The sequence below is a fragment of the Neophocaena asiaeorientalis genome, unplaced genomic scaffold (genome assembly GCF_003031525.2).
Source record: "Neophocaena asiaeorientalis asiaeorientalis breed wild unplaced genomic scaffold, Neophocaena_asiaeorientalis_V1.1 scaffold594, whole genome shotgun sequence".
Classification (NCBI taxonomy): domain Eukaryota; kingdom Metazoa; phylum Chordata; class Mammalia; order Artiodactyla; family Phocoenidae; genus Neophocaena; species Neophocaena asiaeorientalis.
Window position 1 is genome coordinate 14,769 of NW_020175066.1, and position 72,089 is coordinate 86,857.

The 72,089-nt window shown below is 40.1% G+C and overlaps 1 protein-coding gene across 1 annotated transcript; it reads left to right on the forward strand.

Annotated features, from left to right (window-relative positions):
• Window positions 1-1,649: 1,649 nt before the first annotated feature.
• On the forward strand, window positions 1,650-31,029 carry LOC112412378 (F-box/WD repeat-containing protein 7). Its single transcript, XM_024764058.1, has 10 exons — window positions 1,650-1,732; window positions 4,716-4,857; window positions 14,171-14,305; window positions 19,473-19,596; window positions 21,575-21,711; window positions 22,664-22,777; window positions 24,028-24,209; window positions 26,450-26,675; window positions 28,844-29,054; window positions 29,835-31,029. Exons 1-10 carry the CDS (start codon window positions 1,650-1,652, stop codon window positions 30,101-30,103), a joined length of 1,623 nt encoding a protein of 540 aa, XP_024619826.1. The 3' UTR covers window positions 30,104-31,029.
• Window positions 31,030-72,089: the final 41,060 nt, after the last annotated feature.

The following is a 72,089-nucleotide window of genomic DNA, read 5'->3' on the forward strand; positions in this document are numbered from 1 at the left end:
AACTTTGAAAATGAGGGTTTGTGGAAGTTATAAAAAAATAGATTTTTAAGGTAATCTGTACTGACTGACCTTCCTGATGGATACATTTGTGTGTATGTGTACATGTGTGTCTATAATGTATATATATGCAAGCATGTGGCTACCTATGTATTAAAGTATTTATTTTTGCCTTTTATTAAAATTATTTGGAGAAAGAAAATAATGGGTTTTGAGAGGAATCACCTTAAAAGAATGTTATGAGCACAGAAACTTCTGAAGGGTTGAAATAAGACCAATTCCGTTTCTGTCGGTATTTCATGAACTAAGGTATAAATTGTGGATGAGCTTGTCATATGCTCACCTCTCGCCTCTAACGTTGTAAGATTATCCCTGTGTTTTAGAATACTTTCTTCATGATGATAAAAACAGTCTTTATTACCCAGAGTGTGGTTCAAAAAGCTTTTAGAGTCTTGTTGCTTCTCTCTGGTATTTACAGTGTGGCATGCTGTGTTATGACGTTCCCATGTGAGGACTAGGTAAGAAAATAAGGCTGCTGCAAAGCAAGGGTTTTCACCTTTTTACAAAAATGAGGGTAACTTTCTATCACTCTGGGATTCCCCCGCTCCCATCATTTTCAATGGTACAGTAATAAATTAGCAGACACAAATCTTAGAGGGGTTGCTGAAATAGAGAAAGTTGAATCTTCTCAGATCTTATTTTATAGTTTTATAACATATCTATAGTAAGATGACCTCAGTTAACCAATAGTAAAATATAAAAATATATATTTCAGTATTAATGACAACAAAATATAATTCTGAATATATTTACAATATTACATACCTGTATAGCATAATAAAATACTTTAAAACTACAGATGTCGGGTATACCTTACAAAGATGCATAACTCATTCTTTTTAAATCTTTCTGTCTTTCTTGTTGGTTTTCAAGTTAGAATATTTTGTCCTGAGTGAGTATCTGTCAGTAGAGCTATGTATTCTGTGTAAAATATCAATTGATGGCTTTTTTCTTACCGTTATTATACCATCTCCAGATTTCCCTCTTATTATGGACTTACTTTTTTGTACTGTCTTCATTGCCCATATTCATTGCTTTATGCCTTATCATAATTACTTTTCAAGAGTATTTTATTTACATTATTCTCCTTACCCTTTTATAATAATGTGTTTTAAATTCAGTGACTATTACTTCCATTCTGATTTTGAATTTGTTGTTTATCTTTCTTAAAATATGTTTTTAAAGGAAAATGTAAATCACTAAGAACAGTATATTAAATATGGTTCTTTTCTGTGTGGGTTAACATGACATGTTCCTCTGTGTTGGTTCTTAAACTAGAAAATGTGAAAGGTATAGTACTCTCAAGGAATATATACGATGGATATCAATTTTTAAATCACCACACACTGTTCTTCTGGACAAATATTAGGGGGGAAAATTCACCTTTCCAGTCTTGTAAAGAGTAAAACAAAATAGAACTAATAGAAGAAAGTATGAAACATTTATTTTCTATATGGATTAACTATGCCTAATTAACATTGCGGGCATATGAAAACTTAAGAATTTTTTCAGTATTACTGATGCTAACATTAAGATTTGATAGTTGGACAGGTGATTTTTTTTAAACATATCTCATTTGTTTTACCTTATAGATGAAAAGAAAGTTGGACCATGGTTCTGAGGTCCGCTCTTTTTCTTTGGGAAAGAAACCATGCAAAGTCTCAGAATATACAAGGTAATATTAAGTATAATAATTCATTCTCTCATGATTCTCATGTTTCGTTAAAGAGTTGATGATTCTGTCACTAATACTGTTGACTGTTTTAACACATTTTGAGATCACTGAAAGTTGAGAAACATACATTTTAAATAAGGAGAAGAATGACTACCACTGTGGCTTTATATTACTAATACATTGAAGTAAGTAAGACACAGCAGAAGTTCTCTTATCTACAAAACTTTTAAATCATAATTTTTAAGGAATTCTAAAAAGTAAATCCTAAAATATGGATATGAGCAAATGTATCTTGTTACTATAGCAACAGCTGTTCTAGGGTGGATAGTTATATATGCATAACTGAAGATACATTTGTTAGCAGTGAAATAGACCGCACAATTACTAACTGAATCTTATTTCATGAGATTACTATGTTAGAAACCCCCTTTATTTGCTTCGTAAGTCTTATGTTTTTAACACATACATTTCTACACCAGTAGAATAGTTTCCATAACAACTAAATACAACTGTACTTTTGTTTCCTGCACCATTCCATCATTTTTGGATTTTGCATCAGTATAAAACTTTTCCCACTCTCACGCTAATTAGGCTAACTTAAGCACAATATCTATTACCAAGCTAATTAAAAATGGCTTTGGATGTCATTTGGAATGTGGTATTTTAAAATTTAAATGACAAAAGCATCTTAAGGCTTTTATGGGGGGTCTTTTTTGCATAACTGTCACTTCTTCAAATAACTGATTGAAAGTTACAGAAACCATAAGAACTTCATTATGGTGACATTTCTTTTTTTTCCCCCTCAATATTTTGATTTAGATTTATTTTTACTCTTCAAGATACAATAAAATTAACATTGCTCAGACATAAGTTTATGTGATTGAACATTGTTACAGATTGCATCTCTTTTTTCCAGGGAACCAGTTTATACTTTTACTTCATTCAGTTGTGGAAAATATTTCTTTCAGATGCTCTTTGGTGAAACTTAGAAATCATAATAATTAGAGTAGTTTTATATACAAAAATGATACAAAAGAGAAAAATAAAGCTATTTCTTGGTTACTCAGGAAATGCTTTTTGTGTGATTTTCCCATGTTAACTGTTCCCTTCCTCCCTCTTATGTAGGCTTTGCCTTTTGACAATTTCACTGTGTTTTGGCACTTCCGCCAGAGGGTGTGGAGTGATAGACAAGTGAAACTATTCACTTCATTTTTGTTTTTTTTCTTCTAATCTTGATAAACTGTTTCTTGGATGAGAAAGTTGAGTTTAATGTTTAAAATGTGCTGTTTTTTTTAATGTATAGATTTCAGTTAACCATATAATTTTGGTCTTCAATTAATATGGCTAATGCCAGGGCAAAAGTATTAAATGGTTCAGTTGTTTTTAAGACAGTTTATAAATGACTGCTGAATTTTTACCACAGAACACATTTTAGTAAAATTTTTCTTTAGTTGCCGACTTTTTTATTGAGAAAGTACCTGCACAGGTGAAAGTTTTATTTTTAGCCTTTTAACACACAGTCTTACTAAAGCAAACTAGACAGCGTATTGATTGCCGTGTCTTTTTGGAGACTTGATCAGTGTATTTTTGATGTTCTTTAATTTTGTTGAAAGATTTTCTAATAATAAGATGAAACTATGATTTTTCATCATTTTTGTTAGAAAATTTAAGTTATAATCACATCCTATTTCATTTCAGAGAAGAAAATAGAGCTTACCTTTGAAATTTGATAAAAGAAAAATAGATTTAGTTGTTGAATGTTAGAGACCATCTTAGATGTATAATGCTAAAAGATTTAAAGGTGGTAGATATGAAGATTTTTCTGTATTATCTGGTGACTGAGATGCATTTTTAAGCAACATAATGAGATATGCTGGATAGAAAAGAATTGGAGTTGTTTCATTAGTAATTTTTCAGAGCTTGATAGTTAACTGTTAGGATATAATTTATATGTTCTTTGGATTTAAAACACTTTACTGTCATAGCTCAATAAAATGAAGATTATTTTACAAACACGGTTTGTTACCTGAATCTTTCTGCTCCTTTTTTTCCACGTGTCTCTAAGATAGAGATGTTCAGTACTTACCTCGAGCTTAACTAATTTAATTAGGCATTGAAATTAGAAAGCAAAGTTTAATATACTAATAACATAGCTCTAACTACTTTTTCTGCTATTAGGCATTTTTAGGAGAGTTGAACAATTTTAGAGATAGATCATCTCTTATTTTACTAGTGGCAGAATTAATTGAATTTCAGGTTTGTGGTGTTTTGTTTTTTTTTAACTGTCTCAAAATTTAAATTACTGACTAAAAGTATTTAGCCAAAATGATCTCATTTTACAGTATTTAATTTTGCATATAATAAGTTCTACCTACCTACCTGTTTGAGTAAACACATTTCTAATCAAGGCTTATTCCTGTTAAATATTATTTAGACTAAGCTTAATCATAGCAATAGAAATTAGAGAGGAATAGACAAATATTATAAACAACTTAAAAGGCATCTGGGGCAAACTTAAGGAATAATGTGACTAGTGAAATGTCTAAAACATTTAACAGACTACTGCTACATATGATTTTTTTTAAAGCATTAATAATCTCACACCCCTTTTTGTGAAAGAAATTTAAACTTTTGTTTAATTATGATGCTGAAGACCAGACATAGGCAAGTGGAACCTGAATCTTCTAAGCAAATATTTTAACATTATTTGTATGTTACCAACAACTTACAGTTTTGCCATAGAGATTCTGTCATTTGGTTGCAATTAGCTGTGCCGGGATAAAAACAGGTGGTTATATAGGAGGGAGGAAACTTACTCTACAATAGCAGAATAGGTTTTGTGCATCCTTGGTCTCTGGGAACAAGCAAATAAATAGTTTGACTGATGTTTGAAATACGCCGTGTCATCCCATTCTTATTAAACTAGAGCCCATTGTTCTTAATAAATATCTGTCTTTGCCTCCACTCTTGTATTTTCTTGTAGTACTGCTGGCCTCGTACCATGTTCAGCAACACCGACAACTTTTGGAGACCTGAGAGCAGCCAATGGCCAAGGGCAACAACGACGCCGAATTACATCTGTCCAACCACCTACAGGCCTCCAGGAGTGGCTGAAAATGTTTCAGGTGACATGTCTAAACACAGTACTTGAAATGCTTCACTTATTTGCTGCAAAAAATAAGGGATTATTCAGCCATGAAAAGGAACATGCTACACCATGGATGAACCTTGAAAACCTTATGCTAAGTAAAAGAAGCCAGACACAAAAGGCCACATAATGTATGATTATATGAAATATCCAGAACAGGAAAATCCATAGAGACAGAAAGGAGATTAGTGATTGAGGTGATGTTAGGAGGGCAGGTTGGGACTAACTGCCGATAGGTATGGGGCTTCTTTTGGGGGTGATGGAAGTTTTCTGGAATTGGATAGTGGTGATGGTTGCACAGCAAGATGGGTGTGCTGGGAACTATTGAAGTGTACACTTAAATGGTGAATTTTATGTTTGTGAAGAATATCTCAATTAAAAATGTTATTAAAAATAAGGGAACTCACTTTAATTTTTAGGTATATTAATCAAGAGGGTCCAGTGCTTGTTTTGTGTAAGTGTGCATTTGCATTGTTTATTGCTTTTTAGATAATAAGACCTTTCTTTTTCTCCTTTATGTTTGGGTTTCTGGTATTACTGAATGTACTTGTTTTCTAAACTGCACTGTTTGGAAGTTAAGCATTGTAAGAACTCTGCCTATTAGTCACTAGTGGTAACTTATCCATCAGTGTTACCCTCGTAGCCTCCAAGAGTTGATGCAGCTTCTTTCCATCAGTGCCATGCTTGTGTGTGGCTTATTGTGCTCAAAATTCTGATTACTATATTTTACTAGCATTTAAAGTTTTGGGAATTTTACCGGGAAGTTTGGCTACAACCGAACCTTGAATCTTATGAATTTTATAACTCATGATAGTGATATTAAATTGATTTATCTCTTCTTCTAGTGAGATAACACATAGAAGTCAAGTATTTAGCAAAGTAGTTGGCATCAATTAAACATTTGGTTAATTATTCCTTGTAAATAGTAAATAATATAAAGTATGTAAAGTGAAGGTATCTCTGATACTAGCCACTGTACTAATGTAAAATGAATATATTTCCTTACCTCTGGCTACTTTATTGATGGTATTTTATGAATGCATAGGGGAATAATGGTTGAAAAAGAAGATATTTCATAGATTTTATATGATATTTCGTATTTTTATGGTGTCCGTTTATATAAATCCCAATATTTTAAATACCTGGGCAATAACTAAGTAAATGTCCCAGTTTTTTTCTTCTGGAGCTGGAAAACTCACTTGAAGCAATGTTTATTTAAAATGGATTTTTAAAATTGTTTTCTACCCTTCAGGTGATTTCAGAGAAATTAGGATAACTTCGTTTTTCGATTGATAACTGAAAGGTTAGAGCAGCACGTCTCGACAGGGGGCAAATTTTCCCTTGGTTGAAACATTTTTAGTTCTTACAACTGCCTGGGTCGGGGGTAGGACACTGCTGGCATCTGATGGGTGGAGCCAGTGTAAGGAACAGCCAGCCTCCCCCAACACAAAGTTATCCAGCCCAAAATATCAATTGCTGAGGTTGAGAATCTATGGCTTCGAGGCATAAAAGTTATACTTCACTGTTACAATAATGTTATGAACCACTACAATTACAAAGATTTTGCGTTTTATTTTCACAGTCATTTGTTAATTAAACTTACCTTTTCTTAAGGATCATTCCCTCCCCTCATCTGAGTTCTTTTATCTTAGGTTCATGATTTTTTAATTTTATTTTAATTTTTTCCTACACATGCCCTCAGAATTCTAAATTATTTGTCACATTCTTTTTTTTTTTTTTTTTTTTTTTTTTAACCACCAGGGAAGCCCCTGTCACATCCTTTTAAAAAGAGATGTATCCCACCAATTAGAGGTGAAAATAGAACTCAGACACTTACAAAGCCTAAAAAAAATGCTTTAAAGCCTTGCATCATCTCTGATCAAGCCAAGGAGGCAGGAATATGGGTGTGGATTGTCATGCTCGCACGCACGTGTAGTGTGAGCAGCACAGCACTTGAGAGTATGCAGAGGCTGATTTCATATCGTTTTTATAGGAAAGTACCAACATGATGGAAAATTACACTATTAGTAATAGTTTTATCATCATTGTAGACAGCCTCCAAAATGTTTACTTTATATGCAAAGCTTTATTTCTTATCAGAAGGTAGTCTAGACTGAGATTTATTTTGTATGTGGTATGGACCTATTTTTTTTCAATGTTTCAGAGGCCCAGAATATTCTTTGCTAGCCATTTAGGGTTTTTTTTTTACCAGTTTTAAGAGAACTATCTCAAATACTGATATATAGTAGGGGGCATTTGTGCTCTATTTTGCAGTGAGGGTGTTTTAGGGAGTCCTTTGTACAATGTTGGTTTGTTTATTAGCTCACTCATGCTTTTCTTAATGAAACGTCTTCGTGTTACCACATACTGTATGTCATCAAATCTGAGATACCATAGATTATTAGATGCCTCCCAAATTTAGAAATGTTAATTGTAATTTTAAAAACTTGTTTTTTTTAGAATTAATGATATTCAGTAAACTATATTAGGCTAGCTTTTGTCCTATAAAAAGGCCCATTTGATCACTTTTCATAGGAGAAGTAGAAAACTTGTTCTCAGTTAATAGGAATAACATAGAATTATCCCTGCAGGTGTAGTACTATATTTTTTTTTTCACATAAGTATTCTGTAGCAAAGAAGTTTACTAGCAACAGAAGGTCAGCTAGAGGGGTAGATCAAGACCTTAATCCTTTGAGTTCCATTTCTGCCTTGACACACCCAAGACCTCATTGTGGTACACTGCCCTTAATTTTTAGGGCTGGTGCCAAACTAACTAGAAATGAATCCTTTGCCTAAAGGCTTACAATGCTTTAATGCTTAACTTGTAGAGAGAGATAATTTCATAGTAAAGTGGGGGAGTCATGAGTTGACCTACGTGGTATACTTGAGGGACAATTAAACTGGCATGATTTCTACAGATGTGCTATGGGGGCATTTAATGATGACTTTTCTGTGGCATAACAAGCAAAATGGGAGAGCTTGTCCCCTTACTGTTCTGCTATTGCTCCTAAGATGGTGATACAGCATTGTTTCGGTCCAGCTCCATCTATTCTGATAAAGTACTCTGTACTCAATTTATAAATTGAATGAGAACAAATGATACACCATTTTAGGAAAAGGGAAGCTGAAACAGAATGCCACTCTAAAATAGAAGTGCCAATTAAAAACAAAACTAAAAAAAAAAAAAAACAAATTTTGTACTGTTTGAATTTTCAGTTGCCCTTGATTCTGCTTTTTTTGGCAGCCCCAGGTTGATGCTTTCAGATTGTTAATTTGGGGGAAGAGGATTGGTCACTTTTTTATTTTGTTTATGTCATTTGAGTGTTAATATATAGTTTTTCACTTGCATATAGTAGACTAGGTAAAGACACCAATAACATTAACATTCTCTGATGTTGAAACTGATATTCAGAGGTATCCTGATACAATGAGAAGCACTTTGACGTAGAAGAAAAAGCTCTTAGTACAAATTCTGGCTTTCCCTCTTAATAACTGGGTAATTTCATTGATATTATGTAACTACTTTTGCCTGTGTTCTTATCCTCTGTAAAATAGATATAACACTAAAAAGTTGTCGAAAGGGAGAAAACATGTAAATGTGCTTAAAGCTGTTCTTGGAAGTACAGTGGAAACTCAATAAATGTTAGTTTCCTCTCTTGGTTAAGAAATAGCCTTTGTGAACCTCAGTTTTCTCAGGTGTTAAAAGAAGCTATTAACACTAGCTTCATGCAGATGTCATCAGATTAACATTATTAGCATTATTTTAATCAAAGCATATTTGTATTGTATTAAAACTATGAATGTACTTTGAAAATGCCTGTTATACTCCATAATATTTTTTGAATGATAAAGTAGAAAATACTTCTGTGTTTTGAAATTAAAAGTGGAGTAAAAACGATTCCTTTGAAGGACTTAATCAAGTTTTATGGTAACACTTAGAAATTGTACATGTTTTCTAACTTATTTGGATCTCTTTTATTTGCTAGCCAACGACATGTTAAAACAGCAAGGTACCAAAAGAAAATGAATTCGGTAATACTTTGCCATTGTATTTGAAACAGTATGATCAAGAAGCCCTGTTGGGTGAGGAAGAGTTAAAGAAAGTCGTGTATTTAGCCAGAGAAGACTAAGGGAAAAATGTTGTTTCTGTCTAACGTTTTAAAGACTTTTGTATAAAAGTAGAATCAGACTGATTCTTGGTTTCTTCAGCAAACAAAACATGGATCATATTCTTTGAGTCAGATTTTGGTGTAAGTTGAACTTAACAATTTGAACTGACCCAGAGTAGAATGGGAGCTAGTAAGTCTCCACTCCTGGAACTGTTCAAACAGACTAAGTAACCATCTTCTGGAGGTACTAGAGAAGTGAGTTCTTTACCACATGAAATGCAGGTGCTAGACTGCCTAAAGTCATAAAATATATATATCTGAATGAGATACCACCAGGGATCATCCAGACTAATAACCACTGCTGGTTTGTGAATCATCCGCATCAATACGGGATGAGTTGGTTATTTAAAGCATAAACTGCCCTCAGCCCCACCATGACCATTGAATCAGACTCTTTGATGGTGGGCTGGAGGACTCCATGATTCTTGCACCACTCAGACAGCACTTGGGAACCCCTGGTCTGGCCAAGCCCCTCATTATACAGGTGGGGTCTCTGAGACGCAGACTAATTAAGGGGCTTCCCTGCAGTTCCACAGTGAGTTTACTGGTGAAACCTTGGCCCCTGATTACGGTTCAGTGCTCCTTCTACTCTTCTCTACTACCTTCAGGTATTCTTTTATTACCTGAAATCAAATACCGCTTCCATGGGGAATTTTCAAGTTTGCATTTGTAATTTTGTCCACAAATTAAATTTTGTTTATCTTGATTCTTTCTGATTTTGGAATGTTTTTCCTATCCCTTTCAATGTGTTCCCAGTAACTTTACCATGAAAGACCAAAGGAAAGTGCTTTTTTCTTTTCCAGAAGAACTACTTTTCAGAGCAGAAATAAAATAATTATCAGAATTTCCAGCACTTTTTCAGATAAAGAAACTAAAGCCTGCAGAGGTAAATTGTAACCTAATTAGTGGCAGTTATCTTCTCCAAAAGTTGTGTTTCCTGATCCCCAATTCGGTATTCTTTCCTCTAGTCCTCATTAAAGATTGGTGTGGGTTCAACAATCCACACCAATAATAATAAAATATTATTTTATTTTAATATAGTCATTAACTGCAAGGTTTTCAAGTTAATACATCCTTCCCTTGCTGTTAAACCATGTATGTATCAAAACTGGGAACCAGTCTTGGAACCAGACTAAGCAAGCAGGTCCCAGTGATACCATCAGGTACATAGATTAGAAACTTTCTCAAGAAAGAGGTTTTTTTGTTTGTTTTTCTTGTGTTTTTTTTGTTTTTGCGGTACGCGGGCCTCTCACTGTTGTGGCCTCTCCCGTTGCGGAGCACAGGCTCCGGACGCGCAGGCTCAGCGGCCATGGCTCACGGGCCCAGCCACTCCGCGGCATGTGGGATCTTCCCGGACCGGGGCACGAACCCGTGTCCCCTGCATCGGCAGGCGGACTCTCAACCACTGCACCACCAGGGAAGCCCAAGAAAGAGTTTTAAGATAGCATTGGTGCAGTATTTCCTGACTCTTTGGGGATTCATTCATTTATTCAACAAATATTTACTGAGTATCTGTTAGGTGCTAGGCCCTAATTTGGATCTGGGATACAGTAATTAACAAAACAGACAAAACCCTTTTTTGGAGAACTTAACTCTAGTCAGGAAAGGGAGGGGGTTGGGGGATTTCAAACTGGTTTGAAGTTTTAGAAAATTGCACAGAGAAGGTCTCAGAGAAGGAGGTAGGGAAGTAAAGCATGTGGGTGTCTAGGGAAAGAATAGTCCAGGGATCAGCAAGTGAAAAGGCTCTGAAGCAGAGCATGCTGGGTGTGTTTGAGGCACAGAAAGAGTATCTATGGCTAAAGAAGAGTAAGCGAGGGAAAGGCATAGGAAATTAGAACCTTGTAGGCCAACCTGAAAACTTTGGTTTTTACTTGGAGTGAAGTGGGAAGCCACTGGAGGGCTTCAAGCAGAAGAGTGAGTGAGTGACTTTTAGCACGGTCACTCTGACTGCTTTGTGGAGAACAGAACTAGGAGGGCAAAGGTGGGAAGCTGGGAGACTGGGTAAGAGGTTATAGGAATAACCCAGGTGAGAGACAATAGTAGCTTAGACCAATGTAGTAATAGTCAGATTCTGGGTATATTTTGAATTTTAAGGCCTTAGAATTCACTGATGGATCAGAACTATCTGATGGTGAAAGTAAGAGAGTTGGGGATGACTCCAGAGCTTTGGGCCTGAACAAACTAATATAATAAGAGTTACATCTTACTGAAATAGGGAAGATTGTGGACATGCATATTTGAAGAGAAAGGTCATGGATATAGTTGCTATTACATACCCAAGAATACATGTTGAATAAGCAATTTTATAAACAGGTCTGGAGTTCAGGAAAGAAATCCAGGCTGGAGAGAGAAAAGCTAGGGACTACATGGTCCAGACCTTTGCTGGAGCCATCTAAGAGATGTGACTTAAAGTAATTGGACTGTCAGATATGTATGGTCAGTGAAAACAGTCTCATTTACTTTGTAGATTACAGCTTGTTACTAATCTTTGTCAGTTGTATACTTTTCAGTAAAATGTCACAAAGTAACATCTGCTGAATATATGTATAATTCAAATTGAAATATAATTTAAATTTTATTTAACTTGTTAAATATTATCTTAAAACAGAATAAAAATATTGTTTAAAGTCTTAGAGGCATTTTGCTCTATGGGCATAATTTTCATCATGGACTTTGCCTTAACTATATAGAAGTTTCTGACACAGTTTCTAACATTTATCTAAGATCTGAATTGTTTATCTTCTGTTCTGGCTTTTTTCGTTCTATACTCCAGCCCCTAAAATCCTGGAAAGGATATTTTTTCATCTGTTAGCAGTTATATACCATGTATTGATACTGTTTTTCTATTCCTTCCTTTTTTAAACACTGTAATAATATGTTAACTGAAAAAAAACAAAACGTGAAACTTGTATATTAACCTTTAATTAGAAATATTCATAATAGTTATAATTTATATAGAATAGTAATATATTAAATTATATAGAATATAAATTATAATTAATATAAATAGTAATATGTTAAAAGATGTCTCACTTTTTACCATAGAAGATCACATACCTTTATTTAACCATAAATATTTCCAAATATTTCCAAAAATATCTGTAAAGCTGGCATTCATATATGCAAAGGAGATTAAAAAGTTTACATTAAAATTATTCTATCAAGTGTCTTAATTAAAGCTGCATTTTAATCAAGTCAGCATAGTTATCCATCACCCAGAATGGGCATGTTTTTATACTAGTGTCCATGAATTCTTATAATGTAGATGGAGAGGAACAGCATATTATAAAAACCCACCTCAAATCCTGTGAGGAATATAAATCCGTAACTCAGAGTTTATAGTATTGGTACTGTCAGGGATGAGTGGCGATTGATCAGCATGGGTTTTGTCAAAGAGGTATTAAGTTTTGAACCAGGATTTGAAGCTATGTGAGGGAAATGGAGTGAAATAAACTTCAGATTAACTGCTTTTAATTGGTCATGTGTGTGCATATACATGTATATGAGTATTTTTAACTTCTATGTATAAATCCTCACCCTAACCGAAAAGGATACACAGTGAGTACTCAAGGAGAATGTTCTGGGTATATGTATGTGTCAAAGTAAAAAGAAAGGACACAGCTTATTAGAGCCTCTGTTTCCTCATATTTGATGGTAAAATGAGGATATTCTCCAGGGTTTTTATTGATGATTAAGTGAGATATACATATATAGTAGTACTGTGGAAATACTACTGAAATGTTTGCTAGTATTAGTGTAGTCTACACTTTATGATAGGAAAGAAGAGATGAGATTTCATTGTAGATTCTGATAAATATTTTAAGAAATACTTTAAAAAGTATTGATATTCTGAATAAGGCTTCCAGTATCCTCAGTATCTCAGTTTTCAACTATTATCTATTTCACATGTTACAAAATCCAGGTTCCTAGTTTGAGCAAGAAAGGGAATGTCAAAATCCAGATCTTTCTAGCTCCAAACCTCACCTATTGTTCTCTCTTCTCCCACTTCCAAAGTGGACATAATAATTCACAAAGGTACTATATCAGCTTGCTCAAGGATGTTTTTTCACCTAAGTGTTTCAAGGTTATTTAAATGTTTTACTTGATTTTTGTGAGGGGAGGTCCTAACATTTTAAATGATTCATGTGGCGTTTTAGTTTCTCCTTTTAAGAATCATGGCATTTCTGTGCAGGTGTTCCACACTGGGGAAACAAACCCCTTAGTATGGTTTAAAGGAGCTCATATTTTTGAGGTATAATTGTTTTTGTTTTTCCATAGCATATACTTTATTTCTTACCCTCTTTTAGCCTTTGTTCATATTCTAATTTTACTACTAAGTCAGCTACCATTTTCTGTTGTTTTCTTTTCTTTTTTTTTTTTTTTTTTTTTTTTTTTTTTTTTTGCGGTACGCGCGCCTCTCACTGTTGTGGCTTCTCCCGTTGCGGAGCACAGGCTCCGGACATGCAGGCTCAGCGGCCATGGCTCACGGGCCCAGCCGCTCCGCGGCATGTGGGATCTTCCCAGACCGGGGCACGAACCTGTGTCCCCTGCCTCGGCAGGCGGACTCTCAACCACTGCGCCACCAGGGAAGCCCTTGTTTGCTGTTTTTTATTTGAAATTATTTTCACATAGCAAATCAAAGCCCTTTTAATTTGTAGAAGACACTTGTTAGATGTACAGTCTATCCAGTTATTAATTTTTCTCTAGTTGATGCTGCCAGTCTCAGATGAGTGCCTTACTAAAACCATCAAGTTTTATGGTGCCCACTAGAAAGAAAGGGAAGAGAGGAAAATCATCTGTCAAAATTCATTTACTTAGTGGCCCAAACCGATGTTTCTGAATAAAATTTTGGTTTCTCAACCAGTATCTTGCTGGTAGATGAACGAACATATAACAATTATAATAATACAATGCAAAAATATTTTCTGTCAAACCTAAAAAAAACTTTTACACAATAAAGGTAGCTAATAAACTTGATGAGACTAAATGATTGTCACTTCAGTGCCTTCTGTAAGCAGCCACTTTTTATGTTGTGTGTGGATGTGGATTTTCCTTTATGAGTTTATAATTTGAGACATTTATTAAAATAATAGATAAAAATTTCTAATTCCTCTTTGATAGAGCTGGAGTGGACCAGAGAAATTGCTTGCTTTAGATGAACTTATTGATAGTTGTGAACCAACACAAGTAAAACATATGATGCAAGTGATAGAACCCCAGTTTCAGCGAGACTTCATTTCCTTGCTCCCTAAAGAGGTAAGGATTATCAATTATATTCTTCATTAGTGCTATTTGAAAATATAAATCAACAGCTACCATCTTTAGACACTGTCATGCTAATTATGGTATTCAGTATTGTCAGTTTAACACTCTTAATTAGTATTACAGGGGGCTGTAAATGATAAGGTGCTGTGACTTAATATAATTTTCAGATTAAATTATACTTACAGACTAAGTGTCTTCTTTCCATCACTGGAATAAGTCGTATGTGAGAGTAAGCTATTGAGTTTCGTTAATTTGACTGTTTCTTTACCAAGATTTTTTCCTAGGTTATTTGAAGTCCAACCTTTAGTTGTCTTGGTATGTTCATTTATAGTTGTAGATTTTTTTAAATTCTGATTTTATTAAAACAGCAATATTTTTTTTCTTATTTTGTTTTTTGTTTATCCTAAGTCCCTTCAAGACTAATAGTTTCATGATTCTATTGGATAGTAGTTCTCAGTGACTTACATTATGTAATTATTTTGAAGTGTATGGAATTTCACACGTATGTTGTCTTCTATAAATCATTCCCCTTTCTGCCGCATCACACACACACACACAATCACAGATTTCCCATACCAGTTACATTCTTATAGTATTTCTTTTAGAATTATTTATGCCCATTTGTTTTAATATCTTTATATAAAATAAAACATCTTTGATTTTTTTATCATAGATTGATTATGATCATGTGCATTCTTGACTATGTAAATGAGGCATAGTTTAGATGTAGTTCTTTTATTGTAGCCTTCATAGTTTCATTTTTGTCAGCAAACAGAAATAAGATAACATTAAATAATCAACGTTACCATGATTTATATTTTCACAAGTTTTATATATGCCACTAATCATACATAGATCAGCTAAGAAGACAATATAAAATACCATTTATGTTAATATAAATGCAAATGGTCCTGAAACTTCAAATTTGAAGAGAAAGGAAGTTGATTTTTTCTTTTTTTGGATACCCATGCTAAATATCCTAAGGGCATTAAAGATAGTCCCAATACTAATTTCACAATGGATATTAATAAAATGGTTTCATCATAGTTAATGGATAAAATTAAGCATAACTACAGGAAAAAGCAAAGTGGAAAAAAATATCTTTTTCCTGAGATGTTGCTTCTTTGGAGTGATTTTTAAAATGACATTGTCCCAGAAAAAAAAATCTTTATTCTTGATGGCTCATTCTAAAACTGAACCCTTTGGATAGATTTCGCTTATGAAAGTGGCATAAGCTCTCTCTCTTTGCTTCCAGAAGGGTGGTAATAATAGGAAGCACTTTTATAAGTATTTGGCTGAAACTGAATTTATTCTCCTTTGATATATTTTTCATAGTTTTCCTTGATATCCTTCATATTTTAGAAGGTAGTATTTTTGTTAAAATATAGACTTTTTCTCAGTCTAATTTATCCTCTTATGTCTAAAGATTGTGAGGTTTTTGTTTTGTTTCATTTTTTCTTTATTTGGATTTCCATAGAAGCTTCATAACACAAAAAAAAACATGATTTGAAATCAGAAGAATATAAAAGTATTCTTAAGAATCTAAAAATTAAGCACAAATTATCCATAACCAGGGCAGTAAAGATTTTCTTGAATTAAGTGTTCCTTTGAAGATTGCCTGAGGGGAAAGAAGCTTTGCTAGATAGAATGAGTGAGCCTGACTTAGCATGGCACCTGTCCCCCCATCTTTTTTAATTTGTTTTTTATTGAAGTATAGTTGAATTACAGTGTTGAGTTAATTACTACTATACAGCAAAGTGACTCAGTTATACATACATATACATTCTTTTTCATATGCTTTTCCATTATGGTTTATCAAAGGATATTGAATATAGTTTTAACTGCTAGAAAAAACGTTTTCTTTTTTGAAAAATGCTTTATTTTATATGTAGAGAAATAATCGTATAGATCTAAGTCCTTAAGGAAACTAACATCTTATCGGAGACTAAGTACTATCATTATTTAAAACAGTATTACCTTCGTGTCAGGAAATGGACTTATAGTAATTTTCTTATAATTCCTTTCAACAGATCGCAAAGCTCTTTACCAACATTTACTTATTAATCTCAAAAACCTTGACAGAAATCTCACTAGTCTCACATGGGAGACTTGTGATAAAGAGCACTATCCTTATTTTGTAAGTAAATGCCAAGAAAAGCATAGTGATACAGTAGATGATCTAGAACAAAACCTAAATTCTTAACATAGGATTGGCCAAAATTTTCTTTATTCCTTTCTTTTCTTTTTCTTTCACTATTTCAATCCACTGAAATATAGCAATTCTGGGAAAGTATTAGCTACTTTTAAAATATAATATGGTGGTCTTTTATATTGGGTTGGCCAAAATGTTTGTTCGGTTTTAAGTAAAAATAAAAGACACGTTTTTTCATTTTCACCAAGAATTTTACTGAACAATGTATTCACTAACCGAATGAACTTTTTGGCCAACCCAATATAAGTTATAGTGAAAAACAAAAAACAGCAACTCTCATTGAAATGACAAGTTTGGCCAAAGAAAAGATAATTATCTGAAGTGAATTTTCAATTTAAGAGATTTTCTTGTGTGGAAGTAGTCCTTAGGAAGAATTACTAATCTAGAGTTTACCTTTAATACAATTTAATAGAAAACTGCATTAGCTAGACCATTTGATTTGGCTCCAAGAAACCTGTAACCCCCTCTGTGGTATTGTAGAGATGTAGTTTGGGACAATGCCCACTCTCTGTCCCCTATAAGGAACCCTACGTGACAAAACCTTGTTTCCTTTGAGGAACTGGTATAACTAATTGCTGTTTTCTTTTTGCTTGGCAGCCTAATTAAAAAACCATGTAAAATACTGTTGCCAGTATATTTGTGTTCTACTTTTCCTCTAGTTTAAACCTTTTCTATTTATATTTTTCCTGGTTCTGATTTTCTTATTCATATTTTTCTGTGTATATTTTCTCTTTTTTAAAAAATTTTATTATTTGGCTGCATCAGGTCTTAGTTGCGGCATGAGGGATCTTCATCGCAGCATGCGGGCTTCTCTAGTTGTGGCACGTGGGCTTCTCTCTAGTTGTGATGTGCGGGCTCCAGAGTGCACGGGCTCAGTAGTTGCGGCTTGCGGGCTCTGTAGTGGCGTACGGGCTCAGTAGTTGCTGAGCGTGGGCTTAGTTGCCCCACGGCATGTGGGATTTTAGTTCCCCAACCAGGGATTGAACCCTTGTCCTCTGCATTGGAAGGCAGATTCTCAACCACTGAACCACGAGAGAAGTCCCATGCTATGTGTATTTTCTATAATACAGGGATGTTTTGATGGCATGGACAGACATTTAATAAGTTGAAGTTTATGATTGAGTTAGGGACTTTGCTGTTTTAAAGGAGCGGGTACCAGTTACCTATGGAGTTAGCACTTCAAATTTCTTTAGCACCTGAGTGTTTCTTTACATTTCTTTTTAATGCATGCAGACACTGGACTAGATGATCTCTTAATCACCAGTAATGACAGAAATTTTACCTGTTGATTTGGGGATAAATCTAACCTGCTCTGGATTTGTTTCTTAGCATTTAGGATCCATTGAATGTTTCTATAACTTACCTGATTTCTGCTTCAGCTGGATAGCTAAAATAAGAGTAGGCTTTTTCATATGACCATTCTCAATATCTTGGACATTAACTAGCATCTCTTTTCCACAAATATAACTTTGTGCCTGATAATTTCTATGTTAAATATCAGAAGAAGATCTTTCACGTAGAAGATTAATAGTATGCTGTTAGACTGACACTAGCAAACTTGTCTAGGCTTTGGTTGATTGATAATTTCAAAATTAATTGGTTTATGGGGTATCCATTTAAAAAATATATTGTTGAGTTATGTATGTATGTGTATATTTGTATATGTATATGTATGTGTGAACACACACGCATATATAGATTGTTTAATATAGTTATGCCTTTTCGTTTTAAATGACTCCGTTTCTGTATATAATACTGAATGGTCTTCTCTGATAGACCAAAAACAATTATTCCACAAAAAGTTTTTCACTGTCATTTGTCAATAGTAGTATTAAGTTGAATACTGACTGGTTGAAGTACTTTCTATATAGAATATACTCAATAAATATGTGATTAATGATGAACTCTCTAAATATGTTGATACAAAGTCATTGGGAAAACATAATTTATTTCATGTAATTCCTGTTTAGCATCAAAAAATAATTCAGATTGTGCTTTTTTACTCCCTGTATGACCCTAGGTCCTTTAAATGATAGTTTGTTTTAATCTTTGTAACTTAGTTTATGTGAAAAGTAAACTTTACTGCTCTGTTTAGATCATTCTGTCCTAATATCATAATTTAAATTTTTATGTGATTTGTGAGGCTAATTGAACGAGCATAGTCGGAAGCTGTTGTTCTCCTTTTTCTTCTATTTCCTTTTCTTTTATTTATTTGAATTGACTTTACACACTGGAAGAAAAATTGATGGTTTGCAAGTATTGGAAACAAAATTTTTAAATCAGTGATATATCAAAGACTTAGCTCAAATATACAACTCTACCTGGCCCATCCAGAAAAATCTCCATAAGCAATATAAAGGAATTAGAACCCAATTACTTTTATAGGTCTAGGAAGCAGTTTAATAATTGTTCCTTTTTGTCATTTACAGTAAAGGATTAAATGTTTGAAAAGTACATCACTGTGATATAAACAGTTGGATACGATAAAGAACTATTAATTATATCTAACTATCTGAAGGATTCTGAAATTATGCCACACAGAGTATACAGGAATCTCATTTCTTAAGTGAAATTATATTATAGTTAGGACAGAAAAAGACAAAATTTAAACAACTAATAAAGTAAAAAATATATAAATAAATAGTAGAATTCTTGAGATGAGGTTCACAGAGCAAAGGCAAGAGAAGAGGCAGAGAGGTTTAATAAGTATTCCTTGAAGAGGTGAGGAGCTAGTGGGGTGAAGTTCATAAAAACCAATAGGGTGTTTTTAAATCTGGTATGTGTTTGTTAAAATTGAATATTAGAAGGTACTGCCTTTCATAATTTTAGAAATTAGAATGTAAAATTATATTACATTTATAAGTACTTTATACCAGAGGGAATAGTTAACTTATTTTTTATCGTTAAAAAGAGACACATGGTATACTATGCTTTTTCTTTTCATAGCTGGCACTTTATGTGCTTTCATTCCTGGAACCCAAAGACCTGCTACAAGCGGCTCAGACGTGTCGCTACTGGAGAATTTTGGCTGAAGACAACCTTCTCTGGAGAGAGAAATGTAAAGAAGAGGGTAAGGTTCAAAATCACAGAGATAAAATATTTGTAGTTCGAAAACGCAAAGTGATTCTGAAAAATAATAATAAGTTTTATGTGCACGTAGAATAAAGTGGTGGATAAATAAAAAAAGAGAACTTCGGCAGCCTGTCAAAGAATCAAGACTGCGTCTTCATTTACATTCACCTACTTATATAAAATCCACAGGTTATTCCACACGTTCAGATGTGCCAAATCTTGCCACTAACCCCTTTAGTGAGCACTGTAACTAATAGTGAATATATCTCATTTGCTTCCCAGTCTCCAGTAGAATCAATAAACAATGAGAAAGTCAAGATGAGGACAACTTAAAGAGAACCCCCAAATTAAATTAGCAATTAAATACTCAAATATTTGTAGTCTATTCATTTCTTCCACAGATATTTCTTGAGCACCTCTTATGTGCTAGATATTCTTTTTTTTTTTTTTTTTTTTTTTTTGCAGTACGCGGGCCTCTCACTGCTGTGGCCTCTCCCATTGCGGAGCACAGGCTCCAGACGCGCAGGCTCAGCAGCCATGGCTCACGGGCCCAGCTGCTCTGCGGCATGTGGGATCCTCCCGGACCGAGGCACGAACCCGTGTCCCCTGCATTGGCAGGCGGACTCTCAACCACTGCACCACCAGGGAAGCCCATGTGCTAGATATTCTTAAATCCTGGGGATGTAGTAGTAAGGTCCCATTTTCTTCCCACCATGGAGCCTGTGTTCTGAGACCTGTTTAAAAAAAAAAAATCCCCTTTCCTAGTAATGGAGTAGGTATCATCCATATTAAGAAAGGACATTTTTTCTTTCCAGCAGGCATCTAGAAAAATATTACTTTTAAAAAAAATATTATTTGCCTTCAACAAGCAAAATTTTTAAGAAAGAATCATAGAGTGTAAGACAGATGCGCTATAGGTTCTCTTTAGTAAAGCTGAGGGGTAAAGAAAGATCCAGGATACTTGGTTTCTAATCCTGCCTCTGCCCTGTCTGTGGCTTGGCCTACTCAGTGAAGCCTTCTCTTCTCAGATATATATAAAGTGGGATTAATTATCCCTGCCTTACCTTCTCATAGAATCATTATTTTAATGACTTTTTTAAATTGTGCTAATTTATACATAAAATAGAATTTATCACTTTCACCATTTTTAAGTGTATAGTTCAGCGGCATCAAGGATGCTGACTTTGCTATGGAACCATCACCACCATCCATCTCCAGAACTTTATCATCTTCCCCAGCTGCAACTCCATACCCATTTAACAGTAACTCCCTATTCCTCTTCCCTGCAGCACTGGCAACCACCATTTTGTTTTCTGTCTCTATAAATTTGATGACTCTAGGGACCTCATATAAGTGGAATCATACGGTATTTGTCTTTTTGTGACTGTCTTATTTCACTTAGCATAATGTCTTCAAGGTTCATCCAAATGTATCAGAATTCCCTCCTTTTTTAAGACTAAACATTCCATTGTATGTATATACCACACTCTTTTCTCCATTTATCCGTCAGTGGACACTTGGGTTGCTTCCACCTCTTGGCTGTTATAAATAATGCTGCTACGAACATGGATGTACAAATACCTGTTCAAGTCCCTGCTTTCAGTTCTTTTGGGTGTATGTTCAGAAGTGGAATTGCTGGATCATATGGTAATTTTATGGTTAATTTATTTTGAGTAACGGCCATACTGTTTTCCATAGCAGCAACATTATTTTATAGTCTCACAAGCATTGCACAAGGGTTCCAATTTCTCCACATCCTCACCAACATTTCATAGAATTATACTGAGAGAAATGAAATAGTAGAAAACATGCCATACAGATTGCAGATTTACATTAGTGTCTCGTAATAACAGTGTTAGAAATTAGTGTTCTGCATTTCAGTGGTTTTCAGCATAGGAGAAAATGAGATGCATTATAAAATGCGTAATTTGTATTATTGGTGAAGGCAATTGTACTCTAAATTTTCTAAACTTTAGGTATTGATGAACCATTGCACATCAAGAGAAGAAAAGTAATAAAACCAGGTTTCATACACAGTCCATGGAAGAGTGCATACATCAGGCAGCACAGAATTGATACTAACTGGAGGCGAGGGGAACTCAAATCTCCTAAGGTAACTGAACTCTTGCATGATGTAACAGAAACCATTAATCAGTGTTAGTATGTAGTGTGTACTCTTTCATATCTGACAAGTAGTGTAACTTGACAACCTATGTCCTGTAGAAAGAAAACAATATATTTTAAAATAACTGAAAATGTAACTGACAGTATTCCTCTGTGCTAATATCTCTAGTCTGACAACTGACTGTACTTGAATAAAAGACGAATTGACTTACGTGTTGTACTATGTATTGCATGTAAATGAAGATTTCTGAATGTCCTGTTGAATTTTGTGTCGTATACGTACTACCTAAGAATTTGCTCCCTCTCTGACCAACATGATTTTTTGAGGAGTACCCATGTTTGGGGGGTTTTTTGATGGCTTTTGTGTGTTTTAATTTTATAAATTTAAGCATAATTCTGATTTTCTGCCTTATAACATTTCAATTATATAAAGAATGGCAAAAATACTTGAAATCCTTAGCTATATTTTTTTCAACTGGGAAAAAAAGCAATTTGGGGAGACATTTTGTATTAAAACGTACACATTATGACAGGCTTTTTTGTTTGTTTTAAGTTGAAAAAGTTGATGATTATTGTCTTTCTACTTAGTAGGTACTTTTGTGTGTCAAAATTGCACAACTTAAGTGCATATTCTTTTGGTTTGAGCGGATAAAATAGATGATTATAAAATACGTTTGTGTTTGAACCATATTTATGAGGTCTTGACTGAGTAAAATTTTAATAGTTGATGTCTCAAGTATAAATAATAGAATATGGAAACAATAAAATGTTTAATACTTAATTCATCTGCCAGGAAGGATGCTTCATATTTTATACAAATTTTTACTCTGGAAATAGACTATGGATTACTGTTGCTATTTATGGCCTCATTTTTCTTTTCACTAGTATTTTAAAAAACATAATGTAGTAACGTACTTCTGATCTGTATATCTATGTTGTAGGTGCTGAAAGGACATGATGATCACGTGATCACATGCTTACAGTTTTGTGGTAACCGAATAGTTAGTGGTTCTGATGACAACACTTTAAAAGTTTGGTCAGCAGTCACAGGCAAAGTAAGTGTACTTCTCTCTACACTTCGTAAAGTCACCATTTGGTACATACCTTTACAAGGATCCACCAGTGAAAGGAAAACAAGGATTCATTTTTGAGTCTAGCTTATTTTGATAGCAAATATCAGAGCTTCTAATTCAGCTTTTTTCTTGGCATGAAAATGATGTTTCTCATGATAGGGATGTCATTAGTTTCTTCTTCATTTAAATAGTTTGTCTATCTTTGTGACTTAGCTATTTTAAGATTTTACAGATGTGCTTTTTTTTCTTTCTTTTTTGGGGGTTAATTATTCCCACTTTTATTAACCATCAAAGTTATATCTCCTTCCTTTTTAATCTTTTTCAAAACTATGACTGAGGGATATATTTTTTTCCTTGTAAACTTTGTTGATAACCTACCTAGAGTTTAAAAGTTAAATAAATCATGTTAATTTTGATTTATCGCAAACCCTGTAAGATAGAAGTTAAGCAGGCTAGTTATGTAAATAGGAGTTTGAAGGAAACAAAGCAGTCCAAGCAGTCAGTTTCACTTCATACAATACTATACTTTAATGGTTCTCTACTGAATACTTATTTTTATCTGTCCAATGGAAAATATTTCCTTGAATTAGGTAATTGACCACCTAAAAAAGAATAGAAGAAAGTGTGTGGGGAGGGGGAAATCTGTCTTTTAAAATGTCTTATAACATGTTGATTCTTGGGCAAGAATCTTCTAAATATTCCAAGTCAGATGTAAAAGTTTTTTTAAAACTGCTTCGTGTTTCCGTAGTGTAATATTAGTTTTGGATTTGTTTCAGGGTTTTAGTGTCTGTCTTTACTTGTCTAGAAGTACCTTGCCTAGAAGTACCCTAACTACTGCCTTGGGGCAGATTCAGATGAAATGTGGAATGTAGCCACACCCAACTCTGTTGGCATTCTTTCACTGAATCCATTCCCATGGAAGAAACCAAGTTGCAATTTTAGTATTATTTTATCAAAGAGGCCAGGCCAGAGTTGTCATACTTTAGTGAGAAAGGTTTACTGTCTACATACTTGTTCCTCGACTGTGTGTGTGTAATATGCAGTGCTGCTGAATAAACAAAGAAATACACAGTGATGGGATCATGTTATATTGATGTGAAAAATTATTTTCTAATATGCCAAACATTCCAACTGAGTAAATAACTTTACTTCAGATTTTAATGAACTGCTAAAATCTTATTTACATTGTTTTTCTTTCTACCCAAAAGTAATCATCTTAAGTGTTTTTGCAGTGTCTGAGGACGTTAGTGGGACACACAGGTGGAGTATGGTCATCACAGATGAGAGACAATATCATTATTAGTGGATCTACAGATCGGACTCTCAAAGTGTGGAATGCGGAGACGGGAGAATGTATACACACCTTATATGGGCATACTTCCACTGTACGTTGTATGCATCTCCATGAAAAAAGGTAGGGGAAACCCTGTAGGGGTTGGGAATTCTTTCTCTGTTACTTGTAAACTTGGGGCCTTTTGTATAGAGTTCAGTTGTACAGTACTTACTATGTTTAACAGAGAGATAGTGATAATATGCTCCTAAACTAGACTCATCATTCAACTTCAGATATTTCTCTGCTATGAAAGCAGTAGTGTATTGCCTTAAGATTGGGCAGTAGGGTATTGCCTTTAAATTTCCGTCCTCATTTAATGTGTTGTTGGCTTCCACCTTGAAACTCTGTTCTCTGATCTTGACTAACACCTTACTTGATTGTTCTAAATCTTTGATGACTCATCATCTTCAAAAAAAATTGAGAGGGGCATATATTTCCAGTAGTGGGACAAATTCAGTAATTCAGTCTTCAAGTCTCTGAGTCTTTTTTTTTTTTTTTTTTTTTTTTTCCGTACGCGGGCTTCTCACTGTTGTGGCCTCTCCCGTTGCGGAGCCCGGGCTCTGGATGCACAGGCTCAGCTGCCATGGCTCACGGGCCCAGCCGCTCTGCGGCATGTGGGATCTTCCCGGACCGGGGCACGAAGCCGCGTCCCCTGCATCAGCAGGCGGACTCTCAACCACTGCGCCACCAGGGAAGCCCCTCTGAGTCTTTTTAATTACCCACCACCCTTCCCCCACTCCATCATATCCCCTGTGTCTGGGCAAAAGCTGAGGCCTGTGGGTTTTAACTTATTCTCTCATTACCTATCACCTGAACTACTGACAGAGCTTTCAAACTTGGTCACCTTTTACACAGCTGCAGAGAACCTCCTCTAATTACGGTAGTACCACTGCCCTTTGGGAGCATACTGTTGCCTACCAAATTAAGGAAGAAACCCTCAATCCAGTTTTCAAAATAGTTTAGGCCAAACCAGACTGCTTGCCTTTTTCTTCTCAGCATCTTTGGTGTTGCTTTTATCTCCTCCTACAGAGCCCTCCTATTAAAGTCCTTTCTATCTTCCATTGGCGTGTCTTCACAGTACCCCTGTTAAACAGATGTGATTTCTACCTCCTTTGTCAGAAAAGGTCTCTCTGAAGGGTCCTTAGAGTGAATCCACTCCAGTTTTTACCGTTAATTCATTCTGTCCATAGCATCTTCTTTATCAAGAACCATTACGTTTAGCAGATTTCACTTTAGATTTGTAATATGTGCAGAAAAGTACCTTCTCACTTGTAATTTGAATCTACTTTGAACAGTGTGCTCTACTATTAAAATTGGGGGGGATTGGTATCAAGAGACCTTGCATTTCAGTTTCCATTATATTCTGACTTAAATCTCTCAATGCTTCCATTATCTACTGTCCCAAAGGTGGAAACTCTGGCCTTTCTTAATCTCTTAGGAATGACATTAAAGATATCTGAGTTTTCAGCTCTCCTTTGTAATCCAAAGGTGATTGCCATATTTGTATCACTCTGGTCTTCGGAAGAGAATAATGTTGGGTCAGAGTTTCAAGGGATTTCCGTTGCCCCTACATGTGTATGTTCTAAAAATCTGTATGTCTTAATGCCCCGGTAGCCTACAGAATATTTTAAAATATAAGCATAAGCAGCCTTTGTTTGAGGACATGTTTAAAAGTGGTTAATTTAACCAGAGTATATGGTGTAAAGCACATATGTTTAGCTGTTTAAATTCCAGATTCTGATTTGTTTTGTTGAAAAACCTTTATTGAATTTTTTCCCTAGTCACGAAGGGGCTTTGTGCTCATAATTAAAATGGGAGGAAATGACAGAAAGAATAAAGAAGAAAATTTAAGTTTTTCAAAATACTACCGTCCATTAGCATTTTACACATATTGCCCACACTAACATTTTATTTCTAAAATCAAGATCTTATTGTATGTGTTTAGAGCTGGCTGCTTCCGCTGCTGCTTCTTTATCTTCTTTGACTTGGTCTTCCTCTCCTTCCTCTTTGTCATTTCTAATTACAGTACAGTAGTCTTAAAACTGTTCCACAGGACCCCAAGGTGCTCCTGGGTCCCTCATAGGTGGAGGAATCAAACAGGCAGAATCCTAGGCTTTCCAACTTCCCATCCCAATCAGAGTAACTCAACTTTTGCATGTTTATATATCAAGGTTTTACATAGTATGTATTTATTTTGAAAACAGGTATTCCTGCTTAAGAAAAGGTAAAAAAGTTTTAATAACCACAGACTTTTTATGTATCATGTTTTCTCACAATATCAAAATTCTAATACATTCTTTTTTCTGCTTTCCCCCCTACAGAGTTGTTAGTGGTTCTCGAGATGCCACCCTTAGGGTTTGGGATATTGAGACAGGCCAGTGTTTACATGTTTTGATGGGTCATGTAGCAGCGGTCCGCTGTGTTCAATATGATGGCAGAAGGGTTGTGAGTGGAGCGTATGACTTTATGGTGAAGGTGTGGGACCCAGAGACAGAGACCTGTCTGCACACATTGCAGGGGCACACCAACAGGGTCTACTCGTTACAGGTAAGAGACCTATCTCTCCTGCTCTTGAGATGCTATATTGATGAGTCATAAGGTTGTCTTACTCATAATCACTGTCAGATTGCTGATCCAATACAGTCCAAAAAAAGATGAATCAAATTATTCTGCTGTTTACATATACTTTATTTATTTATTTTTTAAATAAACTTTATTTATTTATTGGCTGCACTGGGTCTTCGTTGCTGTGTGCGTGCTTTCTCTAGTTGCAGCGAGCGGGGGCTACTCTTCGTTGCGGTGCGCGGGCTTCTCTTGTTGTGGAGCATGGGCTCTAGGCGCAGGCTTCAGTAGTTGTGGCTCGCGGGCTCTAGAGTGCAGGCTCAGTACTTGTGGCACATGGGCTTAGTTGCTCCGTGGCATGTGGGATCTTCCCAGACCCGGGCTCGAACCTGTGTCCCCTGCACTGGCAGGTGGATTCATAGCCACTGTGCCACCAGGGAAGTCCCTATATATACTTTAAAATTGGCATGAAGAAAGCATAAATTTTGAAATTATTTAAATGATTTGTTTCAGTTTTTCTGTGATTGATTTCCCTCTAAAATACAAATATTTGTCTTGGAACCTGAGACTTCGGGGCCCTAAATTTTGCTGTGTTAATTAATGGGTAGATAGTCTCATAGGAGAATAACCTGGATTTTAATAAACTCCTTAGAGGATTAATTTGGCCCAAAGCTGCCCCTTTGCCTTGATAGCTGGAAGTTGATGGACCACGTAATTGTGATTCCGTCCCCATTCAAAGTGGAAGTGGAACTTTGCACAAAGCTGCTCTCCCGTCATAGGGCTGCTGGTTTGTAGTCATGAAGAAGTAAATTTGACTTAAGCTGATTTTTGGTTTGTTTTCATTTGAACCTGATATCCTAAAATAGAATGCCATATTTTGACATAAATAGCTAGATTAATAGCAAGTTTAGAAAATAGATCTTGTTTTGTTTCGTGAAAGACAACATTTTCAATTCAAAAATACAGTTGACTCTTGAACAACTTAGGAGTCAGGGGCACCAACCACCTCCCCCCCACCCCCAACTCCAGTCGAAAATCCTCGAATAACTTTACAGTTGGCCCTCAGTATCTGCAGTTCCACATCCAAGAATCCAACCAACCTGGGATTGTGTAGTAGGTATTTAGCAAAAGAAATTCGAGTATAGGTGTGGACCCTCCCGGTTCAAACCCATGTTGTTCAAGGGTCAGCTGTATTTCTTATTACTTACATAGCTTGTTTACCAGTTACTGCCCATTAGTAATCAGCAAATTAGTATGTAGTCCCAGGGCTCACAGTTCTGTCGTTGGGGTATTTGTATCTTAACTGATGGAATACTGTCCATGTCATGAAATATTGACATATAATAAAGATGTCTGTTAACTTAGGAAAGTTATGAATTTGGAGGAGAGGGAATTGGCTGCAATTGTTTGTATGTTTTGTGATATGTTCGAACCTTAATGAATATAATAATCTTCCTTAAATAAGCCATTAGATTGAGGAAAGAGGTGGTAACATTATTATAGATCTGGGAATTGGTAGATATTTGTTGACTTTGGGTATAGCTGGGAAGCTGGAGAAAAGATGCTGTATATAGTTTGCTTTTGTTCTCAAAATGCCACCACTTCTAATTCCAGATATAATTGTCTGTTGGCACATTTCCTAAATAGCATTAGGTTCTTGTAAATGAAATTTTTATTTTACATACAATTTTTAATGGAACTTACTTTGAAGTATCATGAAAGCTATCTCCAGCCCTTTTCTTGCCATAGGTGTTGATAAGCACACCCTTTATTCATAAACCACGTCAGCAGTTTTAGCTTCCTATTGGGAAGTAAAACTCAAATGGCAATCCATATTGAATCATTCATGATATGTAGCTAGTAAGTGTGGCCAGATGATCTGAAAATAATATGTTCATTTTAGGTGGTTTTTTGAAAATTGTTTCTGCATCTAGTTTGAAGCCACTGGCCATAAAAAATTAGCATTTCTGGTAGAAGCTTCTGAGAACATGCCCTGTAGAGTTGCTTGATTGCATGCACTCTGTCTTGTACCTCATTTTTTGTTCCTGGCATTTTGTTCTCATGCTTTACTCGCGTCCCCTTTTAGGATTAAGGTCAATAAATAATATCAAGAATATGTACACTTCTAGTCTAATAAACTGTGTCTGTTGTAGTTTGATGGCATCCATGTGGTGAGTGGATCTCTTGATACATCAATCCGAGTTTGGGATGTGGAGACAGGGAATTGCATTCACACGTTAACAGGACACCAGTCATTAACAAGCGGCATGGAGCTCAAAGACAACATTCTTGTCTCTGGGAATGCAGATTCTACAGTTAAAATCTGGGATATCAAAACAGGACAGTGTTTACAAACATTGCAAGGTAAATATTGGCTACCCACCTTTAGCTGTGTTCCTTAAAAATGAGATTGTTGGTCAAAAGAGAAATTTGGAGCCTTTGTGTCACAGAAAGAAGTAACCTCATACAAAATGAAAACTTATTTTGGATAAGTTTATGAGCCTTTCCTCTCTGACTTGAGTAGGAGTGGCAGTAGGATGGGAAGGATTCACAGTGCCCACTGAACTAGAGGAAGAAACGTGAAAGCCGCTAATGCTAAAGGAGGCACAGCAGTGTTAACTTCTTATATCATGATTAACTTCTTTTTATTAGTCATAGCCCTTAGAAAGTGTTTTTTTCATTGAGGCCATCTGGTGGGCTATACTGCAGCTTTTTTACTCATTGATTTTGTCTCTTCCGCAGAGTTTTGGAATAGTGTCCATTCAGCCTTTGCCTTTGACTGGTTAGTTCAGAGTGGTAGGGTAATAGATTGTCCATGAGCAGAATACGTGATGCTGGTACTATCTACATCACCACCGAGAGAAGTGCTCATTCATGCAACCAGTACACAAAATGTATGCCTGGTAGCTAACCACGCTTCCTGGAACACAGAACCCTCAGAGATTAACGTTTCAGTTACAAATAGCTACCAGATTTTCTTACATCCCTGCCGATCCTAAAATACTCAGAACACAGTTTCTAAATGTGCAGCGTTTTAAATATTTCATTTATTGTGTGTTCCAATATAGATTCCACAAATTACAGTATAACTGACCCTTAGTCATGATTTCTAACCAGTAACGAAATTCCTTTGGTTTTGCCTAGGTCCCAACAAGCATCAGAGTGCTGTGACCTGTTTACAGTTCAACAAGAACTTTGTAATTACCAGCTCAGATGATGGAACTGTAAAACTATGGGACTTGAAAACGGGTGAATTTATTCGCAACCTAGTCACATTGGAGAGTGGGGGGAGCGGGGGAGTCGTGTGGCGGATCAGAGCCTCCAACACAAAGCTGGTGTGTGCAGTAGGGAGTCGCAACGGGACGGAGGAAACCAAGCTGCTGGTGCTGGACTTTGATGTGGACATGAAGTGAGGAGCAGGAAAGGTGGCATCGTCCCAACGTGTAGACGACATACTCCCTGCCCTTCCCCCTGCAAAAGAAAAAAAGAGAAAAAAAGAAAAAAGAAAAGAAAAAGAAAAAAAATCCCTTGTTCTCAGTGGTGCAGGATGTTGGCTTGGGGCAACAGAGCGAAAAGACCTACAGACTCAGAAGGAAAAGAGGAAGCGATGACAAACCGCAACTGACAAGAGAGGCGCCTGCCGGCTCGTCCCGGAAAAAGCTTCACTTTGGACTGAGGGCAGCTTTGCAAAACGAGACTTTTGAAATCAAACCAGGTGCAATTATTTCTTTATTTTCTTCTCCAGTGGTCGCTGGGCAGCGTTACTGCAGAGATGTCGTTACAGATTCTGCTAGCCTGTTCTTTTACCACTGAGACCTAGAAAGAAGCTGCAGTAACATCCACACAGTACCGGTGGACTTTCTCACCAGAGAGCATCTGCAACAAAAAGTCATTTTTCTGGAGCGGAAAAGCTAAAAAGGAAAAAAATTACTGTGAATTGTTTTTGTACAGTTATCATGAAAAGCTTTTTTTTTTTTTTTTTTTTTTTGCCAACCATTGCCAATGTCAATCAATCACAGTATTAGCCTCTGTTAATCTATTCCTGTCGCTTCCACATACACTCTGCAATGCCTGTGTTGCTCAAAGGTGGCAAGTTGTCCTGGGTTCTGTGAGTCCCGAGATGGATTTAATTCTTGATGCTGGTGCTAGAAGTAGGTCTTCAAATATGGGATTGTGTCCCACCCCTGTACTGTACTCCCAGTGGCCAAACTTATTTATGCTGCTAAATGAAAGAAAGAAAAAAAAAAGCAAATTATTTTTTTTTATTTTTTTTCTGCTGTGACGTTTTAGTCCCAGACTGAATTCCAAATTTGCTCTAGTTTGGTTACGGAAAAAAAAAGACTTTTTGCCACTGAAACTTGAACCATCTGTGCCTCTAAGAGGCTGAGAATGGGAGAGTTTCAGAAAATAAAGAGTGAAGTTTGCCTGCAAGTAAAGAATTGAGAGTGTGTGCAAAGCTTATTTTCTTTTATCTGGGCAAAAATTAAAACACATTCCTTGGAACAGAGCTGTTGCCGCCTGTTCTGCGGAGAAACTTTTCTTTTTGAGGGCTGTGGTGAATGGATGAACATACATAATAAAACTGACAAAATATTTTAAAAATATATAAAACACAAAATTAAAATAAAGTTGCTGGTCAGTCTTAGTGTTTTACAGTATTTGGGAAAACAACTGTTACAGTTTTATTGCTCTGAGTAACTGACAAAGCAGAAACTATCCAGTTTTTGTAGTAAAGGCGTCACATGCAAACAAGCAAAATGAATGAAAAAGTCAAATGGTTTGCCTCATTCTCCAAGAGCCACAACTCAAGCTGAACTGTGAAAGTGGTTTAACACTGTATCCTAGGTGATCTTTTTTTCCTCCTCCTGTTTATTTTTTTTGTTTGTTTTATTTATAGTCTGATTTAAAACAATCAGATTCAAGTTGGTTAATTTTAGTTATGTAACAACCTGACATGATGGAGGAAAACAACCTTTAAAGGGATTGTGTCTATGGTTTGATTCACTTAGAAATTTTATTTTCTTATAACTTAAGTGCAATAAAATGTGTTTTTTCATGTTAGTATGCCTGTTTCTTCCACTGAGGTAATAGCACTTCATTATCAGTATTTAGGGTTTGTCTCTGATATTTTAATCTTCGCATCCCCTGTAGTGCGGCATGGAAATTGATGCTTCCAGGCTTGTTGTCCACAGCCAAAGTAAGAAGAGTGGGCCGCAAGATGCCAATTACATTTCTTTAGACTGTGCAGGAGGATGTGGTGCTGTGCTCATCTCTGTTACATTGGGGCATTGATGTATGAAATCTGGTCCCTCAAAGAGCCACCAGACTTTTATGGTCGTTACAACTAGAATTCCTATAGGAAGTTCATTTTTAAAATGTGACCACATGTCGACTACTTACCAGGAACTTTCTATGCGTCCGTTCTGAAGCTCCCACCATCCTGAGATGTAGACACCGTTCTCTCCACTTTAAAGATGAGGGCAGGACTGCGGCTCACACAGGATAGGTGTTTGTCAGGAGTCAGGTACCTGGCCAAGCACCAGGATTCACACTCATGCCCTTTAAGGAGAACGAAACCTAGAATTTTGACAGACTAAAGCAAGATTTGTGGCGGGGAGGATCATTTCTGTGGTAATTCCAGGCTCTTTTGTCTCTGTTTTATTGAATAAATCTAGCATTTTATAAAGTAAGGGAAAAAAATGAAGTTCAGTTACTCAAATTAGGTAGCCTCTCAAGTAGCAGGTTTCTGCCATGTGTGTATCTCCAGGAATCTCAACTATCCAGGCCCAAGGTGAACATTGGAAAGTTAACAAATATTGATGCTACTTAGAGAATAAATTTCTCACAAAGTATGTGTTCTTTACTCCTAAGGCAGCAATTCTTGGGCCTCACTCTCCCACAACTGCTGAATGAGAACATCTGGGGGTGGGACCCAAGAATCTGCATTTAAACTAGCTCACCAGGTGGGGTATGGACACGACTTTGAGAACCACTGCCCTAGAGACCTTCCAGTACGTTTGGTTATTTGGTTTTTTAGTTCACAGCACATTACAGGCACAAGAACATCAGAAAGAAGTGACAGGTTAAGGGAAAAGACAAAACGCCACATGGTTAAAGACAAAAGTCGTATTAGGCAATCAAGTGCAGGTTAGCGGCCCGGCCTGCTTTAGGGAGAACCAGGGCGAAGCCCGGAGCCGTGACTGCTGTTTACACGGACAACTCGGTGATCAAGAAGAAGCTGTAATCCTACTTGGTAGTCTTGAAACTGCTTGATTTTTCGTAACGTAAGTGTGGCTTGACTCTAATGCAGTTGAAGAACATCATCAATAAAAATAAATGTACAGAATAGAATGAGTTCACAGACAGATACGCCTGAATCCAAATCCCAGTTCTGTCTATTTACGGGGCCTTCATCAGATTACTTGACCTCATGTTTCCTCATCTTCTAGGAGGCAGAGCATACCCACCTCCTAATGTTATTGTAGGGATTAAACGCAATGTTATAAAGCACATAGCATGCTGTTGGCACTTGTAGCTCAATTAAGTGGTAGCTGCTATTACAACTTTAAGAAAATAGACCCAGGTAATTGTAACTTGCTATATTTGGGAGCAATTGAATGTATTTGTGACTCATTCAGGTATGAAATAAAAATAGTATTTCTATATAGCAATTTACATTTTTTAAGTAGAGTCACATAGATTTCTCATTTGAGTCTTACAGAAACCTTATAAAAGACAGATATGGAGCACCTAGGAGTGATTTTATATATGTTCATTAAGTATTATTTATGAATAAATGAATAATCTTTATTACAGTGGATCTGTTCCTGAAAGGGAAAATATTACCCTCATCCTAAAGGAATTAAAGTATTGTCATTGAAGGAAGAAAGATCACAAAGGGACTCCTGCTTTGTGGCCTCCTTAATGAAGAAATTCACCACCTTATATAACTGTGAATTTTCATACTGGAGTAAAGGCAGTCCCCACATTTAGATGTTACAATTTCCCAAAGATCAAACATTGCCTGAAACTAAAATTAGGACACAGAGTAACCCATAAAAGCTCAGTAAATACCTGTTGAACTGAGCAAAGAGAGTTTACTATCTCTCTCTCTTTTTTCTTAATTGGAATTGTTTATAATTTTGCCACTTGGAAACTCCCTGCTGTTTAAGAAGCAAAGCTATTTCATTAATTTGCAACAGCTAGTACATGCCAAATGGTTAAGTTAAGTAAATGTTTCAACCTACCTATTTGTTTAATTTCAAAAGTTGGTTGACATTTAGTTAAGTGTATTAACTGTTTTTAAGCCATTTTCTCTATGCCTTTTGGGCTAACCTGTTACAAAGTCTCCTTTCTACTTCTCCGAATTGATTGGCGGCTACAATCAAATAACAACAGGGCTTCCCTGGTGGTGCAGTGGTTGAGAGTCCGCCTGCCGATGCAGGGGACACGGGTTCGTGCCCCGGTCCGGGAGGATCCCACATGCCGCGGAGCGGCTGGGCCTGTGAGCCCTGGCCGCTGAGCCTGCGCGTCCAGAGCCTGTGCTCCACAACGGGAGAGGCCACAACAGTGAGAGGCCCGCGTAACGCAAAAAAAACCCCACCACCAACAACAAAGAACTCTGTGCCTTTCTCTTCCCTGAAGTGAAACAGGATAGAGGGCAGCTTCCCCAGACCCAGGCTGTGCCTTGTTTTCTGCACACTTTTCCCGGATGCACTCACTGCACTCTGAAACAAAGACACCAAGGTGGACAGAGAAACTACCTGGCGGAGCCTGCCCAGCTCTATCCTGTCTCCTACAACTCCTAGCATCCCATATTAATAGAAACCAGAAACAAGCGGCTTGCTTGGCACGAGTAGATTAGATTCACATCACATTGATTCTGATTCCTTCCCTCAGATACAACTTTATTCATTCACCCCCAGTAAACGAGTCAGTGTTGTAACCTCTACTCCATCAGATTCATCGGCAACAGAGGATTCAACCTTGTCGTCCCTTGCAGCAATTCTAGGAGAAACTCCTAGTTTGTAAAGCCATTTGGAATTCTACCGATAGTCAAAGTGGTTTAGTGTTGCTGGTGAATGAATTTGAATAACTGCTTCTGACACAGGTTGTTTTCATGTTCCCTGACTCACTGCGTTTTGGAGATAGGTTATGTGTGTGCATGTGTACACGACGTGCATATACAAGAATATATTGGAACCTGTTTATATAACATTTCCATTAAGGCTTTCCCCTCATCATCCACGAAAACAAAAGAATGGGCCATACGAAGGGAAGGTTGTTGGTGGCCAAGAGACTTCCCAAGTCTTTTCTGTGATAGATCAATGGCCTCTGTGTGAAGAGGGTGTGTTTTCACACAATGTTCTGCATTAAACAAATGGTAATTACCATATGGTAACTTGAAAAGTGGGTGCACGGGTTTTTATTTTGGCATTGCCTGCCAAGGAGATGGATTTTAAATTGGTCCAAAGTGGCTGCACCCAGCTCCCCATTTTGGGGAGTGCCAGGCGTCTGTTTGAATTGCAAACAAACATAGCGTGGCATAGTTCACTAGCCAACACGTCTCATTGTCCATTTGATTAATACTAGTGATGCCCAAAGGTGGGAGGTTCTTGCCAACTTCGTTCCTCTACCACCTTCTCTTTCTAGGTGGAGGAGATCAGAAATATTAAAAGGTAATTTCAAGGGTTCTTCAAAAAAAGGAAAAGCACCAAAAGCTGAAATGACTCAGAATGCACCTTCCCCGCAAAGTGTAAATAAATTCTAGACCCAGTTCCTAGGAAGACTCATTGCTGAGATGAAAGCCTGGCGACTTCCCAGTTTGCAATTGGGTATAAAAATAGCAGAGTTTCTATTTCAGATGATCTGATTCTCCCCAGGATTCTTAAGGACAAGGAACCACTGAGCGGACATTTTGATGTTTTATTCTTTGCTTTGGAAAATCTATCGTGGCCAAACTTACGAAGGCTGTTTATCTTTGGGTTTTGCTTTGCTTCAGCAGTCATGTTCTGCAAAAGGAAAATTATGTTGAAATCACTCTTGCAAATCAAAGGTTCAAACATAATAGAGCACAGAAATATATTGCCAGTTTACTGCTTTTCTAGGAGATTCATAGATTATAAAAGAGACATCAAACCATTATTCCCCATAAGAGGAAGGAAGGTTACTTGCAAGACTTTTTAAACATATATTAATGAAGCCCATTAATACTTCACCAAACCATTATGCCTTACTAAACGCAGGCAGCAAGACAGTCTAGTCCCCTGCTACCATGAGCCTTTCCGTTTGAGGATTCTCTCCATTCCTATAAAGTGACTTTATGATCTTAAATCAATCTAGCAAGGACATAATACAGTGTAGAGATTAAAAGTAAGACCGGATGCACCTCTGTTAAGAGTCAGATCTGAGTTTGGGAGACCTGAAGCTCATAAGCTTAAGGACCCTCTTAAAGAAAAGAAAAAAATTAACAAAATTAGATCCCAAAGTGAACATTTAGAACGATAAAGATCATGACAACTTACCGAGGCCTTGGTAATTCAGATCCCTTTCTCTGAGATCTCTTCAGGCAATTGCTAGATTTGCTTAATAGAAGTGCTTCTGACTGCAGGCTGGCTTCTCCTCCCCCCTGCACCTCCTAGCACCCCCAGCTCTCACAGGGATCTGTTAAAGGAGGGGCCCTGAAGCTCAGCTTCATCAGTTTCAGGGAAAATCCTCCTCTGTTCTCCCAACTCTAATCCACTCATCTGTAAATGGGGTAACATGTCATGGGGATTACATGAGACATTGTATGTTGAGCATTTAGCAATGTGCCTGGTAGGCAGTAAGTATTCATTAAAGGGTTGTAGATATCAACAGTAATAATGGCAGCTAGCTGCTATCATACACTTATTATAACAAGTACTTTAAAATCATTTATTACTCATTAATCTTCTCAGCTGTCCCATGATATATTATTATTAGCCCTATTTTACAGATGAGGAAACAGGTACAGAGATGTCAAGGCACTTGCTCAAGGCCACGAAGTTAAGAAGAAAAAAAAAAAAACTTGTAGAAACTGGGATTCAAACCTGGGCTTGTGGCCTCAGAGCCCAAGCTCTTACCCACTTTATTATGCATTGATTCACAACTGCCTTGCAAATGTAGGAACATGTAGTATGTTGTAGCTCATGCCAGAAAGTGACACGGTCTCAGTCCCAACCTGCCGACCTGGGAGCTGACAAAGCCACAGAAGCAGGCATGGGCCTGGATTTCAACTAGGGAGCCCTGAAGAACAGTGTGTAGTAGATTCCTGCTATGGTTTGGCTGTAATGAATCCCGTTTTGTTGGAAAATTGGAATCACTTTTTCCAGTTGCAGAGTCAAAAGAGAGTGAGTTGCCTAAAAAGAAAGGCATAGCGATGGAAATATAGGAATAATGGGTAAAATAGTGTATTATTAAAAGAAGGTTTGCTTCCAGATCATTTCGGGAAAAATATATGCTATTCCTACAAAAGATGGACACTTTAGTTATACAAGAGTTTTTTTTTTTTTATAAATCACCATTGATGCACTTGTGCCCCCCAAACAACTAGGCAAATGAGGAACAAGCTTTTGCATTCTCAGGATTGATGCATGGTGAATCCTCAATAAATGTTAGCAGCCTTTGCTGTTGTTTTTATTATCAAGAAATACAGCTGTAGTCAAATTCCATCTCAGCCACTTGTGTGACTCTGGAAGACTTTTCGTTTTTAATCTTTCTGAACCTCTGTCATCATCTGTAGAGGAGAAAGTTGTGAATGTTACATGAGATAACTCATAAAGCACCTGGTACCGTCTTGGCTAATTATATACTCAATGAATGGTAGTTATCTTTAGTATCATCACCACCACTAACAACAGAGATAGTGGTGACTGCGTTTCAGGGCATCATTTCAAGCTAAATCTGGAAGAGCAGACCTGTAAGACTTCTAGAACACAGTGCCCCAACTACCTTCCAAAATATGCCAGGAACAGATATGCCAGAGAGCAGTCTCCCCTGTTAGAAAGTAATCCAGTTTAAAGTGACAATTCTCTTTCTTTCCAAAGACTTATTTAAATAATAGGAGAGAAATTAAACAGGCATAATCCCAAAAGGGGAGCAGGAGAGGAGAGCCAAGTAGACCAAAGATTTCACCAACTTTGGATGAAGGAAAACAGATGGATTGGTGGTCTTTAGACGAGTAGGTTAGAGAAACTACAACCTAAAGTGCCCACGAAGAGGGGGGCACTAATGGAAAGTGAGCTGACACCTCTCTGTGGACGGCGAGGCCAGACACAGGGCTCAGAACTGGGGACTGATTGAAAGTAAGAGCAGGGGTGAGTGGGACCTACCTCTCTTTCTCATCTTCTTACAGCCAGGGGACCATCTGTGTTGAACCCACCCCTCTCCGGGCCCAACACACCCGCCATTTACAAGAACTATGAAGGGATGTGACCCAAACTGCATACCCAGGCTTAGGCAGAGGCAGCAGGGAGTGAGGTTCAGAAATGAAAATGGAGATTAAGTTACAGTCTGCAGTTCTCCCCCACTCTGTTCCAGAAGGCCAACAGTCTGGCATATACCAGAGGATTCTTCCCCAGAGAAGTGAACAACAGGGAAAAAAGTTTCCATGTACTGGTGTTGGTGGGAGAGGCGAGAGTCCCTCCAATGAAAGCTGACTCCCCTCCCAATCAAAGGAGAAACTCCTCTTCCAGAGAACCCCAACCAATACAGAGAGCCTTCTCTCTGATTTTCAGTGTCTGTCTCTTAAATATGAACAGATAGTCAAGAATCACCAAACATCTGAGAAAGACCTCCAATTTGAAAGACTAAGCCGAAAACGTATGAAATAAACTTGGAAAAAGAACAGTAGAAAGGTAAAATACTATCTTATAATACAGGAACAGGATGTAATATTTTAAAGGCCTCGTGGAAACTAAAATGTGGTAGAAATTCAAAAAGAAAAAGAAAAACCTTCAATAGAAAATAAAAATTTAGCAAATCAAACAGAAATTTTAAAAAGAGATGGAAATTAGAGAAAACATAAAAGACTTAGAAGATCAGTCTGAGACATCTTACAACTAATAAGTGTCAAAAAAGAAAATAGAACAGAATAAATTATTCAAAAATTAATATAAGAAAAATTAGCAGAATTGAAGGACAGAAAACCTCTAGATTGAAAGGGCCACTCAGTGTCCTTTGAATAAATGGATGAAAAAAATCCATACCATGATTTATTATTATGAAAGTTTGGAACACCTGGGCTATAAAGAAGTCCTTAAAAATTTGTGGAGGGAAAAATCAGGATTAAAAGAATGAGAAATGGAATTCTGGACTTCTCAATAGCAACATCAGATGCTAGAAGATGAAGGTCTTTGAAATTCTACAGGCAAATTATTTTTAATTTATAATTGTATACCCAGCCAAATTATTGACCAAGTGAGAGGGAGAATTAAAAGCATTCCCAGACAAAGGACTCCAAACACTACCTTCTCACAAACTCTTTCTTAAGAGGCTGTGGACAATATGGTCCAACAGAACAATGAAATAAACCATGGAAGAAGAAAGCATAGTACACAGAAATTTGAGATTTCAATACAGGAGAGGGAGTTCTAGGGTGATAGATGGGCATTTGGACTCAAGAACTACCAGTCGAGGTGTGAGCAGGGAGGGCCTTAGGAGAAAGGCCCTAAGAATACGAAGGAAATGATAATTCATCTCACAATCATGGTACAACATTTAGAGAAAAACACTTCTCAGAATTCAGGACATCAGATGATAAATTCAGAAAAGTTTTAAAAGGTTCAATATATTAAAAGCTATGCAACACATCAAAATGAGGCAATTTTTTTTTTTTTTTTTTTGCGGTACGCGGGCCTCTCACTGTTGTGGCCTTTCCCGTTGCGGAGCACAGGCTCCGGACGCACAGGCTCAGCGGCCATGGCTCACGGGCGCAGCCGCCCCAAGGCATGTGGGATCTTCCCGGACCGGGGCACAAACCCGTGTCCCCTGCATCGGCAGGCGGACTCTCAACCACTGCGCCACCAGGGAAGCCCGAGGCAATTATTACTTCAAAATAGTACATGAAAAAACTTAAGCATAGCTGGTACACTGTGTAGCCCTGCAGTAAACCATATTCATGCAGCTATAAAAATGTGAATACTGATTAAAGACTGTGCTAAAACGTATGTGAGGAAGGGGAGGGATGTGGGATGGTGGGAGAGTTAAATCCTCCTCTACCATAATTAGAAGTTATTAATGTTTAATATGAAAAAAAAGCTAAAAATGAGAGGATGAGCACATTATGAGAAGATTGGAGATAGCATCATAGAATTAGCTAAAAGAGTTATAAATGTTTGCATTTGTGCTTGAGGAGACAGGAGGGGGTGCAGCATTTTGATATGCTTTACTTTTTTTGCATTACTTTGCTAAAAATATATATTTTAAAGGAAGGCCAAATAAAAATTAGTAGGGCAGGACTTCCCTGGTGGCGCAATGCTTAAGAATCTGCCTGCCAATGCAGGTGACATGGGTTCGATCCCTGGTCCAGGAAGATCCCACACGCCGCAGAGCAACTAAGCCCGTGCGCCACAACTACAGAGCCCGCAAGCCTAGAGCCCATGTTCCACAACAAGAGAAACCACCGCAAGGAGAAGCCCACATACCACAATGAAGAGTAGCCCCTGCTCGCCCCAACTAGAGAGAAAAGCCCATGCGCAGCAACAAAGACCCAACGGAGCCCCCCCCAAAAAATTAGTAGGGCAAATTTCAGAACCAATGGCACTTCTTTACCCATGCCAGCCAGCATCCATTAACAAGGCACTGATCAAGCTAGTTACCATGAGTTACTAGTCTAATGGCAAAAAAGAGGGGCATGGGGGCGCTCCTCTGGAGGAGTTCCACAGGGTGAGAGCCGTGTGGGCACAAATGACCTAGGTTCTCTTTGTCCCCATTTTTCATCTGTAAAATGGGCCCAATGATAAGCCCCCTCCTTAATACACGATGCATGTGATGTGCTCAGCCTAGTCTCTGGCTCACGAGTTTTTAATAAAGGGAGCTTTATTTTTACCACCACCCCTCAGTCTCAGGGTGAAAGCTAACTTACATTAAGATCTGGAACTAGTAGGATCCAGTACTTTTGACTTCAGGTTCTGATTTGAGCATGGATAGATGGGTAACCTGAGTTATAACCCCGTGTATCTTATATCAGGAGGATTAGACACTTGTGGAGCCCCAAGGATATAGGCCTCATCCCCTCCCCAACCTGTTTGCCATCATCTCTTTTTTTTTAACTTAATTTTTATTTTATATTGGAGTATAGTTGATTTACAATGTTTTGTTAGATTCAGACGTACAGCAGAGTGATTCAGTTATACATATACATATATATATTCTTTTTTAGATTCTTTCCCCATATAGGTTATTACAGAGTATTAAGTAGAGTTCCCTGTGCTATACAGTAGGTCCTTGTTAGTTATCTATTTTGTATATAGTAGTATGTCTATGTCAATCCCAAACTCCTAATTTATCCCTCCCCCCCCCACTTTACACTTTGGTAACCGTAAGTTTGTTTTTAAAGCCTGTGAGTCTGTTTCTGTTTTGTAAATAAGTTCATTTGTATCATTTTTTTAGATTCCATATATAAGGGATATCATATGATATTTGTCTGTCTCTGTCTGACTTCACGTAGTATGATAATCTGTAGGTCCATCCATGTTGCTGCAAATGGCATTATTTCATTCTTTTTTATGGTTGAATAATATTCCATTGTATATATGTACCACATATTCTTTATCCATTCATCTGTCAATGGACATTTGGGTTGTTTCTACGTCTTGGCTATTGTAAATAGTGCTGCAGTGAACATTGGGGTGCATGTATCTTTTTTGAATTATGGTTTACTCTGGATATATGTCCAAGAGTTGGGTTGCTGGATCATATGGTAGCTCTATTTTTAGTTTTTTGAGGAACCTCCATACTGTTCTCCACAGTGGTTGCACCAATTTACATTCCCACCAACAGTGTAGGAGGGTTTCCTTTTCCCCAGGCCCTCTCCAGCATTTATTATTTGTAGACTTTTTGATGATGGCCATTCAATCATCTCTTTTTAACTAGCTTTGGGTTTCACTTCCAAATTCTCCCACCAGGTATCTTAAGCTTTTTCTCTACTTGGAAATACTTCTCAAATGAAAATGACTAAACTTTTTGTAATGTGAAGTCCAGAGTATCTCTTTTGGACACTCTGTCTTTCCCTTAAAATTCTAGATCAAAATTTCAAAAAGGCCAGAGAGGGGTGAGTAGAAGAGCAGAAGCGATGAATTGGAAGGACTTCCATTGTGTCTGCATTAGGTCCTGCTAAATGGAGCACTGAGGGTGAGTGCACAATTCCTCCCAAGCCAAAAGGCTTTTTCCTACCTGGGAAGTGTGCAGCATGAATTAGTCTGGGTGTGTATTGGTCCCCAGCACAGCAGAGCTGTGACAGGTGTGCTGTCCCTGTGAGTTACTCCTGACCTTCCAAGCCTGCCTAAAACAGACAGCAGCAGTGCCGTGAGTTCTTCATCTGCCCTGGCTGCTCTCTCTAAAGGCTCTAGAACCAGTGGAAGCCTCAGAGGTACACAGGATTTGGGGACTGGGGCTGGGGGTCGGTGTGGGCTTGCTGCTGTCAGCTCAGCTCTCCAGGCTGAGTTCTAAGAACCACGCGACAGGCTGCAGCCACCTGATCCTTTTGAACACATCCCAGATGGCCAGAAAGCCCCCCAACCACAGACCTTCCTTGTGGCGCCTGGGTCCTGAGCGCCAGACTAGTCATTCGTGTACATTTCCCTGTGGCTTTCTGGTTGGCGATCTAGACTGTCACCCAACAAGATTCCTGTAGGTTTCAAGGCAACTAGAGGGACCGATAGCAAGCTTGTCTTTTTTGAGGACTGTATAACCATCACCTGACAACTGAAGTCAGCTGTTGGTTGAAGTAGGCAGTGTCTTCATTTACTGAAGTCCTCGGTGACTTCATAAGTTGTATCCTCGAATGTTAAGGATGTGTGGACAGATCAGGCCTAGTATCATTACCCTCAGTGAAGGTTCTGTGTTGTGGTTTTGTTTTTGTTTTTGTTTTTAATTTAAGGCAGCCATCAGAGGCCCAGGGTCTAATTTAATTAAGCAACTCGGCTTCATGACCAGGGCTCCAATGAAAGAGTCTTCAGAATTGATTTGCTGCTTCTGGAAGTTGGCCCAAGTTCCCACACAGGTGTTGAGAACACCTAGTTCTAGTTGGAAAAGAAATACCAAGGAGAGAAATGCTGTGACATTTCCTCTTCTCTCAGAACCCAAGTCCTTTGCTTTGGTGAGTACAATTCTTTAAACCTCCTAGGAGAGGGATTCTGGTACTTTGCTTGCAAAAGCCTCGCCACCTTGATCACACACACACACTCCATCCGCAGGGCCTGAGCCTACACACACCCTAATGTTTCTGTTTATTTCCACTGAGCTAAGGAGTCATTGCAATGGGGAAAATAAATTAGAACTCAATTAGACGGACATTCAGAGTCCTGGAAGCATGACTGCCTATGAGCATTACTGGTTGTTTTATGTCTCCACTGCCTGGGGGGTGGCTTCCCACATCAGTAACGGGCAATCTGGCTAATCAGTGCACAGAACAGAAATCTGGAGAGAGGTCCAAATCTGTTAAGATGGAGAGTGGCATACAGCAATTCAAGTTGTATCCATCTCTAAGAAAAAAAAAATCACTTACCTACAGAATATACTCAAATTGTTGAAAAGCTCTTACTTCACTCTCTTCCCTTGCTTACCCTAATTTGGAGAAATCCAAATTAGAAAACTTCCTATTTAAGATAATCAACAGAGGAGAACAACAGATCAACTTGGCCTAATATCAGTAGCAGTGAAGACCAATTAACAAATTCATGAATTGTGTTGTTTACACTTCTAGTCCTAAAGTTAATTATGCGATCAAGTAATAGCTGTTGCCTTGATTACAGGGCCCTTAGGAAATAAAAGTGTGTTTCCACTTTACAAGTATGTTTGCATTTCAGTCCTGCATCAAAAGCACAGGAACTGAGCTTAGTAAGTATCACCTGTACACACCGCTGTAGTCAAAGGAGAGGGTTGTTAAAAAAAGAGACAACAGGGCTTCCCTGGTGGCGCAGTGGTTGAGAGTCCACCTGCCAATGCAAGGGACACGGGTTCGTGCCCCGGTTCGGGAAGATCCCACATGCCACGGAGCGGCTGGGCCCGTGAGCCATGGCCGCTGAGGCTGTGTGTCTGGAGCCTGTGCTCTGCAACGGGAGAGGCCACAACAGTGAGAGGCCTGCATAACGGAAAAAAAAAAAAAAAAGACAACAGGCCCTAAATGGAGTCACTTGTGCTAAGCCCACATCACCAAACTGAGACTTAATAGCCAACCTAATCGCAGTTTCAGCCTCTCCCGGCAAAGTAATCTTAACCAGTCAGTCTGGAATTTCCTGGTCAGCCCTAGAGAGGTAATTCACCTGATAGACCCTGGCTGTCCCCCAGAAGAAGGAGACCCTGCCTGGAACAATCCACTCTTTGCTAGAATAACTTCCTCGCCCACCTCCTTCTGCCTATAAAAGTCTCATTTTTGCAGCGCTTCAGAGCTCCTTTCTATTTGCTAGATGGGGTACTGCCCAATTCATGAATTGTTGAATAAATCCAGAAGCCAATAAGATCTTTAAAATTTGCTCAGCTGAATTTTGTTTTTTAACAGGGTCTTAGCCTCAAGACTCGATGTGTAAACAGAAACATAATTCGTAGAAGTACTAACATCCACCTATACATTTTTCCCCTCTCTCTGCTTTAGACTATTTGTATTGTCCATTCTTTCCAGATGTTGTAGATTGGCGAGTGCAGGTCTTTTCTCATTATTCCCTATTGGGAAGAATCAGTAAAATTAGCTACTTGGCCTTAAATATATGTACAGAAAAAAGAAACGTCACCTACATTTTCAGGGGACAATCTTAGCAAGCCTGTTCTAGGTCCCTATGAATAATGGCAGCTTACATTTTTTGAGAGATTGGCCCATGACAGGCAACTCACATGAATTAATTTGTGTAGTTTTTACAATAAGCCTATGAGGTAGTGCAGGGGAGCCAAAGCTGCCACCCCAAAATGTCTCTTTGGACCTTGATTATTTCGAGTTAAAAACAATCAACGTCCAAGAGAGGAAGAAACTCTGACCTTTCCCCTAACTGCCTAAAAGAATTTACACAGAGGGCCGGTTCCCGGAATAGAGCTGTCTCCAGAGAGATCTGCTAGGAATATGGGCGAGGTACGGTGGGAAAACTTGGGCATGACCTAGAAATCAGAGTCCACTTTGTGTCCCAGTCTCTGCAGGGCCCAGCCAACATTTATTTACCAAATATTTGCTTTTCTATCTCCATGTGAATTGCCTTCCCCCGCTTTGAAGTCTCAGATCTGTAGCCCCAACATTCTCTTTTGTCTTCAGCTGAAGGTGGTATTTGAGGCGAGGGCTTCGGCCATTTTGGCGAGTGCCTCAGGTTTTCCTGGGTCTCTCCCATGTACACATGTTATTAAACGTTGGTGTGATTTTCTCCTGTTCATCTGTCTCATGTCAATTTAATTCTTAGACCAGCCAGAAGATGCTAGAAGGGTAGAGGAATACGTCTTCTCCCAGACAGTAGATACTATCATTTCCATCATCTCTCCTCTGCAGGTGAAAAAACGGAGGCATTGAGAGATTATGCAAACTGGCCAAGACCCTAGCGGCTAGTTAAGTTGGGATTTGAACCCAGGCAATCTGGCTCCAGAGCCTCCACACTAACTACCATGTGCTGTTGTTTCTCCCTTTGGGCCCTGACTCTGGTTTGCAGTATTAGAGGATAGTGGGTTATTTCAACAAAATGGAGAAGCAACACCTAGAAGGTATATCGTGTCGTTTGTAAACTTTAAATTGAGGTGCAAAAGTTAACCTCTTCTGCATGCCATCACTTCGGAGTAATCTGACCCAAAGTAATCAAAAATATCATTGGTTTCTTTGGGGGCTGCCAAAAGTATTACCAAGATACGACCAGAGCTAGCTGATGTCCGGCTGACTCTTCCTGCCTTTCCTGGAGCCTTGGACTGGCCCATGTCCTCAGAGCAGCAGAGCCAGGGCTGCATGGATGCAAACCCTGATCAACAGTGTGGATGATGAAGAAAGGACTTATTGGCTAATTTAACAAGGGCTCACCACAGAATTCTGTGGATGAAGATCAAGGTACCAAATTCACTTTCTGTTTTTCTTTTCACTAAAAAAGAGAGGAGGTGTGTATAGCGGCTGTGAGTTCGGGTTGCAGGGTCAGACTGAACTAAATCAAACCCAGTCTCTGCCGTTTACAGCCAGGTGACTTGGGGTGTGTTCCTTAATCTTGCACCTCAGTGGCCTCATCTGTAAAAGAGTGTCTACCTCATAGGTTGTTGTGAAGATGAAATCTGATAAACATGGTAAAGAGACTCAAAATGGGGTCCTCAGACCAGCAGCAACAGCATCACCGGTGAGCTTCTCAGAGATGCAGGCTCTCAGGCCCTATCCCAGACCATTCACCTGAACGGTGGGCCCTTCATCTCAAATACTAAAGACTGATAAGTCAGTGAAGTGAAACACAACGATCGCTATTAGTTGTAATTATATAAAGTCAGATCATCTGCCATCCAAGTGGCTTCAGCGTCACCCTCCCAGGAAGAAAGTATTAGGCGGGACCTCGGGAATGAGCCACAAGGCCCAGGTTGCAAATCCCCTCCCCTGCCTCTACTGTTCCTCATTTTCTAAATTCTCAGCCATGAAAAGAAAACCTCTGAAGAAAGTAATGGACACTTTCTGGGGAAGCCAAAGTCAGGGAAACAGCCATAAAACGTGCAGCTTTTGCACCGGCAATGATGGCAGCTGGCAACCCTTGCCAGCACCTAAACTAAGAAAGCCGTTTGTAACAATTATTATTATTTTTTTTTTTCAGCACAGCCCGTTTCCTGCCCGATCATGGCTTTTAATTTAAGTGTACAGTTGCTGCTCAAAAGTGAGTCGCCGGCCTTTGAAGATCCACTCTCCTTTAGAAGTCTGTTGAGAATGCAGAGGGTTTGAAGATTAGTCTTGGCAGTGAGAGCGTTTGACTGCCCAAGTAGTCAATCTCCCGGGGACTTAGAGATTTCCCTGCGGGAAACTGATGTTCATTAAACTGTAAGCAAATTAGAGTTCAAGCCAAAGGTATAAAGGAAGACATAATTAGTGTATTGGAGCCAGCCACCATCGTTTGACTTCTCTCAGGTGAGAATCTTATACTTCGGAATTAGTTCCTTGCACAAAAGAAAATCATACAGCTGCTTTTATGCAGGCTACTGATGCTCTGTTTTATCGCACTCAATTTACAATGAAATGAAGCGGAAGCCAGCAAGACGGCATTAAAGCTTTAATTTTTCTTTTGGGTTTTACCTCCATTTTATCTTTAGAGGAAACAGGAATGGGTTGATACATAGAGTGTTTTGCCAGTCAACAAATAAAAAAGCTATTTTTACCAAGTGGACGCTGAATTGCTGCAGCCCACGACAGAAGCTTCCTGGGAGTCAGAGGATGGGAAGACATGCCACCCTTCAGCAAAATCGATTTGGGGAAAAAAGCATTGCTCCCTGTCCCCCTAACCTGGCCACCCTGCAGTAATGTGGTTCTCAAGGACTCCTGACACACCCTGGGGGCTACTCTACCGGGCCTAGGCTCCAGGCACAACTTGAGGGAAACAGACAAAGGAACTGAACTCCCAGAGGAAAATAAATCTCATCAGACATAGTGTAGCAACAACTCTGTGGCTCCATGAGGAGTTTTGTAAGGAATGAAATACCCAGTTCTCCCTCGCCCCACCCTGAAACACTTTTCCCGTTGCGGAGCACAGGCTCCGGACGCGCAGGCTCAGTGGCCACGGCTCACGGGCCTAGCCGCTCCGCGGTATGTGGGATCCTCCCGGACCGGGGCACGAACCCGTGTCCCCTGCATCGGCAGGCGGACTCTCAACCACTGCGCCACCAGGGAAGCCCTGGGAGTCACATTTGAGTCTGTAGAACATGCCCCACTCCACACCCCCTCCCACCATCCCTCCCTAGGTACTGGGAGTTGAAAGAGCTCGGGAAAGGCCCTCCCTTGGATCTGGAAGGTAATCATAGATCAGCAAGGGCAGGTGGGCAGGCCATGGACTGGGACCCCAATTCCCTGGGTCTGCAGGGCGGGGAACGGCACCCCCGGGTCTGGACTAAAAGGGAAAGCCGTGGATGCAACGGCAGCCGAATGCATCCTTGAAAGAGGAGCAGCAACATGGCGGCTCCCTGCGGGGGCTGAGAGGGGAGCCTGAGCGGGCTGGGGAGTTTGGGCTCGCTCAGCAGGTGTGCTGCATCTAGATCATCCCTGACCAGCAGCCTCCAGGTCTGACTTGGTAGGAAAGATGCTGCTGTGACTGACTGGGCTGGGAACGGGAACACTGCTTTGGAAACTAGAATAATGTCAGTCGTCATAGACACCTCTCCGAGAGCCCCTTTTTACAGTGAGTCTGGGAAGTAGATTGGTTTTACCTGTGTTTCACCACTAAGGGAACAGAAGCGAAGTGCACACCTGCCATTAGCCTAAAGTCACCCAAACAGAGGATGGGAGAGATTGAAGAGTAGCCTCCACCTAGGAAACTAAAGCTGGCCCCCCCTCTGCCCAGTTCCAGAAAGTTCTGAAATCTGGGAAATGTGTAAGACAAAAGAAGAAACTTGGAACATGATTTCTACTTTTCCTTTTCTAAAGACTCAATGTCTTTTTTTTAAATTAATTAATTTATTTTTGGCTGTGTTGGGTCATCGTTTCTGTACGCGGGCTTTTCTCTCTAGTTGCGGCGAGCAGGGGCTACTCTTCATTTTGGTGCGCAGGCTTCTCATTGCAGTGGCTTCTCTTGTTGCAGAGCACGGGCTCTAGGTGCGTGGGCTTCAGTAGCTGCAGGACACGGGCTCAGTAGTTGTGGTTCGCGGGCTCTAGAGCGCAGGCTCGGTAGTTGTGACGCACAGGCTTAGTTGCTCCGTGGCATGTGGGATCTTCCCGGACCAGGGCTCGAACCTATGTCCCCTGCCTTGGCAGACGGATTCTTAACCACTGAGCCACCACGGGAGTCCTGGGGGCGTGATTTCTGAGGGAGGGAGTAGAATGTCCAGAAAAATGGAGGAAGTGGAGATTCAGGAAAGCAGGGAAGGAATAAAAAGAAAGAGGGACCCCAAGAAGGAGAGAGCAGGGTGTTAGGAATGGAAGGAAATTCATGGTCCCAAGTTCTGGGCAGTGAGGAGTCAGGCTTTCCAATTCTGTTCCTCATCTTGCTTGAGTCAAGAACCTCAGAAACCTCCTGGAGCCTTGAGTGTGGGGACAGTGGCCAGGATGGAATCTGGAGAGACATGGCACAAACCACACCAGAAATTCCTCCATCATGGAATATGGGGCAGTAGGGCGGCCAATGTCCTGGCAACAACCTCAGCTGGAGCCCGAGACCCCTCCCCAGAATTTCTCTTGCCCAGAGGACAGGAGAGCACTCCCTAGCGACACTGTCCCACAGCAGCAGGAAGTGGTCCTGACACCAGTCCCTGTTGACTCCCTGCTCTAAAGGAGGCCCTGGGGTGGGGCCACACTGGCCTTCGTAACAGAGGGGAGCTGGGGTGGGAGAGGGTGTGAAATGCCAGGACCAGATCACAGGAAGCAGTTTTTTTCTGGAGCTCTGTCCGTTAATGGTGGTTTGATTCCACCCAATGCCCGTCTTCCTAAGAGCACCATAAAGTGGGGTTTTTTGTTGTTTGTTTTATAAAGTGTTTATTTTAAATTTCATCTTCTCAGTGGCTCTTAAGATCCTTTCACCAAGACTTTGGAATCACTCATTGAAACATTGATGGGGTGGGGGTGGGGGTGGGGGAATGAAGCAGAGAGAGAGGAGACGAAAAGAATAGTCCTTTCTCCCAGCTCTATAAATGAATCATTAAAAAAATTCCCCAAGCAGCAATAGATCAGCCATTTGGCCTGGGAAGAGTGCACCTAGCACGCACAAGCTGCTTCCCGGGCTGGGTCTGTCAGTGCCTGGCCTCATCACATCAACTAACATTTCTGGAAAGCCCTTCAATGCCCCAGTGAGGGTGCTCAGTTTGCTGTCCTGTGTATCCGTCAGGCAGCTGATCCATCATATTTTGTAAAAGAAACCAGTCCTGCAGCTCTGGTGGAGAAGCGGGGATCTGTGGGCATACACGATGCAGAACGAGGAGAGGCCAGGGAAGCTAGGGATAGGGGCCCCAAGAACGACCCAAGGAAGTTCACCAGCCTGGACCACTCCCTGGGGACCAGGAGGGAAGCCACTGGTCCAGGAGTCCCCTCAAGAGGACAGTTAGGAGCTGCAGAGGTGGAAACGAAATAGGAGGCAACTTAGTCATATGGATGCCAAGCGTTCTGAGATTCCCAGGACTGTCTTGATTCCCTATTATATTCTTTTCAGTAAAGATGTGCCGGCATTTCTGCTCTATCGTCATATATACATTGCTAAAAACCCTGAGTTCTACAAAGTGGCAGACTAAAAAAATGATAGGTCTTATGGGAAAAATAGAGTTGGGGCAGTCTGTAAAAATCTATGGAACTTGGTAACCAGAACACTAGCAAAAACAATCACAACTCTCATGAAACACGAGCCCAGCTACATGTCTCCTGGCATTTGCACAGCATCACTGGCTGTGATTCCTTGCAGCCTTTCCCCGGGGCTTTCACTTCCTTCTTTTAAACCCGGGTCCTGGAGGGTGTTCGCTTCCACTGGAGATAAGTGTCATCGAAATGAAAAGTCTGAGTCAGGGTGAAGGCATCCTTAATAATGTTTTCATCTTTGGGGGAAATATAATCAAACTCCTAGATCTAACTCTATAAGAAACACTGAAGATGGATTTATCGATCATCTTAAATACATGAAGATACAACTAGCTAAATCCACTGTAAACCTGGTTTGAACAAACTAACTGTAAAAATGCTTTTCTTTAACAGAGAAAAATAAACACTGACTTGTAATAGGTGATATTCAGCATTAGTATTCACTTTTGTTAAGTGTGATAGTGATTTTGTGGTTATGTTTTTTCAATCTTTATCTATTAGATGTAAAAATAGAAAAACAGATGGGGGGACTTCCCTGGTGGCAGTGGTTAAGAATCCGCCTGCCAATTCAGGGGACACAGGTTTGAGCCCTGGTCTGGGAAGATTCCACATGCCATGGAGCAACTAACCCCTTGCGCCACAGCTACTGAGCCTGCGCTCTAGAGCCCGCGAGCCACACCTACTGAAGCTCACAAGCCTAGAGCCCGTGCTCTGCAACAAGAGAAACCACTGCAAGGAGAAGCCCGTGCACCACAACAAAGAGGAGCCCCCGCTCACCACAACCAGAGAAAGCCTGTACACAGCAACGAAGACACAATGCAGCCAAAAATAAATAAATTTTAAAAATAAATATTACATTAAAAAGAAAGAAAAAAACAGATGGGGTAGATATGTCAAAAAAAATGTTAACAGTTGTTAAGTCTGAAAGGTGAGTATCTGAAGTTTCTTTATACTATTCACTTTTCTGTTTGAGACTTTTTTGTAATAAAAAATAAATAGGATCTCATCTTGTACTGCCAGAAAATAAGGAAGGGCTCAGAAAAACAAAACACCATCAATTATGGGAGCAGGCCAACTGAAAGAGCTCCCAGTAGCCAAAGTTGGAACAATTTGAGCAAAGAAAAAAAAAAGTAGCACTAGATTATAACCGAAAGTATAAAATAAATATCTGTAAGTCCATACTGATATTAAAAAATGATCGAATAAATAACTAAATGGGAGAGAAGAGACAAATCTTCTGTGCAAAAGAATTCCAAGTAATTCACGTGTTAATGTCTACTCTGTCCTCCAAGAGTGGAGCATAACCCTCCTCCTTAGTGAGAGCTGCCAGAGTGACTACCTTCCAATGAGTACCGTACGTACGGAAAGGGAGAGAGGAGTACTTTGCAAGGGGAGAAACCCAATAGGTAATACCTCAGCCTGGTGGTGATCAAGGTCAACATCAACTGTGAGAAACCATGCCGATATCGTGTACCCTTGATATATGATAAAAAAACAGCACTTCACCTCTGTGATCTGCCTCAAAAATCCTATAACCACAGTCTAATTATGAGAAAAACATTGGACAAATCCCGATGGAGGAACAGTCTACAAATCAACTGACCAGTGCTCTTTAAAACTGTCCAGGTCATCCAAAACAAGGAAAGTCTGAGAAACGGAGCCTAAGAGAGTTGATGGCTAAATGAACTGTGGGATCCTGTGTGGGATCGTGGAATGGAAAAAGGACATCAGGTAAGGAAACCTGAATAAAGTACAGACTTGAGATAATAATAGTGTATCAATATTGGCTCATTAATTGTGACAAATGTACCACACTAATCTAAGGTGTTACTAAGATGTGCAGGGTAGATGCGAACTCTCTGTACCATCTTCACAGTTTTTCTGTAAATCTAAAACTTAAAAAAAAAAAAAGTTTATTTTTGAAAACTAGGAGCACCCAATGTTCATTGCAGCACTATTTACAATAGCCAGGTCATGGAAGCAACCTAAATGTCCACAGACAGAGGAATGGATAAAGAAGATATGGTACATATATATACAGTGGAATATTACTCAGCCATAAAAAAATAATGCCATTTGCAGCAACATGGATGGACCTAGAGATTATCATACTAAGTGAAGTAAGCCAGACAGAAAAAGATAAATATCATATGATATCACTTATATGTGGAATCTAATAAAACAAAAATGATTCAAATGAACTTTTTTTCACAGCAGAAACAGACTCACAGATCTCAAAATCAAATTTATGGTTACCAAAGGGGAAACATGGGGAGAAGTAATGGACTGGGAGATTGAGATTAACATATACACACTACTTATATATAAGAGTATATAACATATACACACTACTATACATACCCACTGTATAGCACAGGGAGCTCTACTCAGTGTTCTGTGGTGACCTAAATGGGAAGGAAATCATCATATATATAAACTTCTTTGATGGATGGTTTGTTTCTTAGTAACAGCTTTATTGCCATATAATTCATGGAACCCAAAGTTCACTGTTTTAAAATGTACAATTCAGTTGTACATTGGTTGAATGTACAATAAAGTACAGACTTGAGATAATAGTAGTGTATCAATATTGGCTCATTAATTGTGACAAATGTACCACACTAATCTAAGGTGTTACTAAGATGTGCAGGGTAGATGCGAACTCTCTGTACCATCTTCACAGTTTTTCTGTAAATCTAAAACTTAAAAAAAAAAAAAAAGTTTATTTTTGAAAACTAGGAGCACCCAATGTTCATTGCAGCACTATTTACAATAGCCAGGTCATGGAAGCAACCTAAATGCCCATCGACAGATGAATGGATAAAGAAGATGTAGTACATATATGCAATGGAATATTACTCAGACATAAAAAGGAACGAAATTTGGTCATTTGTAGAGATGTGGTTGGATCTAGAGACTGTCATACAGAGTGAAGTAAGTCAGAAAGAAAATAACGAATATCACATATTAACGCATATATGTGGAACCTAGAAAAATGTACAGATGAACTGGTTTGCAGGGCAGAAATTGAGACACAGATGCAGAGAACAAATGTATGGATACCAAGGGGGGAAAGCGGCGGGGGCTGGGGGGTAGTGGTGTGATGAATTGGGAGATTGGGATTGACATATATACACTAATATGTATAAAATAGATAACTGATAACAACCTGCTGTATAAAAGATAAATAAAATAAAATTCAAAAAAAATTTCAATAGAAAATGTCATTATTTACAGAGTAACATATGTAAATCCTATCAAACTAACTGGAAATGTGTGTACATTTACCTCTAAATGTAGGACGCTGTAAATTTAGTTTATTTGAGAAATGGTGTTGGTAATCTTGTGTTGTGTTGAAGGTAGAGCCACACATTAGACAGAGGTTTAAAGTCAATTTAATAAAAGTAAATTAATAACCTATTAATGTGAAAATTTTTAAAAATTATTTATTTATTTATTTATTTTCGTGTGCACCGGGTCTTAGTTGCAGCAGGTGAGCTCCTTAGTTGTGGCTCACCGACTTTTTAGTTGCAGCACGTGGGCTCTTTAGTTGTGGCATGCAAACTCTTAGTTGAGGCATGCATATGGGATCTAGTTCCCTGACCAGGGATCTAACCAGGGTCCCCTGCATTGGGAGCATGGTGTCTTACCCAGTGCACCACCATGGAAGTCCCCTCCATTCTTTTTTATGGCTGAATATTATCTCATTGTATGGGAATATACCATATTATGTGTATCCATCCATCAGTTGATGGATGTTTGGGTAGTTCCCACTTTTGGGCTATTGTGAATAATGTTACTATGAGCATTCATTTGCAAGTTATGTGTGAACATATGTTTTCATTTCTCTTGTGTATATACCTAAGAATGGAATTACTTGGTCATGTGGTAAGTCTATGTTTAACTTTTTGAGAAACTGCCAAACTGTTTTCTAAAGTGGCTTCGTTGTTTTCTCATCCCGCCAGGAATGTATTACGGTCCCATTTTCTCCTCACCAACACTTGTTATTGTCTGTCTTTTTTTATTTTACCCATCCTAGTGGGTATGAATCATATTGTGATTCTGATTTGCATTTCTTTAGTAACTATTAATGTTGAATACCTTTTTTCCCCAGCTTTATCGTGGTATAATTGACAAATAAAAATTATATACAGGTAACATGTACAACTTGATGTTTTAATTTATGTATACATGGTAAAATAATGACCATGGTCAAGCTAATTACACATCCATCATACGAGATGTTGAGCACCTTTTCATGTGCTTATTAGATATTTGTTCATCTTCTTTATAGAAATGTCTGTTCAAATCCTTTACCCATTAAAAATTGTATTGTCTTTTTATTGATGAGTGATGAGTTCTTTATATATTCTGGATATGAGTCCCTTATCAGACATACAATTTGCAAATGTTTTCTCCAATACCATGGGTTGTCTTTTCACTTTTTTAATGGTGTCCTTTAAAGCACAAAAGTTTTTAATGTTGATGAAGTCCTATTTATTTAGTTAGTTATTTAATCTCTTGTGCTGTATGTGTTGTATCTAAGAAATCATTGCTTAACCCAAGGTCATGAAGAGTTATGCTTATGTGTTCTACTAAAAGTTTTATAGTTTTATGTCTTATATTTAGGTCTATGATCCATTTTAAGTTAAATGCATTTTTGTGTATGGTGTGAGGTAGGGATCCAACTTCATTCTTTTGCATGTGGATATCCAGTTGCCCCAGCATCCTTCATTGAAAGGACTCTTCTTTCCCCTATTGAATTATCTTGCCACTCTTACTGATGATCAACTGACCATAAATGTAAGAGTTTATTTCTACTTCCTTGTTTTTTAATAACTATTATTTTCTTGATACAAAAAACAATATTTGTTCATTGCAGAAGTTTTGGAAAATACAACAACAACAAAAGAGAATACATTAAAACATGCTATAATCTCATCCTCTAGAGCAAACCAGATTTTCAAAACCTGATTTCAAAATTTTTGAAATTTGAAGCATTTTTTCTTGTAAATCAAAAACCTTGGGGGTGGGGGTAGAGGGTGATTCTGATGTGTAGCCAGAGTTGAGAACCACATCAAGAAAGGCCATCATGGGCTGTGCAGATGTGCTCAGATAAGCTCTGGGGATGAGAGCTGTGCAAGCATCCCAGGGAGTAAGTGGACCAGGACGGCATCCCAGGAGCCCAACTGTCAGGGGAGTCAGGGCATGTGAAGTGCCGGTCTCCCTCACACGTCCCCACCCTCCTGCTCTTGTCATTCTTAGAAAAGCACACCCATGCTACTTCTCCTCTTGTGACCCACCAGACTCGGGATTCAGCCTCCCTCTGTTTCTGCCATTACTGCTTCTGATTCTGCTTCTTCTTCTGTTTGGATTTCTTCCTAATGTCTCTCTTTTCCTAAGTCACAAATTCACAACCCTCCAAGAGATGATATGACTGGTGTTTCATAATTCAACATGAAACAACATGGAATCCTCCATCCAGGTCACTGGAGGTGACCATATGATTTGTCATTCGAGTTGGGACACTCTTGAGAATGAACATGAGGGCTGATTGTAATTGAGCTGGAGTAACAGGTATAAACCGAGACTACGCTGGGCAGACTGAGCTGCATGGTCACCCTACTCTAACATTTTCCAAATGTGCTATGTGTGAAACACTACATATTATATACTCCCTCTTCCTACCTCTTTCTTGGTGGTTTACAGAGCACATTAGCCTATTAAAGGCTGAGAAGAAATCTGAGTAACTTTATTGAACATTTTCCATATTCATTTGCCTATTTTTTCTTTATGTAATACGTGTTTGGTGGACTCCTTTTCCACATGGATTCTTCCTTTTACCCCTGGCAACCTGGCTCCAGCCAACTGGGGCATCCCTTCCCATCCCCTTGAACTCAATGATTGGGTCAGGGATAGTCATGTGATAGAACTGGGGCAAATGAGGGGATTGATCCCAGAACTTGCACAAAAGCTACCAAAGATTTTCTCTCTCCTCCTCTGGAAGAGATGAGGTAAAGACAAAATTACTGCAGCCATAAAGTGAAAATAAGCTTAACGGTGCCATCAGCTCCCCCAAAGGGCAGAGAAGAAAGCGTCTGCGTCCTGCTCCATCTAAGGGGTAATGAAATAAGGGATGACTCAGCAACCTCCCAGCAGAGATTAAAAAATGGCAATTATCCCCATCAACAATCAACTCAGAGGCCATTCGTAAGGAAAAATGGGGGGAGAGAAAATAACTTCCCTAGAAAGAAACCAGGTGACATTGTTGAACCACTGACGGTTTCTCAGCTGAATCCAGCCCTGACTTGTGTTATTTGCCAATTAAATATCTTTTGTTCCTAGGCCTGCTTGGTTTGGATTTTCTTTCACCAACATTTTTTTTTCAAAAGCCAACTAGGAGAAAGCTGATTTTTGTCTTAGTTTTCTAGACCACAGACCTCTGGGCCAGGGTAGTGGAGGAGGAAGGAAGTGTCACGTATCACCAACACACGTGGCTGCTGATGGCTGATGACAGCTTATTCAGGAGAGCGCTGTGGTCATGGCAGGCTGGCTGCACTCCTCAATATTTTGACAATTTACCACGAACTATTTCCTATGTCATCAAACATACTTCTGCAACATGATTCATGATCACTGCATAGTATTCCATTGCATGCATTTGTTATCCGTTTAATTAACCAGCCCCCTATTTTTGTCCCTTTTAAAAATAATTATAAATAATGCTATGATGAACATCTTGTGCATAATTGTTCATGTCTATCTCTGATTATTTTCTTTTGATTAATTACCAGAAATGGAATTGCTAGGTCAGGTGGTATGATGTGGTCTTAAATTTTTATATACCATTGCCAATTGCCTTCCAGGAACATTGCATTAATTTACATGCCCAATACACACACATGAGAGGATGGATGCCCATGAGTCCACACGTGGTCATTTAAAAATTTTTGTCAATCAACTATACCTCAATAAAATAAAATTTTAAAAAATCTTTGCCAGTTGATAGGTAGGAGATAGGATCTCATTGTTCTAATGTGCCTTCATTTTGTTGTTAATTGGCCATCATGGACTTGTATAGGTTATCTCTAGTCCAAGAATTAGGAAAGATCCCCAAAGGACGCCGACTACAAATACACAGAGGAAGATGAGCCTTACCCTGAAGCCCGTGGTGAGGGGCACCTGTGGGCTGAGAAGGTGAGTCAGGTAAGAGCATTGTCTCCCAGGGGTCTGGAGCCAGGCCTGGGACATGCAACGGAAGAGCCCAAGAGGAAAGGGCAGGACACGAAGGAGGGGAGACTTTACAGGATGTATCAGCATCAGGTGCATTTCCTCCAGAGAGATCTGGAGAGGACAGAAGAAGAGGAAGAGAGAAAGAAAAGGAAAAAAAAACCTCAATCCTTTCCAGAGGAGGAAAGGGCAGCCTGTGGGTCAGAGGGCGTCTCCGGCCTACCGCGCCTGGCCCCCCCAAACTTCACACTCTGCGCCTGCCTTTCCTGGACTAGAGGCCAGTTCTCACGTGAGAAGTAAAATTGTATACATTTTGTCGTTCATCTGAGGAACGTACCGACACTCATTTCTCCTGGCCGGCTCTGCCCTGGCCGGCAGCCCTGCTTTTCCTATTTGAACCTTTCTTCCTCATCACCATTTGCCTGTGGGTTTGGGCTATTACACACCACACCCCAAAGGCATTGGGACCTAAGATTGATTTTAAAAACACATGCTTTTTTTTTTTTTTTTTTTTACTGACTGCAAAATACACACAAGCACAAGAGCCATAAGTAAATATAAACCGCACATAATTCCACCACCAGAGATAACGATGACTAATATGATAATCCACATACTTAGTGGCTTTCCTTGGCATACACATATCATCTTTTCAAAATGTGATTTTTTCTAAAGGAAATTTCTTCCCGAGTCCTCCCCTCCCCATCCTTTACCCATTTGCTCTGAATAAAATGTGTGCAGCAGACTCATGGGCTTATTGGAGAAAGAGAGAACATGACTCTTTTAGAGAACATTCTCTGTGATAAACATGAAAGACATGACCACCGTAGCATACATTTCAGAGATTTTCTGTTGTACAAATATGACCTGTCAGATGTCCCCTGCTTTCTAAGCTTCCAGAAGGTTATTGTGAAAGAGATTCTTTATTTTCTTTAACAATCATAAATGGAAAATCAGTTCCAAGCTGGGTAGTCCCCAAGGCTGAGCGATCCCTGGGAGAATGAGGTGCGGACAGGAGCAGAGAGCAGGGTAGTCGAGAGGAGGGGTCCCCCCTTGGCAGACAGCAGGCAGGGCGGTTTTCAGACAAGCTTAGGGGGCCTCCACTGGCCTCACTCAGGACCCAGTGCAGCCTGGCAGCCCAGATGCAACACGGGTTCTGGTATCTTCTTTGGTGCCCCTTGCTCTGGCCTCCTGGGTGCTGGAGGTGTTTAGGTGCAAGTTTACTGTTGATGCCCTGAGGATGGATGGGGATGTCCCAGCTATAGCAGCTGCTGAGAACTGCTGTATCCCAGGGCACCCCACCTCCTGAGCCCTGTGGCTCAAAGGCTCCTGCCAATAGGTTTTCTCTACTTGGTAGATGAGCTCTGGGTCCAACCTGGTCATTTGAAGCCAGAGAATTTTGGAAGGGGGGACTTCTGGAACTTCAGTTGGCTCATCCAATTTGATGAGATTTCTTTAAAAAGAATAATAAAGTTGTTAGGGACTTCCCTGGTGGTCCAGTGGTTAAGACTCCGTGCTTCCACTGCAGGGGGTGCAGTTTCGAGCCCTGGTTGGAGAACTAAGATCCCCCATGCCGTGCAGCGCAGCCAAAAAATTAAAAAAAAAAAAAAAAGAATTAAAAAAAAAGAATAATAAAGTTGTTATCCTGATAAAACAAAGGTAGTTTTTACTCAGATGCTTTATTGGTCCTTTAAGCTCTTTAAGAAGACTTTAGAGCAGTGTTTCTCAAAGTGTGGTCCCAGACTAGCACCATCAACTTGCTAGAAGTGGAAATCACGGCTCCCCCAGACCTACTGAGTCTGAAAATCAGACGTCCTGTCCCAGCAGTCTGCGATTCTGGTGTCTGCTAAGGTTTGAGAGCCATTGCTTAGAAGACACACACGTGGATGTGACTAGGAGTGACTGAAAGCAAAAAGCATTCCGTCAGAGCTCCATTTGGGGAAGACTTGGTAGAAAGACCTTGCTGACCCCTCTGTCCCCAGGGGCCCAAGTGCATAGTCAGAATACAATGGCCAGAGCAAATGGCTCCTTTAATAGGCTCATCTTTGCAGAACGAACTCATCCTTCCCTGGACTCTTGCTCCCGTCTCCCTCCCTCCCAGTTCCCCACTCTTCTCCCATCCCTCTCCTCCCTCCCGCCCTTACATTTTCTTTTCTTGCCCTGGAGAATCCCCTTCATGACTTCATGACCAGCTCCCTCTCCAGGAAGCCCTCCCTGACTCTCCACACTGGGAAGGCCTGCTCCCTTTGCTCAACTCCCACGACATTCTGTCTGAATCCTGTTCCAAGCTCTTGGACCACCAGGAAAGGAGATCTGAGCTGGAGTCACTTTGCCACACCCTCAGTGGAGCCTGCCACAGAAAGGATGAACACACCTCGGATGCAGGAACAGCAAATGAGAAATCATAGCACAGAGGGTTGTGGAGGACTTCGAGGGAAGGAGAATGAAAAGGCACAGAAATAAGTTAGCATCTGAATGCTGACATGAAGACCAAGACAAACTGGCCCCTTAGTTTTCAGTTGAAAGATCGGTTATCACATTAATGTTAAATTTTATTTAAATGAGCCTATTTCTTCACAGTGGGCATTCAATAAAATATCCCTATGGAACAGAGTATAGGAGAAAGGAAGAAAGGCTCAGTGAAGATGGGCATCACTAAAGGGAAAACCAACTGCATCCATACAGATCTCCCTCTAAGACTCGTGTCCCTCGTCTCCAAGGGCGTCATCCCCGTGCTTCTTTCTGCTACCAGTGCAGGTTGCTCCCTTGTGTGGTTAACAGTGAGCCCTTTAATTTTAGGCCACTTGACCGTGCACCATTCAGTAAGGTGCGTCCTTATTTCCCCAGCCTTTTCTGTCACTTTGACCTTCCATTTCAGGAATGTAACTATTGAAAGGTAGCCTCTGAATCCCACGAAGCTAGAACAGCTTCCTTGTTTTAGGCTCCACCTCATTCCCCCTGTTTTTTTTTTTTTTTTTTTTTTTTTTTAGAAGCCCCTCAGTCCATTCTGTGAAGCCAGACTCTTCCCCTCTGTCACCTCGTATAGATCAGCCTGATGGCCAGACTCCTGGCTTTTAACAACTCGAGAACACAGATGATGTCGTTTAGTTCTTGCTGAATGAATGAATGAATACAAAAGCGACCCTGCCCAGCTCCACATCCTCTCTAACTCCTCCTGGGCCACCCCTTGCTCTGCTCTCCCCTGTCCCTTGGGCTCTGGTTCCTCCAGGGAGGGGGCTGTCTCCTCTCCCGTTGCCCATGCACACCTCTCCCCTTTCCGCCTGGACCTGCATGCTCTCCCTTCTCGGGAACACTAGGGGTGATGTAGCCAGGCTGAGCTCAGTGGTGGCGGAGGATCCAGGCACGCCCTCTGCCAAGGAAAAAGAGCCAGTGATGGGATAAGGCTGTGCTGTTTAGGACAGTAACCCGGACCCTGTCCTTCCTCAATCTAACTTCACACAGAAGGAAGAATTTCTATTTGAAGGCCCTTCAATTTTAAACATTATCAATCAATGTGCATTTAAAAGCACCAGATACGTGTTTGGCATTTTATGCAGAGAGTAAGAAAGACAAACTGTATTGTTGTGAATATCAAGAGGGTTTCCCTTACATTTTTAGAATAAAACATGCCTTTCTGCTCTCTGCTTTACTGGTGACCCCAGCTCCCTTACACGCTCAAACTTCACCTCTAGGAAGGAAACCAGGGGGTCAAAGGATATTGGAGTGGGAAAGTGTGATCACAGCACAGGATTTGACTCCTGTTAATAACATTTTCATATCAACTCAAGTCAATAAACATGATATAGCATTTTGGTACAAAATAAACATAGAGGTACCAATTCAATATAGTTTAAACTAAATGTAAGCTGTTGTCAATTAATATTTAACTCTGATTTCCTTTTTCATTTGAACAAACATCTTTTCACCCTTTCATGTGTGTTGGACCAAGTTCCAGAACTTTCAACTTCCACCGTTCCACTGTGTTCGTTGATGCAAGGAACAGAGATGCCAAAAAGTGACCTCCCAGGATGGCCAGGGAAAGATGCTGGTAGGAATTAAAAAGACAGGACCTCCCAGGAGCACAGGCCCAGCCACACAGCCAGGGCTTGCAGAGATTGGAAGACAGCACAGGACATGGAAGGATCCAGCACAGCTCTTCAGACTGGGTTCTCTCGCTGCTTCCTTGGGAGTTTCTTGATCCTTTGCCCTTACTGGCATCCCCACTCTGCCTTGGCTTCTATCATTCCTGTCTTTACCATGAGCTCCCACAGCCTGTGGCCAGGAGGGCCTATACCTCGTAGATTCTGTACCTTTTCTTTATGCTAGCTCGGGTTTTCCCTGGGCCTCTCTTAGCCCCTGCTCTTTGATGTGCATATGAATCTTTTCTGCTTCTGGTTCTGGAACTGAGCAGGAGGACCCTGTGGGGCTCCTGGGCACAGAAGCCTTTCTGTGTCCCTCATTTCTTGATTACAGGAAATAGGCTTCATTCAGCCTCCATGACCTTCCCTGAGTTCCAAAGGGCAGGTTCAAACAGTTGCTAATCAGGGAAGGGAGGGGATGCAGAGACAAGGGAGGAGCAGTCAAGAAACAACAGTGCAGCCTTGGGGCAGGGTCCTGGTTCCCCCTCAAGGGATACACATAACAATACCTTTGAGCTGTTCTGCAGATCCTGAAACCCCCACCAGGTGGGAGGAGTTAACTGTGCGCTGCCCACAAGCACGTAGACCCCAGACTGGTTGGAACCAGAAGGCTGATGACGCTGACTCCCGATTACCTCATCACCAACCAATCAGAAGAATGTCCACAAGTTGATCACGCCCCCTTTGAACCATCACCATAAAACTCCTCACTACCCGCTCCAGGTTGGAACACACAGTTTTGAGGGCATTACCCTGCCATGGCCCTGTTTGCCTGGCAAAGCAATAAAGCTATTCTTTTCTACTTCACCCCAAACTCTGTCTCTGAGATTAGATTTAATTCAGTGTCGGGGTACAGAGCCTGGATTCGGCATCAGTTCCATTACTCCACTGATGAATTATCTCATTTTCCCCCCAGTTGGATCCTTAGAAAGAGAGACTCAGATTTCAGCAGCTGATCACCATTGTCTCCACCCGGGACACGTGTTGCTCTGTGCCAGCTCGCAGGTCACAGGACAACATAGGATTAGCTGTCCTCAGGCCAGTGCCCACGCCACAGCTAGGACGGAAGACAATAAGACCATCTCTGGCATCTCCCTAAGCCCAGCACCATGATGGCAAGTCCACGTCAGGAACACTTGGGCTTCTAGCGAGATGCTCCTAGACTTTCTCCTGCCATCCTGGACTGAGGCGTCCTCCAGCTCTCAGCTGCTCCTCAGTTTATAGCATAAAGTTGGTTCACATTCATCAGAATATTTTTTGGAATATTGAGTGTCACTGAAAGGTTTTTTTCTGCACTTCTTTGCTTGGCTAAGTCCTACTCAGTTGAGGCCCAATTCAGATTAACTTCCATGCTGCCTCCATCATGCTTGGTTATTTCAACTTCTCTGGAATCATGAAGCATTCTGGGTATGCGTCAGTCTCATGTTCGCACCTTATAGTGTAGTGGTTTATTTTATCGTAGTGAACAACTGTCATTCACAGAGACCTCAAATCTTTTGAACTGCTTCTCCATATTCTGCTGGTTCCCCATGGTATAAACCTCAAATTCCCATCAAAGAATCCCTTATGCTTCCCAGACTCTTGCGCTAGAGTACAGATACTGATTTATGATCTGCCAGTCAGATACACTCATGCAAGACTTGGATTCAGATCTAACTTTCATGGGAAAAGAAGCAGGACATGGACCATTCTTTCTGCTGGCTCTGGTAATGGCAGATGTGATGTGGTTACAGAGCCAGCCGTGGTGGCGATGGCTTTCCATTTCAGAGGTTCTTGTCTGTGGCAAGGATAGCTTGTCTTTTGGCAAAAGCTATTTTGGTGGAGTCTTGGAAACCCAGCCTGGAGCTTGTTTCTTCCCAATGATTTTGTGAGATATTTATAAACCTTAATTAACCCCTTTCAGCTTAAACTAGCTAGAATGGATCATATTGTCTGCAACCAAGAACCCTGACCTTTTTCCTATTAGACTGAACCTTAGGAAGGCAGGAACCAAGCCATGTTTGTTTTTGTATCCTTAGCACATAGCACATTTGTGGCACAGAGTAGGGTTTCAATAAATGTTTATGAAAGTGCTTTAGTCATCTATACAGGCTTACCTGTGTACAACTCTTTCTAACTAGTTAGTATTTTTGTTTTTGTTTTTTTTGCGGTATGCGGGCCTCTCACTGTTGTGGCCTCTCCCGTCGCGGAGCACAGGCTCCGGATGCGCAGGCTCAGCGGCCATGGCTCACGGGCCCAGCCGCTCCGCGGCACGTGGGATCTTCCCGGACGGGGGCACGAACCCGTGTCCCCTGCGTTGGCAGGTGGACTCTCAACCACTGCGCCACCAGGGAAGCCCTAGTTAGTATTTTTGTTGAAGGCAAAACTATTCTTTTGAGAAATCTTATATTTATATGCTTATCCAGATTATTATCTATTCCAGCAGCTGTGTTGGGCTATGCATATAATATTGAATAAGATACAGTCTTCATTCCTCCCTCAAACCATTGGGGAGATCTGTCATTTTACTATATAAATGTGATTTGTAGCTCATGCTTGGAGTGAGAAAGAAAGCAAGTGAGATGCTATTTTCCTATCCTAAGATGAGGTATGATTGAACACTAAAAATACTGTTTATGGAATTTCTAAAATATTCCCCATTTAACCAGCATCAGCTCTTGATTATTTCCTTCCTGATGGCAAGGGAAACAGCTTTGACTATCTTCAAGAAGCTGATCAATCAAATAACATTTATATGGGGCTTTGGGACTTTTAAAAAAAAAAAAGATGGCAGAATCTTACGTTCTGGGAATTTATTTCAAGCAGCACGATGAAGCAGAACTGGAAAAACTTGACTCGGTTGGATCTGGGAATCCATCCAGTTTCCCTAGCCTGCCCCTCTGTTCAAACCTCTCCTCTAACGGTCTCAATGCTAGGAATAGACTCTTCATCGGGCGGGTTAATGCAGAGCATCACCCAGAGCAGAGCTGCCCTTACTGAATCTTTCTGAGAGTTGGACATATCATTAAGTGTTTCATTTCCACAGGGTTTCCCTGTTGGGGTCCAGGGTTTATAGGAAATCAGAGCAACACACAGTTGAGGTGACAGTGAAGGAGAGAGGAAAATAATCAGTGGCTTGAAAGCTACTGAAAAGATAGAGCCTCATCTGTTGACAACCCTTGGATAGATTTTATGTGTCTCTATTTTCTGCATTGCCTTGAAAAAACTACTTTTCTTTAACTCTCCTGGAATCCCAAATTTCCTCACATAATAGCCATTCTTGGCATTTACTTCTGGCCAAACACTGGGCTAAAAGCTTCCCCTGCATTATCTCATTTAATCCTCATACTGACCCTCCCTGGTATGTATTTGAATTCCAGTGTTACAGATGAGAAAACAGCTCAGAGGCCATAAAGAAGGAAACGTGCCTAAGACCATATAGGCAAGGATTCAAGCTCTGGTTGTTCTGGCTCCAAAAACTGTGTGCTCACAACTACGCTACAGCTAGCCAACAACAAGGAACACAAGAGTCAGTTCCAAAACTTTCTCTTGTCCTTTTCAGCATTTGGAGGGACTCAAGAGATTTTGCACTCTTACCCTCTTTCAAAATTGGGCCCCTTCAGATTATTTTCAATAGATAAGCCCTTAGGTATAAAAACCTACCCGTCATATTTTTAATAAACTCATTCCATAATAGAGAATCACATTCTCCCCACATGGGGCTGCTTTCATGGGTGTGTGTGTGTGTGTGTGTGTGTGTTTGTGTGTGTGTGTGTGTGTATGAAAACCTACTATGCACCTTCTAAAACATGACTTTAGGGGTCTGGAAAATAACATCTCATGTGTCTATGGTGCTTTTTTGTTTACAAAGTGATCATGAATCCATTATCTACTTTTAATCTCACCACAAAGCTGTGAGATAGGTATTAGCATTATATTTTACACATAAGAAAACCAAGGCTCAAAAAGGATAGGCAACTTGCCGTGCTCACACAGCTGTTACGTGGCCAAGCTGAGCTGGGCGCGGGTGTCCTCGGACCACGGGCTTCCCCGCACAGCTGCCGAGACAGCACCAGCACCGCTGCCTCTGCTCTGACAGCTCAGCTGAGGAGAAGGGCCCTGCTGAAGTGATAGACCATCGAAAACAGGACTCAGAAAGCTCACCTGTAACTTCCCACAAAAGGATAAGGCTTCAAAACAGGCCACAATTAAGTTTCCATTGGCATGAACGTTCCTTACAGTGAGTTTCAGAAACACGATGGCAGCCAAATGGCTGCTCTTTAGAGTAAGCGGAAGAACTAAGTGTAATTTCACAATTTAGAGCTCACTTTTTCAAGTAGCTTTCTGGGAGGATCTTGCATTTTGCGGGGGGCTGATGCTGACACGTCCTGGCACTTTACAGCCTCCTTGAACGGTGAGAAGAGGTCTTCGTGGGCTGGTGGCTAATACTTCCCCCTCCTTGACGATTTCCTGCCCAACTTCCCGCCTTCTGCAAACGACCCACGACAAAACTCCCAAAGCAACTCTCAGAGCTGCATTTGTCCGCATCAAGGAAAGTTAAAACACCTGCATCTAACACGATCCAAAGTTCGAGGCTTCACTTGCATATTTTATTGACCCCACGCACCTTTCTTTCAAGAAGGTAAAAGCGTCAATCTGGCGGCCTTTACCTGCATCATCACGTGAACACTTAGACTGGTGTGGAAACCCCTGGGAGGCAAAATAACATCGCAAAACCCTGAGAATGGTGTTCATTTCAGAGCCTTCTCTATAGCCTTCTTAGTTACTAGACTCAAAATCTGCCCAGTAAAATCAGTCTTACCATCATAAACATTCAGTAATGTAGAGTCCCTCTACACGATTTTTTTCAGATCTGAAAGTTCTCTTACAGGTATGGGGAAACCCAAGAAAGAAAAGCGTGAGAAGAGGGTTTATTCCATTTTATTGGGTTTGTTGTCTGACTTTTTTAGGTAGTTCCTGAACAGGGCTTAGGTAGATGGGGAAAATACAGATGTACACACACACGTATGTATGTGTGTGTGTGCCCCTCTCCATGTACCTATTTCATTGAAACCCTCCGGAAGAGGAGAACTACCCCCGCCCTCCTTTGGCTACCACATCTAGCATTGGGAATAAGGTAAGTCAGGACTCAAATACTTTAGGAACATGTGTCAGGAAACCCAATTCAAACCAGTTTAAACAACAATGTAAAGAAAAAGTTAGATTTCTTTAGCTCGTTTAGCCGGAGAGTCTACAAGTAGTGAAGCTTCAGGCATGGCTAGATCCAGGGGGTCATAATCATACAATGCCACAGGACTTGGTCTACTTTCGTGGTCTTTTAGTGTTGATTTCATTCTCAGCCAGACATTCTTTATCTGGTGGTCCTCATCAATAGATTTAGTAAAACGTCCTGGGTCAGCAGTCAGCTTGGTTTATGTGTCTGTTGGGCTACACCCCACAGGCCTACAGTACCTGTGCTTGCCCAGCTTCAAGACTGAAGAAAGAACCCGGAGTCAGGAACAGAGACATCAGTGGTTTAATGGAAGCTGGAGCTTAGCTGTCTGGAGCAAGGTTCTGGTGTGACACCCTACCATGTGTGGTGGACGGTGGGCAGGACATGGCAGGCAAGCTTTGCTCCCAGGGAGAAGGGGAGGTTACCAGTTACAGGGGGAACCGACGTCAGGTGGGCTCATTAGTTACCAGGGAAACCAGCAGAGGGGCACGCCCCTCACTACCCCTTTGATAAGAACAATCACTAGCTGGGGCCTGGGGCAAGTATCAGGAAGGTCAGTCATGTGAGTGGGGTGTAGGTGAAGCAGGCACCGGTTGGGCAGGGAAGGCACTGGTTGGACAGCAAGAGAATAGCTGTCTTGAGTGGCCTGACCGTACGGTGTCCGTCCCTGAATCAGCATGGATAGATAGGGGGCTAGAACATGTGGCAAGGCCAGGGCTGAGCCAGGTACCCGCCCTCAGAGCTCAGAATGGGGTCAGCCACCCGCACGTGTGGCCTGAGAGTGGGGGAGGGATGGTTTCCCAAAGCGAAATACAAGTTCACCAGAAGGGGGCATGGCTGCTGGGAGGCCAAATCTACAGATGTCTACTGCATTTACAGACTCCTCGGGACAGATTAAAAACCTCCTGTTTTCTCTGGGTTAGTCCCATTGTTCTCCATCAACTACGTTTTCAAAGCTAGGAATCCTATTGAGCAGAGAGATGTCTGCCTACCTTCCTAGATAACTGTCCTAACTCTACCTGGAGGAATGTCTGCCTACCTTCCTAGATAACTGTCCTAACTCTACCTGGAGGAATGTCTGCCTTACCTTCCTAGATAACTGTCCTAACTCTACCTGGAGGAGTTGACTGGATTAATCTTCAAACATGTTGTGTGATAAAATTGCATAGAAGTAAACACACACATAAACACAAACGAGAGCATGTAAAATTGGTGACATCTGAATAAGGCTGGTGGATGGTCTCAATGTCAATTTCCCGGTTGTGGTTCGGTTGGTCGTGCAGGATGTTACCATGGAGGGAAACTGCAGGAAGGGTACACAGGCTCTCTTTTGTATTATTTCTTACAATGCATGTGCATCTACAATTATCTCAAAATAAAAAGCTTTTAAAGAAGTTCCTTGCCCTTTCCTGGGAAAAATTCCTATTTCCCAACTCCATTGATGGCAGACTTGGTCACGTCTTGTTTCGGCCAATGAAATGTGAGCAAAGACAGTGCTGAGCTGAAGCTTCAAGAGTGAGATCATTGCTTGCCATGGTCTCGTCTCCCTCTGCCATGAGGACTGGCAATGTTCAGACAGAGGTTGCCAGCTGCGCCAGCCCGGGTCTTGGAGAAGAGCACAACCGGCCCACGGTGGACAAGTTTTGTGAGCAAGAAAGCAATCTTTGTCATCATGAGCCATTGAGATGTGAGGGTTATTTGTTACTGTGGCACATCCTAGCCCAGTGCTCCTCCGATTCTGTAGCTTGCTCTGGAACCATCTAGAGAGCTTGGTAAAACACAGATTTCAGAGCCCTGCCCCAGAGATTCTGATTCAGTGCTTTTGGGAGGTGTGGGTTAAGAATTTGCATTTTTTTTGTTTTTTGGGTTTTTTTTTTTTTGCGTTACGCGGGCCCCTCACTGCTGTGGCCTCTCCCGTTGCGGAGCACAGGCTCCAGACGTGCAGGCTCAGCGGCCATGGCTCACGGGCCCAGCCACTCCGCGGCATGTGGGATCTTCCCGGACCGGGGCACGAACCCGTGTCTCCTGCATTGGCAGGCGGACTCTCAACCACTGCGCCACCAGGGAAGCCCGAGAATTTGCATTTCTAATAGCTTATGCTGATGGGGCTCATCTAGGAGTGTGAGTAGCACTGACCTGGCTTATCTTAACCGATAAAACTTTAATTCTCCAGTGACCCTTCTCTCAAATTTTCCCAACTTGTTCACGTCCCTCCTATCACAGAATCCAGCGCTTGGCCTGGGACAGTGCTTGACATATTTTCAATGGATCTGCTGAGTGAATGTATGGTCCAGTGTTCTTGACAGAACCTAATCTACCAGCTCAAGTGGAAAAATGATCTTCCTAGCCTTATAATCCCAGTAGAATGATTGTGATCTTTAAAAAGTATGTTAATTTTTTTTCCTGATTACACAATAAGAAAATGTTCATTGGAGAAAATTTTGTGTCAAACGCAAAAGTAGGAAACAACCCACAGTTGAATCACCCAGAGGAAGATACTGTCAAATTTTGGTACATATCCTTCTGTTTTGTGTTGCCCACAGTTTCGGTGGAGTTGCACAGAGTACCAGCCCAGGTTCACGTCATGGTTCATTCAGACTTCTTACTTCCCTTTACTCAGAACTGTTCTTGTCCAATCGTTTCCTCCTTTGTGTTTTTACGATTCTCCCCGAGGGTTTCAGCAGGCATTGGTCACTAGTGTTCTTTGTTTTGATACTATGAAGTCAGCAAGTGACTAACAGGCCATTGCCCAGGAGTTAGAGTTGCTCTTTCAGTAACCCCTGAAGAGCTCCCCATGCTGGTGTGAACCCACGTCCACTTCTCTCCTAGGCCTGAGCTCCCTGCTCTGCACCCGGCAACTTTGGGCCTCATGGCTCATGGGAGAACCAGGCCGGGATCCACACCACCACAGGTCCTGATGGGGCCTGGGCAGAGCCCTCCAAAGGAGAATGTCGGATCTGCCCCCTGCCTTCAGGAGGAGCACAGAGATGTCAGCGATTCCCGTAGACCAGAAGCTCAGCAACGGAGTCAGGTTACCACTGGAAGTCTGACAAGGGAGGGAAGGAAGTAAGCTTTATTGAGCACCTACTATGTGCTGGGACCTTCCCATGTCATCTTCTTGGTCCTCATGTGAGACAGCTTTTAGGTTTTACGTTTTATAGTTGAAGGAACTGAGAGTCAATGAGGTTTGGGTACTATTTGTGTGACTAAAAGAAAGGAGAGGGATATCTTGTTTAATTTCCAGGGATTGTTAAACCAGGCAAATAAAAGAATGAACTTCTACATGAAGACAGAATGATGTGCTCACACTCTCTAGCCTAGAAACTCGGAGAAAGAGTGTGTTCAAGGACTAGAACATGAAACAGAAGCTTGTGCTTGACCATGGACTGGTCCACTCAATCCCAGTTCCCCACAACAGAGGGAAGATACCAGGGTAAGGGAGGGGGTGGACCCTCAGCCTTGGGACTCCAACTGCTCAGGTTCAAATCCTCATCTTGTGAACTCTGTACCCTTCAGCAAGCCCTTTGATCTCCACCTCAGTTTCCTCATCTGTTTAAGAAAGGGTGGTAATGATAGTATCCACATGACAGAGTTTCTTTAAGGATTAAAAGAAGTGACATATATAAAGCACCTTGCAGAAGGCCTGGTACCATAGTACCACGGTATTAGCTATTTTAATCTGGGAACATGTTGTACAGTCTAAACGAGGTAACTGTAGATGAAAAGAAAGCTTACTTCCCAGGTGGGAAGTAAACTTGCTAAACCTATCAGCCCCAAAGACGGCACAAACGGAAAATATAAATAAAATAGAAAAAGGTTAGCTCAGGGGTGGATAACATTTTCTCTACCCTAAGCCAAGGACACACAGGGAAAAAACATCCATTTCTGGCCCTGGTAAGTCAGGGAAGCCATCATGGGGTGTGAAGGGAGTTCAGTTAGTCACTGGTTGCCATGCCAATGCAAACCTCCCACCCACTCCCCCGTCAACACATTTGAATAAGTAACAATGATAACAGCATGCACTAAAAATGCTATTTTTAAAAAAGTTAAAGGCACTTCTGTCAAAAGTCTGGTTTTCAGAAATAATTGCTGTAGGCCAGATAAAGATTTGCATAGAATCCCTGAGATGGGTTGAGTATAGTCACAGAAGAGAAAGCGTCTATAGATCGTTAAGGGACTCCGGATCTGGGGGGAGAGGGGGGTGTTGAGGGGGATGGGGTCCACCTAACGTTCCAAGCTTGACAAAAGTCCCCTTTGTGGTGTCAGAAGCGAGGGTGAGACAGCCCTCGGGTGACACTGCCTCCTTCATCCCCTACTGCCTAATGTGGATCCCTGGTCCTCAGGGTCCCTTCTTTAAGCATTACTTGAATATTCACAGTTTGGTGATGTGTATCTAAAACTTAAAACAAAACAAAACAAAAAACTTTGATCTAAGAATTTAATTTCCCATAATCAATCATAACTGAGATGCAATCAGATTTATAATAGCAAAATAAAAGAAATGAAAACAAAAACAATAGAACTAAGCTAAATGTCTAAATTAAATTGTGCATTCTTATGCTAGAATATGATGAACTATTAAAAATGAGATGGTCAAAGACCATTTGATGATGTGGAAAATTATTATACATTGTTAAGTGAAACAAGCATGTTGCAGAGCAAGGATTTGGTAAAATCCGAATTCGATGTATGCAATTTTATGCAAATATATGCATAGGAAAAACTAGCAGTGTGTTACTCTAAAATGTTAATGGTTATTTTGGGATAATAGGAGTACAGGTGGCTTTTCGTTGTCTTTGTGCCATTTTCTCAAAGAACACTTTTTATGATGATTGCATATTTCTTCTGTAATCAGGGGAAAAAAATCCAATGAATATCATATACAGAGAACCAAGGGCCTGCTCTGTGTCTGAGGCATGAGAAGGAAGGACTTCGGGGGTGGTGGTGCTGCAGTTGGGGCATCTGTGGCCAGACCCTCACCTCACTCAGGGCACCAGAGGTCACAGCTGAGGTGTCAGCCGAGATGACTTAGGTTCAGGTCTGAAATGACCTGGGCTCTCAAAGGATCTGTCAGCTCCCTGAGGAAGCCTTTCACACTTGAGCTTGGCTTCCCAGCCCCACTATAAATAGTGTTTCAGTGTCTGACTGGTCTGCACATTCCGGTC

Bases quoted from the DNA above. Each gene is read 5' to 3' on its own strand.
- LOC112412378 (XM_024764058.1), top strand. From the start codon at position 1,650: ATGAAAAGAAAGTTGGACCATGGTTCTGAGGTCCGCTCTTTTTCTTTG. The intron at 14,306-19,472 runs GTAAGGATTATC...TTCTTTTCATAG, and splicing joins TTTCCTTGCTCCCTAAAGAG to CTGGCACTTTATGTGCTTTC. The intron at 21,712-22,663 runs GTAACTGAACTC...TCTATGTTGTAG, and splicing joins GGGAACTCAAATCTCCTAAG to GTGCTGAAAGGACATGATGA.